Source organism: Pongo abelii, chromosome 1 (genome assembly GCF_028885655.2).
Source record: "Pongo abelii isolate AG06213 chromosome 1, NHGRI_mPonAbe1-v2.0_pri, whole genome shotgun sequence".
NCBI classification, from domain to species: domain Eukaryota; kingdom Metazoa; phylum Chordata; class Mammalia; order Primates; family Hominidae; genus Pongo; species Pongo abelii.
Window position 1 is genome coordinate 104,402,859 of NC_071985.2, and position 71,840 is coordinate 104,474,698.

The window sequence follows — 71,840 nt, forward strand, 5'->3', positions numbered from 1 at the left end:
TTTTAAAAGGAAGGTTCAAGTCTGTGAGATGAATGCACTCATCACAAAGAAGTTTCTGAGAATGCTTCTTTACAGTTGTTATTTGAAGACATTTCCTTTTCCATCATTGGCCTCAAAGGGCTCGAAATAAACACTTGCAGATTCTACTAAAGGAGTGTTTCCAAACTGTCCTATCAAAAGGAACGTTCAAGTTTGTGAGTTGAATGAACTCATGACACAGAAGTTTCTGAGAATGCTTCTGTCTAGTTTTTATGTGAAGATATATCCTTTTCCAGCATAGGCTTCAGAGCGCTCCAAATAAACACGTGCAGATTCTACAAAAGGAGTGTTTCCAAACTGCTCTATCGAAAGGAATGTTCAAGTCTGTGAGTTGAATGCACTCATCACACAGAAGTTTCTGAGAATGCTTCTCTCTTGTTTTTAGGTGAAGATATTTCATTTCCCAGCATATGCCTCAAGGCGCTCCAAAAGTCTATTTGCAGATTCTACAAAAAGAGTGTTTCAAAACTGCTCTTTCAAAAGGAAGGTTCAAGTCTGTGAGTTGAATGCACTCATCACAAAGAAGTTTCTGAGAATGCTTCTGTCTGGTTTTTACGTGAAGATATTTCCTTTTCCAGCGTTGGCCTGAAAGAGCTCAAAATGTGCAGTTGCAGATTCTACAAAAAGAGAGTTTCAAAACTCTTCTATCAAAAAGAAGGTTCAACTCTGTGAGTAGAATGCACTCATCTGAAAGAAGTTTCTCAGAATGCTTCTGTCTAGTTTTTATGTGAAGATATTTCCTTTTCCAGTATACGCCTCAAAGCGCTCCAAATAAACCCTTGCAGATTCTGCAAAAGGAGTGTTTCCAAACTGCTCTAACAAAAGGAGTGTTCAAGTCTGTGAGTTGAATGCTCTCATCACACCGAAGTTTCTGAGAATGCCTCTGTCTAGTTTTTAGGTGAAGATATTTCATTTCCCAGCGTACCCTTCAAAGCGTTCCAAATATCCACTTGCGGACTCTGCAAAAACAGTGTTTCAGAACTGCTGTTTCAAAAGGAACGTTCAAGTCTGTGAGTTGAATGCACTCATCACAAATAAGTTTTTTAGAATGCTTCTGTGTAGTTGTTATTTGAAGACATTTCCTTTTCAAACGTTGGCCTCAAAGCGCTCGAAATAAACACTTGCAGATTCTACTAAAGGAGTGTTTCCAAACTGTCCTATCAAAAGGAACGTTCAAGTCTCTGAGTTGAATGCATTCATCACACAGAAGTTTCTGACAATGCTTCTGTGTAGTTTTTATGAGAAGTTATTTCCTTTTCCAGTATAGGCATCAAAGCGCTCCAAATAAACACTTGCAGATTCTACAAAAGGAGTGTGTCCAAACTGCTCTATCAAAAGGAATGTTCAAGTCTGTGAGTTGAATGCACTCATCACAAATAAGTTTTTTAGAATGCTTCTGTGTAGTTGTTATTTGAAGACATTTCCTTTTCCAACGTTGGCCTCAAAGCGCTCGAAATAAAGACTTGCAGATTCTACAAAAGGAGTTTTTCAAAACAGTCCTATCCAAAGGAACGTTCAAGGCTGTGAGTTGAATGCACTCATCACACAGAAGTTACTCAGAATGCTTCTATCTAGTTTTTATTTGAAGATATTTCCTTTTCCAGCATCGGCCTCAAAGCGCTCTAAATAAACACCTGCAGATTCTACAAAAGGAGTGTTTCCAAACTGCTCTACCGACAGGAATGTTCAAGTCTGTGAGTTGAATGCACTCATCACACAGAAGTTTCTGAGAATGCTTCTGTCTTGTTTTTAGGTGAAGATATTTCATTTCCCAGCATAGGCCTCAAAGCCCTCCAAATATCTACCTGCAGATTCCACAAAAAGAGGGTTTCAGAACTGCTCTTTCAAAAGTAACGTTCAAGTCTGGGAGCTGAATGCACTCATCACAAAGAAGTTTTTGAGAATGCTTCTGTGTAGTTGTTGTTTGAAGACATTTCCTTTTCCAACGTTGGCCTCAAAGCACTCGAAATAAACACTTGCAGATTCTACTAAAGGAGTGTTTCAAAACTGTCCTATCAAAAGGAACGTTCAAGTCTCTGAGTTGAATGCACTCATCACACAGAAGTTTCTGAGAATGCTTCTGTCTAGTTTTTATGTGAAGATATTTCCTTTTCCAGCATAGGCCTCAAAGCGCACCAAATAAACACTTGCAGATTCCACAAAAGGAGTGTTTCCAAACTGCTCTATCGAAAGGAATGTTCAAGTCTGTGAGTTGAATGCACTCATCCCACAGAAGTTTCTGAGAATGCTTCTCTCTTGTTTTTAGGTGAAGATATTTCATTTCCCAGGATAGGCCTCACAGCGCTCCAAGTATACACTAGGAGATTCTACATAAAGCGTGTTTCAAAACTGCTCCTACAAAAGAAAGTTTCAAGTCTGTGAGTTGAATGCACTCATCAGAAACAAGTTTCTGAGAATGCTTCTGTCTAGTTTTTACGTGAAGATGTTTCCTTTTAAAGCATTGGCCTGAAATATCTCCAAATGTGCACTTGAAGATTCTACGAAAAGAGAGTTTCAAAACTCTTCTATCATAAAGAAGGTTCAACTCTGTGATTAGAATGCACTCATCCCAAAGAAGTTTCTCAGAATGCTTCTGTCTAGTTTTTATGTGAAGATATTTCCTTTTCCAGCATACGCCACAAAGTACCCCAAATAAACCCTTGCAGGTTCTGCAAAAGGAGTGTTTCCAAACTCCTTTATCAAAAGGAATGTTCAAGTCTGTGAGTTGAATGCAGTCATCACACAGAAGTTTCTGAGAATGCCTCTGTCTAGTTTTTAGGTGAAGATATTTCGTTTCCCAGCATACGCTTCAAAGCGTTCCAAATATCCACTTCGGATTCTGCAAAAAGAGTGTTTCAGAACAGCTCTTTCAAAGGGAACGTTCAAGTCTGTGAGTTGAATGCACTCATCACAAAGAAGCTTTTGAGAATGCTTCTGTGTAGTTGTTATTTGAAGACATTTCCTTTTCCACCGTTGGCTTCAAAGCGATCGAAATAAACACTTGCAGATTCTACAAAAAGAATGTTTCAAAACTGTCCTATCCAAAGGAACGTTCAAGGCTGTGAGTTGAATGCACTCATCACACAGAAGTTTCTCAGAATGCTTCTGTCTAGTTTTTATTTGAAGATATTTCCTTTTCCAGCATAGGCCTCAGAGCGCTCCAAATAAACACTTGCAGATTCTACAAAAGGAGTGTTTCCAAACTGCCCTATCGAAAGGAATGTTCAAGTCTGTGAGTTGAATGCACTCATCACACAGAAGTTTCTGAGAATGCTTCCCTCTTGTTTTTAGGTGAAGATATTTCATTTCCCAGCATACGCCTCATAGCGCTCCAAATGTCTACTTGCAGATTCTACAAAAAGAGTGTTTCAAAACTGCTCTTTCAAAAGGAAGGTTCAAGTCTGTGGGTTGAATGCACTCATCACTAAGAAGTTTCTGAGAATGATTCTCTGTAGTTGTTACTCGAAGACATTTTCTTTTCCATCATTGGCCTCAAAGGGCTCAAAATAAACACTTCCAGATTCTACTAAAGGAATGTTTCAAAACTGTCCTATCAAAAGGAACGTTCAAGTCTGTGAGTTGAATGCGCCCATCACACAGAAGTTTCTGAGAATGCTTCTGTCTTCTTTTTAGGTGAAGATATTTCATTTCCCAACATAGGCCTCAAAGCGCTCCAAATGTCTGCTTGCAGATCCTACAAAAAGGGTGTTTCAAAACTGTTCTTTCAAAAGGAAGGTTCAAGTCTGTGAGTTGAATGAACTCATTACCAGGAAGTCTCTCAGAATGCTTCTGTGTAGTTTTTATGTGAAGATATTTCCTTTTCCAGCATAGGCCTCAAAGCACTACAAATAAACACTTGCAGATTCTACAAAAGGAGTATTTCCAAACTGCTCTATCGAAAGGAATGTTCAAGACTGTGAGTTGAATGCACTCATCACAGAGAAGATTCTGAGAATGCTTCTCTCTTGTTTTTAGGTGAAGATATTTCATTTCCCAACATAGGCCTCAAAGCGCTCCAAATGTCTACTTGCAGATTCTACAAAAAGAGTGTTTTAAAACTGCTCTTTCAAAAGGAAGGTTCAAGTCCGTGAGTTGAATGCACTCATCACAAAGAAGTTTCTGAGAATGCTTCTGTGTAGTTGTTATTTGAAGACATTTCCTTTTCCATCTTTGGCCTCAAAGGGCTCGAAATAAACACTTGTAGATTCTACAAAAGGAGTGTTTCCAAACTGTCCTATGAAAAGGAACGTTCAAGTTTGTGAGTTGAATGAACTCATCACACAGAAGTTTCTGAGAATGCTTCTGTCTAGTTTTTATGTGAAGATATTTCCTTTTCCAGCATAGGCCTCAGAGCGCTCCAAATAAACACGTGCAGATTCTACAAAAGGAGTGTTTCCAAACTGCTCTATCGAAAGGAATGTTCAAGTCTGCGAGTTGAATGCACTCATCACACAGAAGTTTCTGAGAATGCTTGTCTCTTGTTTTTAGGTGAAGATATTTCATTTCCCAGCATAGGTCTCAAAGCGCTCCAAATATCTACTTGCAGATTCTACAGAAAGTGTGTTTCAAAACTGCTCTTTCAAAAGGAAGGTTCAAGTCTGTGAGTTGAATGCACTCATCACCAGGAGGTATCTCAGAATGCTTCTGTGTAGTTTTTATGTGAAGATATTTCCTTTTCCAGCATAGGCCTCAAAGGACTCCAAATAAACACTTGCAGATCCTACAAAAGGAGTGTTTCCAAACTGCTCTATCGAAAGGAATGTTCAAGTCTGTGAGTTGAATGCACTCATCACACGGAAGTTTCTGAGAATGTTTCTCTCTTGTTTTTACGTGAAGATATTTCATCTCCCAGCTTAGGCGTCAAAGCGCTCCAAATGTCTACTTGCAGATTCTACAAAAAGAGTGTTTCAAAACTGCTCTTTCAAAAGGAAGGTTCAAGTGTGTGAGTTGAATGCACTCATCACAAAGAAGTTTCTGAGAATGCTTCTGTGTAGTTTTTATTTGAAGACATTTCCTTTTCCATCATTGGCCTCAAAGGGCTCGAAATAAACACTTGCAGATTCTACTAAAAGAGTGTTCCAAAGCTGTCCTATCAAAAGGAACGTTCAAGTTTGAGAGTTGAATGAGCTCATCACACAGAAGTTTCTGAGAATGCTTCTGTGTAGTTTTTATATGAAGATATTTCCTTTTCCAGCATAGGCCTCAAATCGCTCCAAATTTCTACTTGCAGATTCTATAAAAAGAGTTTCAAAACTGCTCTTTCAAAAGAAAGGTTCAAGTCTGTGAGTTGAATGCACTCATCACTAAGAAGTCTCTGAGAATGATTCTCTGTAGTTGTTACTTGAAGACATTTCCTTTTCCGTCATTGGCTTCAAAGCGCTCAAAATAAACACTTGCAGATTCCACTAAAGTTATGTTTCAAAACTGTCCTATCAAAAGGAACGTTCAAGTCTGTCAGTTGAATGAACCCATCACACAGAAGTTTCTGAGAATGCTTCTGTCTTGTTTTTAGGTGAAGATATTTCATTTCCCAGCATAGGCCTCAAAGCGCTCCAAATATCTACTTGCGGATTCTACAAAAAGTGTTTCAAAACTGCTGTTTCTAAAGGAACGTTCAAGTCAGTGAGTTGAATGCACTCATCACAAGGAAGTATCTCAGAATGCTTCTGTGTAGTTTTTATGTGAAGATATTTCCTTTTCCAGCATAGGCCTCAAAGCACTCCAAATAAACACTTGCAGATTCTACAAAAGGAGTGTTTCCAAACTGCTCCATCGAAAGGAATGTTCAAGTCTGTGAGTTGAGTGCACTCATCACACAGAAGTTTCTGAGAATGCTTCTCTCTTGTTTTTAGGTGAAGATATTTCATTTCCCAGCATAGGGCTCAAAGCGCTCCAAATGTCTACTTGCAGATTCTACAAAAAGAGTGTTTCAAAACTGCTCTTTCAAAAGGAAGGTTCAAGTCTGTAGTTGAATGCACTTATCACAAAGATGTTTCTGAGAATGCTTCTGTGTAGTTTTTATTTGAAGACATTTCCTTTTCCATGGTTGGCCTCAAAGGGCTCGAAATAAACACTTGCAGATTCTACTAAAAGAGTGTTTCAAAACTGTCCTATCAAAAGAAACGTTCAAGTTTGAGAGTTGAATGAACTCATCACACAGAAGTTTCTGAGAATGCTTCTGTCTAGTTTTTCTGTGAAGGTATTTCCTTTTCCATCATAGGCCTCAGAGCGCTCCAAATAAACACTTGCAGATTCTACAAAAGGAGTGTTTCCAAACTGCTTTATCAAAAGGAATGTTGAAGTCTGTGAGTTGAATGCACTCATCACACAGAAGTTTCTGAGAATGCTTCTCCCTTGTTTTTAGGTGAAGATATTTCATTTCCCAGCATAGGCCTCAAAGCGCTCCAAATGTCTACTTGCAGATTCTACAAAAAGAGTGTTTCAAAACTGCTCTTTCAAAAGGAAGGTTCAAGTCTGTGAGTTGAACGCACTCATCACAAAGAAGTTTCTGAGAATGATTCTCTGTAGTTGTTATTTGAAGCCATTTCCTTTTCCATCATTGGCCTCAAAGGGCTCGAAATAAACACTTGCAGATTTAACTAAAGGAGTGTTTCAAAACTGTCCTATCAAAAGGAAAGTTCAAGTCTGTGAGTTGAATGAACTCATCACGCAGAAGTTTCTGAGATTGATTCTGTCTAGTTTTTATGTGAAGATATTTTCTTTTCCAGCATAGGCCTCAAAGAGCTCCAAATAAACACTTGCAGATTCTACAAGAGGAGTGTTTCCAAACTGCTGTATCGAAAGGAATGTTCAAGTCTGTGAGTTGAAGGCACTCATCACACAGAAGTTTCTGAGAATTCTTCTGTCTTGTTTTTAGGTGAAGATATTTCATTTCCCAGCATAGGCCTCAAAGCACTCCAAATAACTACTTGCGGATTCTACAAAAAGGGTGTTTCAAAACTGCTCTTTCAAAAGGAAGGTTCAAGTCTGTGAGTTGAATGTACTCATCACCAGGAAGTATCTCAGAATTCTTCTGTGTAGTTTTTATGTGAAGATATTTCCTTTTCCATCCTAGACCTCAAAGCACTCCAAATAAACACTTGCAGATTCTACAAAAGGAGTGTTTCCAAACTGCCCTATTGAAAGGAATGTTCAAGTCTGTGAGTTGAATGCACTCATCACACAGAAGTTTCTGAGAATGCTTCCCTCTTGTTTTTAGGTGAAGATATTTCATTTCCCAGCATAGGCCTCAAAGCGCTCAAAATGTCTACTTGCAGATTCTACAAAAAGAGTGTTTCAAAACTGCTCTTTCAAAAGGAAGGTTCAAGTCTGTAGTTGAATGCACTCATCACAAAGAAGTTTCTGAGAATGCTTCTGTGTAGTTTTTATTTGAAGACTTTTCCTTTTCCATGGTTGGCCTCAAAGGGCTCGAAATAAACACTTGCAGATTCTACTAAAAGAGTGTTTCAAAACTGTCCTATCAAAAGGAACGTTCAAGTTTGAGAGTTGAATGAGCTCATCACACAGAAGTTTATGAGAATGCCTCTGTCAAGTTTGTAGGTGAAGATATTTCATTTCCCAGCATTCGCTTCAAAGCCTTCCAAATATCCACTTTCGGATTCTGCAAAAAGAGTGTTTCAGAACTGCTCTTTCAAAAGGAACGTTCAAGTCTGTGAGTCGAATGCACTCATCACAAAGAAGTTTTTGAGAATGCTTCTGTGTAGTTGTTATTTGAAGACATTTCCTTTTCCACCGTTGGCCTCAAAGCAGTCGAAATAAACCCTTGCAGATTCTACAAAAGGAGTGTTTCAAAACTGTCCTATCAAAAGGAACGTTCAAGTCTGTGAATTGAATGAACTCATCACACAGAAGTTTCTGACAATGCTTCTGTCTACTTTTTATGTGAAGTTATTTCCTTTTCCAGCATAGGCCTTAAAGCGCTCAAAATAAACACTTGCAGATTCTACAAAAGGAGTGTTTCAAAAATGCTCTATCGAAAGGAATGTTCAAGTCTGTGAGATGAATGCAGTCATCACACAGAAGTTTCTGAGAATGCTTCTCTCTTGTTTTTAGGTGAAGATATTTCATTTCCCAGCATAGGCCTCGAAGCGCTATAAATGTCTACTTTCAGATTCTACAAAAAGAGTGTTTCAAAACTGCTCTTTCAAAAGGAAGGTTCAAGTCTGTGAGTTGAATGCACTCATCACAAAGAAGTTTCCGAGAGTTCTTCTGTGTAGTTGTTATTTGAAGACATTTCCTTTTCCATCATTGGCCTCAAAGGGCTCGAAATAAACACTTGCAGATTCTACTAAAGGAGTGTTTCAAAACTGTCCTATCAAAAGGAACGTTCAAGTCTGTGAGTTGAATGTACCCATCACACAGAAGTTTCTGAGAATGCTTCTGTCTAGTTTTCATGTGAAGATATTTCCTTTCCCAGCATAGGCCTCAGAGCGCTCCAAATAAACACTTGCAGATTCCACAAAAGGAGTGTTTCCAAACTGCTCTATGAAAAGGAACGTTCAAGTCTGTGAGTTGAATGCACTCATCACAGAAGTTTCTGAGGATGCTTCTCTCTTGTTTTTAGGTGAAGATATTTCATTTCCAAGCATAGGCCTCAAAGCACCCCAAGTACGCCCTTGCAGATTCTCCAAAAAGAGTGTTTCAAAACTGCTCTTTCAAAAGGAAGGTTCAAGTCTGTGAGTTGAATGCAGTCATCACCAGGAAGTATCTCAGGATGCTTCTGTGTAGTTTTTATGTGAAGATATTTCCTTTTCCATCATAGGCCTCAAAGCACTCCAAATAAACACTTGCAGATTCTACAAAAGGAGCGTTTCCAAACTGCTCTATCGAAAGGAATGTTCAAGTCTGTGGGTTGAATGCACTCATCACACAGAAGTTTCTGAGAATGCTTCTGTCTTGTTTTTAGGTGAAGATATTTCATTTCCCAGCATAGGCCTCACAGCGCTCCAAGTATACACCAGCAGATTCTACAGAAAGCGTGTTTCAAAACTGCTCCTTCAAAAGAAATTTTCAAGTCTGTGAGTTGAATGCACTCATCACAAACAAGTTTCTGAGAATGCTTCTGTCTAGTTTTTACGTGAAGATATTTCCCTTTCCAGCATTGGCCTCAAACAGCTCCAAATGTGCAGTTTCAGATTCTGCAAAAAGATAGTTTCAAAACTCTTCTATCAAAAAGAAGGTTCAACTCTGGGAGTAGAATGCACTCATCCCAAAGAAGTTTCTCAGAATGCTTCTGTCTAGTTTTTATGTGAAGATATTTCCTTTTCCAGCTTACGCCTCAAAGCGCTCCAAATAAACCCTTGCAGATTCTGCAAAAGGAGTGTTTCCAAACTCCTCTATCGAAAGGAATGTTCAAGTCTGTGAGTTGAAAGCACTCATCACACAGAGGTTTCTGAGAATGCCTCTGTCTAGCTTTTAGGTGAAGAAATTTCATTTCCCAGCATTCGCTTCAAATCGTTCCAAATATCCACCTGCGGATTCTGAAAAAGAGTGTTTCAGAACTGCCCTTTCAAAAGGAACGTTCAAGTCTGTGAGTTGAATGAACTCATCACAAGGAAGTTTTTGAGAATGCTTCTGTGTAGTTGTTATTTGAAGACTTTCCCTTTTCCACCATTGGCCTCAAAGCGCTCGAAATAAACACTTGCAGATTCTACAAAAGGAGAGTTTCAAAACTTTCCTATCAAAAGGAACGTTCAAGTCTGTGAGTTGAATGAACTCATCACACAGAAGTTTCTGAGAATGCTTCTGTCTACTTTTTATGTGAAGATATTTCCTTTTCCAGCATAGGCCTCAAAGCGCTCCAAATAAACACTTGCAGATTATACAAAAGGAGTGTTTCCAAACTGCTCTATCGAAAGGAATGTTCAAGTCTGTGAGTTGAATGCACTCATCACACAGACGTTTCTGAGAATGCTTCTCTCTTGTTTTTAGGTGAAGATATTTCATTTCCCAGCATAGGGCTCAAAGCACTCCAAATGTCTACTTGCAGATTCTACAAAAAGAGTGTTTCAAAACTGCTCTTTCAAAAGGAAGCTTAAATTCCGTGAGTTGAATGCACACATCACACAGAAGTTTCTGAGAAAGCTTCTGTGTAGTTTTTATTTGGAGATATTTCCTTTTCAAGAATAGGCCTCCAAGCGCTATAAACAAACATTTTCAGACTCTACAAACGGAGTGTTTCCAACCTGCTCTATCAAAAGGAATGTTCAAGTCTGTGAGTTGACTGCAGTCATCACACAGAAGTTTCTGTGAATGCTTCTGTCTAGTTTTTTGGTGAAGATATTTCTTTTCCCAGCATAGGCCTCAAAGCGCTCCAAATATCTACTTGCAGATTCTACAAAAAGAGTGTTTCAAAACTTCTCTTTCAAAGGGAACGTTCAATTCTGTGACATGAATGCACTCATCACACAGAAGTTTCTGAAAATGCTTCTGTCTAGTTTTTACCTGAAGAGATTTCCTTTTCCAACATTGATCTCAAACAGCTCCAAATGTGCGCTTGCAGATTCTACAAAAAGAGAGTTTCAAAACTCTTCTATCAAAAAGAAGGTTCAACTCTGTGAGTAGAATGCACTCATCCCAAAGAAGTTTCTCAGAATGCTTCTGTCTAGTTTTTATGTGAAGATATTTCCTTTTCCAGCATACGCCTGAAAGCGCTGCAGATAAACCATTGCAGATTCTGCAAAAGGAGTGTTTCCAAACTGCTCTATCAAAAGGAATGTTCAAGTCTGTGAGTTGAATGCACTCATCACACAGAAGTTTCTGAGAATGCCTCTGTCTAGTTTTTAGGTGAAGATAATTCATTTCCCAGCATACGCTTCAAAGCGTTCCAAATATCCACTTTCGGATTCTGCAAAAAGAGTGTTTCAGAACTGCGCTTTCAAAAGGAACGTTCAAGTCTGTGAGTTGAATGCACTCATCACAAAGAAGCTTTTGAGAATGCTTCTGTGTAGTTGTTATTTGAAGACATTTCCTTTTCCACCGTTGGCCTCAAAGCGCTCGAAATAAACACTTGCAGATCCTACTAAAGGAGTGTTTCAAAACTGTCCTATCAAAAGGAACGTTCAAGTCTCTGAGTTGAATGCACTCATCACACAGAAGTTTCTGACAATCCCTCTGTCTAGTTTTTACTAGACGTTATTTCCCTTTCCAGCATAGGCATCAAAGCACTCAAAATGAACAATTGCAGATTCTACAAAAGGAGGGTTTCTAAACTGCTCTATTGAAAGGAACATTCAACTCTGTGAGTTGAATGCTCTCATCACACAGAAGTTTCTGAGAATGCCTCTGTCTAGTTTTTAGGTGAAGATATTTCATTTCCCAGCATACTCTTCAAAGCGTTCCAAATATCCACTTGCGGATTCTGCAAAAAGAGTGTTTCAGAACTGCTCTTTAAAAAGGAGCGTTCAAGTCTGTGAGTTGAATGCTCTCATCACAAAGAAGTTTTTGAGAATGCTTCTGTTTACTTGTTATTTGAAGACATTCCCTTTTCTACCGTTGGCCTCAAAACGCTCGAAATAAACACTTGGAGATTCTACAAAAGGAGTGTTTCAAAACTGTCCTATCAAAAGGAACGTTCAAGTCCGTGAGGTGAATGCACTCATCACACAGAAGTTTCTGAGAATGCTTCTGTGTAGTTTTTATGTGAAGATATTTCCTTTTCCAGCATAGGTCTCAAAGCCCTCCAAAGAAACCCTTGCAGATTCTACAAAAGGAGTGTTTCCAAACTGCTCTATTGAAAGGAATGTTCAAGTCTGTGAGTTGAATGCACTCATCACACAAAAGTTTCTCAGAATGCTTCTGTCTAGCTTTGTTTGAAGATATTTCCTTTTCCAGCATAGGCCTCAAAGCACTCTAAATAAACACTTGCAGATTCTACAAAACTAGTGTTTCCAAGCTGCTCTATCGAAAGGAATGTTCAAGTCTGTGAGTTGAATGCACTCATCACACAGAAGTTTCTGAGATTGCTTCTCTCTTGTTTTTAGGTGAAGATATTTCATTTCCCAGCATAGGCGTCACAGCTCTCCAAGTATACAATAGCAGATTCTACAAAAAGCTTCTTTCAAAACTGCTCCTTCAAAAGAAAGGTTCAAGTCTGTGAGTTGAATGCACTCTTCACAAACAAGTTTCTGAGAATGCTTCTGTGTAGTTGTTATTTGAAGACATTCCCTTTTCTACCGTTGGCCTGAAAGCCCTCGAAATAAACACTTGCAGATTCTACAAAAGGAGTGTTTCAAAACTGTCCTATCAAAAGGAAAGTTCAAGTCTCTGAGTTGAATGCACTCATCACACAGAAGTTTCTGAGAATGCTTCTGTGTAGTTTCTATTTGAAGATATTTCCTTTTCCAGCATAGGTCTCTTAGCGCGCCCAATAAACACTTGCAGATTCTACAAAAGAAGTGTTTCCAAACTGCTCTATAGAAATGAAAGTTGAAGTCTGTGAGTTGAATGCACTCATCACACAGAAGTTTCTGAGAATGCTTCTGTCTTGTTTTTATGTGAAGATATTTCATTTCCCAGCATAGGCCACAAAGCGCTCCAAATATCTACTTGCAGATTCCACAAAAAGAGTGTTGCAAAACTGCTCTTTCAAAAGGAACGTTCAAGTCTGTGAGTTGAATGTACATATCCAAAGAAGTTTCTGAAAATGCTTCTGTCTAGTGTTTATTTGAAGATATTTCCTTTTCCAGCATAGGCCTCAAAGCGCTCTAAATAAACACTTGCAGATTCTACAAAAGGAGGGTTTCCAAACTGCTCTATCGACAGGAATGTTCAAGTCTGTGAGTTGAATGCACTCACCACACTGAAGTTTCTGAGAATGCCTCTGTCTTGTTTTTAGGTGAAGGTATTTCATTTCCCAGCAAAGTCCTCACAGCGCTCCAAGTATACACTAGCAGATACTCCAAAAAGCGTGTTTGAAAACTGCTCCTTCAAAAGAAAGGTTCAAGTCTGTGAGTTGAATGCATGCATCACAAACAAGTTTCTGAGAATCCTTCTGTCTGGTTTTTACGTGAAGATATTTCTTTTTCCAGCATTGGCCTGAAACATCTCCAAATGTGCACTTGAAGATTCTACGAAAAGAGAGTTTCAAAACTCTTCTATCATAAAGAAGGTTCAACTCTGTGAGTAGAATGCACTCATCCCAAAGAAGTTTCTCAGAATGCTTCTGTCTAGTTTTTATGTGAAGATATTTCCTTTTCCAGCCTACGCCTCAAAGCGCTCCAAATAAACCCTTGCAGATTCTGCAAAAGGAGTGTTTCCAAACTGCTCTATCAAAAGGAATGTTCAAGTCTGTGAGTTGAATGCACTCATCACACAGAAGTTTCTGAGAATGCCTCTGTCTAGTTTTTAGGTGAAGATATTTCATTTCCCAGCATACGCTTCAAAGCGTTCCAAATATCCACTTGCGTATTCTGCAAAAAGAGTTTTTCAGAACTGCTCTTTCAAAGGGAAAGTTCAAGTCTGTGAGTTGAATGCACTCATCACAAAGAAGCTTTTGAGAATGCTTCTGTGTCGTTGTTATTTGAAGACATTTCCTTTTCCACCGTTGGCCTCAAAGCGCTCGAAATAAACACTTGCAGATTCTACAAAGAGAGTGTTTCCAAACTGCTCTACCGAAAGGAATGTTCAAGTCCGTGAGTTGAATGCACACGTCACACAGAAGTTTCTGAGAATCCTTCTCTCTTGTTTTTAGGTGAAGATATTTCGTTTCCCAGCATAGGCCTCACAGCGCTCCAATTATACAGTAGCAGATTCTACAAAAAGCGTGTTTCAAAACTGCTCTTTCAAAAGAAAGGTTGAAGTCTGTGAGTTGAATGCACTCATCACAAACAAGTTTCTGAGAATGCTTCTGTCTAATTTTTACGTGAAGATATTTCCTTTTCCAGCATTGGCCTCAAACAGCTCCAAATGTGCAGCTGCAGATTCTACAAAAAGAGAGTTTCAAAACTCTTCTATCAAAAAGAAGGTTCAACTCTGTGAGTAGAATGCACTCATCCCAAAGAAGTTTCTCAGAATGCTTCTGTCTATTTTTTATGTGAAGATATTTCCTTTTCCAGCATACGCCTCAAAGCACTCCAAAGAAACCCTTGCAGATTCTGCAAAAGGAGTGTTTCCAAACTGCTCTATCAAAAGGAATGTTCAAGTCTGTAAGTTGAATGCTCTCATCACACAGAAGCTTCTGAGAATGCCTCTGCCTAGTTTTTAGGTGAAGATATTTCATTTCCCAGCATACGTTTCAAAGCGTTCCAAATGTCCACTTGCGGATTCTGCAAAAACAGTGTTTCAGAAATGCTCTTTCAAAAGGAACGTTCAATTCTGTGAGTTGAATGCACTCATGACAAAGAAGTTTTTGAGAATGCATCTGTGTAGTTGTTATTTGAAGACATTTCCTTTTCCATCGTTGGCCTCAAAGCGCTCGAAATAAACACTTGCAGATTTTACTAAAGGAGTGTTTCAAAACTGTCCTATCAAAAGGAACGTTCAAGTCTCTGAGTTGAATGCACTCATCACACAGAAGTTTCTGAGAATGCTTCTGTCTAGTTTTTATGTGAAGATATTTCCTTTTCCAGCTTAGGCCTCAAAGCGAACCAAATAAACACTTTCAGATTCTACAAAAGGAGTGTTTCCAAACTGCTCTATCGAAAGGAATGTTCAAGTCTCTGTGCTGAATGCACTCATCACTCAGAAGTTTCTGTGAATGCTTCTCTCTTGTTTTTAGGTGAGGATATTTCATTTCCCAGCATAGGCCTCAAAGCGCACAAATTATCTACTTGCAGATTCTACAAAAAGAGTGTTTGAAAACTGCTCTTTCAAAGGGAACGTTCACGTCTGTGAGTTGCATGCACTGATCACACAGAAGTTTCTGAAAATGCTTCTGTCTAGTTTTTATTTGAAGATATTTACTTTTCCAGCATACGCCCCAAAGCGCTCCAAGTAAACCCTTGCAGATCCTGCAAAAGTAGTGTTTCCAAACTGCTCTATCAAAAGGAATGTTCAAGTGTGTGAGTTGAATGCTCTCATCACACAGAAGTTTCTGAGAATGCCTCTGTCTAGTTTTTAGGTGAAGATATTTCATTTCTCAGCATACGCTTGAAAGCCTTCCAAATATCCACTTGCGGATTCTGCAAAAAGATTGCTTCAGAACTGCTCTTTCAAAAGGAACGTTCAAGTCTGTGAGTTGAATGCGGTCATCACAAAGAAGTTTTTGAGAATGTTTCTGTGTAGTAGTTATTTGAAGACATTTCCTTTTCCAGCGTTGGCCTCAAGGCGCTCGAAATGAACACTTGCAGATTCTACAAAACGAGTGTTTCAAAACTGTCCTATCAAAAGGAACGTTCAAGTCCGCGAGTTGAATGCCCTCATGACATAGAGGTTTCTGAGAATGCTTCTGTGTAGTTTTTATGTGAAGATATTTCCTTTTCTAGCATAGGCCTCAAAGCGCTCCAAATAAACACTTGCAGACTCTACAAACGGAGTGTTTCCAAACAGCTCTATCGAAAGGAATGTTCAAGTCTGTGAGTTGAATGCACTCATCACACAGAAGTTTCTGAGAATGCTTCTCTCTTGTTTTTAGGTGAAGATATTTCATTTCCCAGCATAGGCCTCAAAGCGCTCCAAATATCTACTTGCAGATTCCACAAAAAGAGTGTTTCAAAATTGCTCTTCCAAAAGGAACGTTCAAGTCTGGGAGTTGAATGCACTCATCACAAAGAAGTTTCTGAGAATCCCTCTGTCTAGTTTTTACTAGACGTTATTTCCTTTTCCAGCATAGGCATCAAAGCACTCCAAATGAACACTTGCAGATTCTACAAAAGGAGGGTTTCTAAACTGCTCTATTGAAAGGAACGTTCAAGTCTGTGAGTTGAATGCTCTCATCACACAGAAGTTTCTGAGAATGCCTCTGTCTAGTTTTTCGGTGAAGGTATTTCATTTCCCAGCATACTCTTCAAAGCGTTCCAAATATCCACTTGCGGATTCTGCAAAAAGAGTGTTTCAGAACTGCTCTTTAAAAAGGAGCGTTCAAGTCTGTGAGTTGAATGCTCTCATCACAAAGAAGTTTTTGAGAATGCTTCTGTGTAGTTGTTATTTGAACACATTCCCTTTTCTACCGTTGGCCTCAAAACGCTCGAAATAAACACTTGGAGATTCTACAAAAGGAGTGTTTCAAAACTGTCCTATCAAAAAGAACGTTCAAGTCCGTGAGGTGAATGGACTCATCACACAGAAGTTTCTGAGAATGCTTCTGTGTAGTTTTTATATGAAGATATTTCCTTTTCCAGCATAGGTCTCAAAGCGCTCCTAATAAACACTTGTAGATTCTACAAGAGTGTTTTCCAAACTGCTCTATTGAAAGGAATGTTCAAGTTTGTGAGGTGAATGCACTCATCCCACAGAAGTTTCTCAGAATGCTTCTGTCTTGTTTTTAGGTGAAGATATTTCATTTCCCAGCATAGGCCTCAAAGCGCTCCAAATATCTACTTGCAGATTCCACAAAAAGAGTGTTTCAAAACTGCTCTTCCAAAAGGAACGTTCAAGTCTGTGAGTTTAATGCACTCATCACAAAGAAGTTTTTGAGAATGCTTCTGTGTAGTTGTTATTTGAAGACATTTCCTTTTCCAACGTTGACCTCAAATTGCTCTAAATAAACACTTGCAGATTCTACAAAAGGAGTGTTTCCAAACTGCTCTATTGAAAGGAAAGTTCAAGTTTGTGAGCTGAATGCTCTCATCACACAGAGGTTTCTGAGAATGCCTCTGTCTAGTTTTTAGGTGAAGATATTTCATTTCCCAGCATACGCATCATAGCGATCCAAATATCCACTTGCGGATTCTGCAAAAAGAGTGTTTCAGAACTCCTCTTTCGAAAGGATCGTTCAAGTCTGTGAGTTGAATGCACTCATCAAAACAAGTTTTTGGGAATGCTTCTGTGTAGTTGTTATTTGAAGACATTCCCTTTTCTACCTTTGGCCTCAAAGCGCTTGAAATAAACACTTGCAGATTCTACAAAAGGAGTGTTTCAAAACTGTCCTATCAAAAGGAACGTTGAAGTCTGTGAATTGAATGCAGTCATCACACAGAAGTTTCTGAGAATGCTTCTGTGTAGTTTTTATGTGAAGATATTTCCTTTTCCAGCATAGGTCTCAAAGCCCTCCAAAGAAACCATTGCAGATTCTACAAAAGGAGTGTTTCCAAACTGCTCTATTGAAAGGAATGTTCAAGTCTGTGAGTTGAATGCACTCATCACACAAAAGTTTCTCAGAATGCTTCTGTCTAGTTTTGTTTGAAGATATTTCCTTTTCCAGCATAGGCCGCAAAGCGCTCTAAATAAACACTTGCAGATTCTACAAAAGGAGTGTTTCCAAACTGCTCTATCGAAAGGAATGTTCAAGTCTGTGAGTTGAATGCACTCATCACACAGAAGTTTCTGAGATTACTTCTCTCTTGTTTTTAGGTGAAGATATTTCATTTCCCAGCATAGGCGTCACAGCTCTCCAAGTATACAATAGCAGATTCTACAAAAAGCTTGTTTCAAAACAGCTCCTTCAAAAGAAAGGTTCAAGTCAGTGAGTTGAATGCACTCTTCACAAACAAGTTTCTGAGAATGCTTCTGTGTAGTTGTTATTTGAAGACATTCCCTTTTCTACCGTTGGCCTCAAAGCGCTCGAAATAAACACTTGCAGATTCTACAAAAGGAGTGTTTCAAAACTGTCCTATCCAAAGGAACGTTCAAGTCTCTGAGTTGAATGCACTCATCACACAGAAGTTTCTGAGAATGCTTCTGTGTAGTTTTTATGTGAAGATATTTCCTTTTCCAGCATAGGTCTCTTAGCGCGCCAAATAAACACTTGCAGATTCTACAAAAGAAGTGTTTCCAAACTGCTCTATAGAAATGAAAGTTCAAGTCTGTGAGTTGAATGCACTCATCACACAGAAGTTTCTGAGAATGCTTCTGTCTTGTTTTTAGGTGAAGATATTTCATTTCCCAGCATAGGCCTCAAAGCGCTCCAAATATCTACTTGCAGATTCCACAAAAAGAGTGTTGCAAAACTGCTCTTTCAAAAGGAAAGTTCAAGTCTGTGAGTTGAATGCACTTATCCAAAGAAGTTTCTGAAAATGCTTCTGTCTAGTGTTTATTTGAAGATATTTCCTTTTCCAGCATAGGCCTCAAAGCGCTCTAAATAAACACTTGCAGATTCTACAAAAGGAGGGTTTCCAAACTGCTCTATCGACAGGAATGTTCAAGTCTGTGAGTTGAATGCACTCACCACACAGAAGTTTCTGAGAATGCCTCTGTCTTGTTTTTAGGTGAAGGTATTTCATTTCCCAGCAAAGTCCTCACAGCGCTCCAGGTATACAGTAGCAGATTCTCCAAAAAGCGTGTTTGAAAACTGCTCCTTCAAAAGAAAGGTTCAAGTCTGTGAGTTGAATGCACTCATCACACAGAAGTTTCTGAGAATCCTTCTCTCTTGTTTTTAGGTGAAGATATTTCGTTTCCCAGCACAGGCCTCAAAGCGCTCCAAATATCTACTTGCGGATTCTACAAAAAGTGTTTCAAAACTGCTCTTTCAAAAGGAAGGTTCAAGTCTCTGAGTAGAATGCACTCATCCCAGGAAGTATCTCAGAATGCTTCTGTGTAGTTTTTATGTGAAGATATTTCCTTTTCCTGCATAGGCCTCAAAGCACTCTAAATAAACACTTGCAGATTCTACAAAAGGAGTGTTTCCAAACTGCTCTATGGAAAGGAATGTTCAAGTCTGTGAGTTGAATGCACTCATCACCCAGAAGTTTCTGAGAATGTTTCCCTCTTGTTTTTAGGTGAAGATATTTCATTTCCCAGCGTAGGCTTCAAATCGCTCCAAATGTCTACTTGCAGATTCTACAAAAAGAGTGTTTCAAAACTGCTCTTTCGAAAGGAATGTTCAAGTCTGTGAGTTGATTGCACTCATCACAAAGACGTTTCTGAGAATGCTTCTGTGTAGTTGTTATTTGAAGACATTTCCTTTTCCAACTTTGGCCTCAAAGGGCTCGAAATAAACACTTGCAGATTCTACTAAAGGAGTGTTTCAAAACTGTCCTATCAAAAGGAACGTTCAAGTTTGTGAGTTCAATGAACTCATCACACAGAAGTTTCTGAGAATTCTTCTGGCTAGTTTTTATGTGAAGATATTTCCTTTTCCAGCATAGGCCTCAGAGCGTTCCAAATAAACACTTGCAGATTCTACAAAACGTGTGTTTCCAAACTGCTCTATTGAAAGGAATGTTCACGTCTGTGAGTTGAATACACTCATCACACAGAAGTTTCTGAGAATGCTTCTCTCTTGTTTTTAGGTGAAGATATTTCATTTCCCAGGATAGGTCTCACAGCGCTCCAAGTAAACACTAGGAGAGTCTACAAAAAGCGTGTTTCAAAACTGCTCCTACAAAAGAAAGGTTCAAGTCTGTGAGTTGAATGCACTCATCACAAGCAAGTTTCTGAGAATGCTTCTGTCTAGTTTTTACGTGAAGATGTTTCCTTTTCCAGCATTGGCCTGAAACATCTCCAAATGTGCACTTGAAGATTCTACGAAAAGAGAGTTTCAAAACTCTTCTATCATAAAGAAGGTTCAACTCTGTGATTAGAATGCACTCATCCCAAAGAAGTTTCTCAGAATGCTTCTGTCTAGTTTTTATGTGAAGATATATCCTTTTCCAGCATACGCCTCAAAGTGCTCCAAATAAACCCTTGCAGGTTCTGCAAAAGGAGTGTTTCCAAACTCCTCTATCAAAAGGAATGTTCAAGTCTGTTAGTTGAATGCACTCATCACACAGAAGTATCTGAGAATGCCTCTGTCTAGTTTTTAGGTGAAGATATTTCATTTCCCAGCATACGCTTCAAAGCGTTCCAAATATCCACTTCCGGATTCTGCAAAAAGAGTGTTTCAGAACTGCTCTTTCAAAGGGAACGTTCAAGTCTGTGAGTTGAATGCACTCATCACAAAGAACCTTTTGAGAATGCTTCTGTGTAGTTGTTATTTGAAGACATTTCCTTTTCCACCGTTGGCTTCAAAGGGATCGAAATAAACACTTGCAGATTCTACAAAAGGAGTGTTTCAAAACTGTCCTATCCAGAGGAACGTTCAAGTCTCTGAGTTGAATGCACTCGTCACACAGATGTTTCTGAGAATGATTCTGTCTAGTTTTTATGTGAAGATATTTCCTTTTCCAGCTTAGGCCTCAAAGCGCACCAAATAAACACTTGCAGATTCTACAAAAGGAGTGTTTCCAAACTGCTCTATCGGAAGGAATGTTCAAGTCTGTGAGCTGAATGCACTCATCACACAGAAGTTTCTGTGAATGCTTCTGTCTTGTTTTTAGGTGAGGATATTTCATTTCCCAGCATAGGCCTCAAAGCGCACCAATTATCTACTTGCAGATTCTACAGAAAGAGTGTTTGAAAACTGCTTTTTCAAAGGGAACGTTCACATCTGTGAGTTGAATGCACTGATCACACAGAAGTTTCTGAAAATGCTTCTGTCTAGTTTTTATTTGAAGACATTTACTTTTCCAGCATAGGCCTCAAAGTGCTCTAAATAAACACTTGCAGACTCTACAAACGGAGTGTTCCCAAACTGCTCTATCGAAAGGAATGTTCAAGTCTGTGAGTTGAATGCACTCATCACACAGAAGTTTCTGAGAATGCTTCTGTCTCGTTTTTAGGTGAAGATATTTCATTTCCCAGCATAGACCTCAAAGCGCTCCAAGTATACACTAGCAGATTCTACAAAAAGCGTGTTTCAAAACTGCTCCTTCAAAAGAAAAGTTCAAGTCTGTGATTTCAATGCACTCATCACAAAGAAGTTTCTGAGAATGCTTCTGTCTAGTTTTTACGTGAAGATATTTCCTTTTCCAGCTTTGGCCTCAAACAGCTCCAAATGTGCACTTGCAGATTCTACAAAAAGAGAGTTTCAAAACTCTTCTATCAAAAAGAAGGTTCAACTCTGTGAGTAGAATGCACTCATCCCAAAGAAGTTTCTCAGAATGCTTCTGTCTAGTTTTTATGTGAAGATATTTCCTTTTCCAGCATAAGCCCCAAAGCGCTCCAAATAAACCCTTGCAGATTCTGCAAAAGGAGTGTTTCCAAACTGCTCTATCAAAAGGAATGTTCAAGTCTGTGAGTTGAATGCTCTCATCACACAGAAATTTCTGACAATGCCTCTGTCTAGTTTTTAAATGAAGACATTTCATTTCCCAGCCTACGCTTCAAAGCGTTCCAAATATTCACTTGCGAATTCCGCAAAAAGAGTGTTTCAGTACTACTCTTTCAAAAGGAACGTTCAAGTCTGTGAGTTGAATGCACTCATCACAAAGAAGTTTTTGAGAATGCTTCTGTGTAGTTGTTATTTGAAGACATTTCCTTTTCAAACGTTGGCCTCAAAGCGCTCGAAATAAACACTTGCAGATTCTACTAAAGGAGTGTTTCCAAACTGTCCTATCAAAAGGAACGTTCAAGTCTCTGAGTTGAATGCATTCATCACACAGAACTTTCTGACAATGCTTCTGTGTAGTTTTTATGAGAAGTTATTTCCTTTTCCAGCATAGGCCTCAAAGCGCTCTAAATAAACACTTGCAGATGCTACAAAAGGAGTGTTTCCAAACTGCTCTATCGACAGGAATGTTCAAGTCTGTGAGTTGAATGCACTCATCACACAGAAGTTTCTGAGAATGCTTCTCTCTTGTTTTTAGGTGAAGATATTTCATTTCCCAGCATAGGCCTCAAAGCGCTCCAAATATCTACTTACAGATTCCACAAAAAGAGGGTTTCAGAACTGCTCTTTCAAAAGGAACGTTCAAGTCTGTTAGTTGAATGCACTCATCACAAAGAAGTTTTTGAGAATGCTTCTGTTTAGCTGTTATTTGTAGACATTTCCTTTTCCACCGCTGGCTTCAAAGCGATCGAAAAAAACACTTGCAGATTCTACAAAAGGAGTGTTTCAAAACTGTCCTATCCAAAGGAACGTTCAAGGCTGTGACTTGAATGCACTCATCACACAGAAGTTTCTGAGAATGCTTCTGTCTAGTTTTTATTTGAAGTTATTTCCTTTTCCAGCGCAGGCCTCAAAGCGCTCTAAATAAACACTTGCAGATTCTACAAAAGGAGTGTTTCCAAACTGCTCTATCGAAAGGAATGTTCAAGTCTGTGAGTTGAATGCACTCATCACACAGAAGTTTTTGAGAATGCTTCTGTCTTGTTTTTAGGTGAAGATATTTCATTTCCCAGCATAGGCCTCAAAGCGCTCCAACTATCTACTTGCAGATTCCACAAAAAGAGGATTTCAGAACTGCTCTTTCAAAGGGAACGTTCATGTCTGGGAGTTGAATGCACTCATCACAAAGAAGTTTTTGAGAATGCTTCTGTGTAGTTGTTATTTGAAGACATTTCCTTTTCCAAAGTTGGCCTCAAAGCGCTCGAAATAAACACTTGCAGATTCTACCAAAGGAGTGTTTCCAAACTGCTCTATCGAAAGGAATGTTCAAGTCTGTGAGTTGAATGCACTCGTCCCACAGAAGTTTCTGAGAATGCCTCTGTCTAGTTTTTAGGTGAAGATATTTCATTTCCCAGGATAGGCCTCACAGCGCTCCAAGTATACACTAGGAGATTCTACAAAAAGCGTTTTTCAAAACTGCTCCTACAAAAGAAAGGTTCAAGTCTGTGAGTTGAATGCACTCATCACAAACAAGTTTCTGAGAATGCTTCTGTCTAGTTTTTACGTGAAGATGTTTCCTTTTCCAGCATACGCTTAAAAGCGTTCCAAATATCCACTTGCGGATTCTGCAAAAAGAGTGTTTCAGAACTGCTCTTTCAAAGGGAACGTTCAAGTATGTGAGTAGAATGCACTCATCACAAAGAAGCTTTTGAAAATGCTTCTGTGTAGTTGTTATTTGAAGACATTTCCTTTTCCAACGTTGGCTTCAAAGCGATCGAAATAAACACTTCCAGATTCTACAAAAGGAGTGTTTCAAAACTGTCCTATCCTAAGGAACGTCCAAGGCTGTGAGTTGAATGCACTCATCACACAGAAGTTTCTCAGAATGCTTCTGTCTAGTTTTTATTTGAAGATATTTCCTTTTCCAGCATAGGCCTCAAAGCGCTCTAAATAAACACTTGCAGATTCTACAAAAGGAGTGTTTCCAAACGGCTCTATCGACAGGAATGTTCGAGTCTGTGAGTTGAATGCACTCATCACACAGAAGTTTCTGACAATGCTTCTCTCTTGTTTTTAGGTGAGGATATTTCATTTCCCAGCATAGGCCTCAAAGCGCACCAATTATCTACTTGCAGATTCTACAAAAAGAGTGTTTGAAATCTGCTCTTTCAAAGGGAACGTTCACGTCTGTGGGTTGAATGCACTGATCACACGGAAGTTTCTGAAAATGATTCTGTCTACTTTTTATTTGAAGATATTTACTTTTCCAGCATAGGCCTCAAAGTGCTCTAAATAAACACTTGCAGACTCCACAAACGGAGTGTTCCCAAACGGCTCTATCGAAAGGAATGTTCAAGTCTGTGAGTTGAATGCACTCATCACACAGAAGTTTCTGAGAATGCTTCTCTCTTATTTTTAGGTGAAGATATTTCATTTCCCAGCATAGACCTCAAAGCGCTCCAAGTATACACTAGCAGATTCTATAAAAAGCGTGTTTCAAAACTGCTCCTTCAAAAGAAAAGTTCAAGTCAGTGAGTTGAATGCACTCATCACAAAGAAGTTTCTGAGAATGCTTCTGTCTAGTTTTTACGTGAAGATATTTCCTTTTCCAGCTTTGGCCTCAAACAGCTCCAAATGTGCACTTGCAGATTCTACAAAAAGAGAGTTTCAAAACTCTTCTATCAAAAAGAAGGTTCAACTCCGTGAGTAGAATACACTCATCCCAAAGAAGTTTCTCAGAATGCTTCTGTCTAGTTTTTATGTGAAGATATTTCCTTTTCCAGCATACGCCCCAAAGAGCTCCAAATAAACCCTTGCAGATTCTGCAAAAGGAGTGTTTCCAAACTGCCCTATCAAAACGAATGTTCAAGTGTGTGAGTTGAATGCTCTCATCACACAGAAATTTCTGAGAATGCCTCTGTCTAGTTTTTAGGTGAAGACTTTTCATTTCCCAGCATACGCTTCAAAGCGTTCCAAATATTCACTTGCGAATTCTGCAAAAAGAGTGTTTCAGTACTACTCTTTCAAAAGGAACGTTCAAGTCTGTGAGTTGAATGCACTCATCACAAAGAAGTTCTTGAGAATGCTTCTGTGTAGTTGTTATTTGAAGACATTTCCTTTTCAGACGTTGGCCCCAAAGCGCTCGAAATAAACACTTGCAGATTCTACTAAAGGAGTGTTTCCAAACTGTCCTATCAAAAGGAACGTTAAAGTCTCTTAGTTGAATGCATTCATCACACAGAAATTTCAGACAATGCTTCTGTGTAGTTTTTATGAGAAGTTATTTCCTTTTCCAGTATAGGCAGCAAAGCGCTCCAAATAAACACTTGCAGATTGTATAAAAGGATTGTTTCCAAACTGCTCTATCGAAAGGAATGTTCAAGTCTATGAGTTGAATGCACCCATCACAAAGAAGTTTTTGAGAATGCTTCTGTGTAGTTGTTATTTTTAGACATTTCCTTTTCCACCGTTGGCTTCAAAGCGCTCGAAATAAACACTTGCAGATTCTACAAAAGGAGTTTTTCGAAACAGTCCTATCCAAAGGAACGTTCAAGGCTGTGAGTTGAATGCACTCATCACACAGAAGTTTCTCAGAATGCTTCTGTCTAGTTTTTATTTGAAGATATTTCCTTTTCCAGCATAGGCCTCAAAGCGCTCCAAATAAACACTTGCAGATTCTACAAAAGGAGTGTTTCCAAACTGCTCTATCGACAGGAATGTTCAAGTCTGTGAGTTGAATGCACTCATCACACAGAAGTTTCTGAGAATGCTTCTGTCATGTTTTTAGGTGAAGATATTTCATTTCCCAGCGAAGGCCTCAAATCGCTGCAAATATCTACTTGCAGATTCCACAAAAAGAGTGTTTCAGAACTGCTCTTTCAAAAGGAACGTTCAAGTCTGTGAGTTGAATGCACTCATCACAAAGAAGTTTTTGAGAATGCTTCTGTGTAGTTGTTATTTGAAGACATTTCCTTTTCCAACGTTGGTCTCAAAGCGCTCGAAATAAACACTTGCAGATTCTACTAAAGGAGTGTTTCAAAACTGGCCTATCAAAAGGAACGTTCAAGTCTCTGAGTTGAATGCACTCATCACACAGAAGTTTCTGAGAATGCTTCTGCTAGTTTTTATGTGAAGATATTTCCTTTTCCAGCTTAGGCCTCAAAGCGCACCAAATAAACACTTACAGATTCTACAAAAGGAGTGTTTCCAAACTGCTCTATCGAAAGGAATGTTCATGTCTGTGAGTTGAATGCACTCATCACACAGAAGTTTCTGTGAATGCTTCTGTCTTGTTTTTAGGTGAGGATATTTCATTTCCCAGCAAAGGCCTCAAAGCGCACCAATTATCTACTTACAGATTCTACAAAAAGTGTGTTTGAAAACTGCTCTTTCAAAGGGAACGTTCACGTCTGTGAGTTGAATGCAGTGATCACACAGAAGTTTCTGAAAATGCTTCTGTCTGGTTTTTATTTGACGATATTTACTTTTCCTGCATAGGCCTCAAAGTGCTCTAAATAAACACTTGCAGACTCTACAAACGGAGTGTTCCCAAACTGCTCTATAGAAAGGAATGTTCAAGTCTGTGAGTTGAATGCACTCATCTCACAGAAGTTTCTGAGAATGCTTCTCTCTTGCTTTTAGGTGAAGATATTTCATTTCCCAGCTTAGACCTCAAAGCGCTCCAAGTATACAGTAGCATATTCTACAAAAAGCGTGTTTCAAAACTGCTCCTTCAAAAGAAAAGTTCAAGTCTGTGAGTTGAATGCACTCATCACAAAGAAGTTTCTGAGAATGCTTCTGTCTAGTTTTTACGTGAAGATATTTCCTTTTCCAGCTTTGGCCTCAAACAGCTCCAAATGTGCACTTGCAGATTCTACAAAACGAGAATTTCAAAACTCTTCTATCAAAAAGAAGGTTCAACTCTCTGAGTAGAATACACTCATCCCAAAGAAGTTTCTCAGAATGCTTCTGTCTAGTTTTTATGTGAAGATATTTCCTTTTCCAGCATACGCCCCAAAGCGCTCCAAATAAACCCTTGCAGATTCTGCAAAAGGAGTGTTTCCAAACTGCTCTATCAAAAGGAATGTTCAAGTCCGTGAGTTGAATGCTCTCATCACACAGAAATTTCTGAGAATGCCTCTGTCTAGTTTTTAGGTGAAGACATTTCATTTCCCAGCATACGCTTCAAAGCGTTCCAAATATTCACTTGCGAATACTGCAAAAAGAGTGTTTCAGTACTACTCTTTCAAAAGGAACGTTCGAGTCTGTGAGTTGAATGCACGCATCACAAAGAAGTTTTTGAGAATGCTTCTGTGTATTTGTTATTTGAAAACATTTCCTTTTACAACGTTGGCCTCTAAGCGCTCGAAATAAACACTTGCAGATTCTACAAAAGGAGTGTTTCAAAACTGTCCTATCAAAAGGAACGTTGAAGTTGGTGAGTTGAATGAACTCATCACACGGAAGTTTCTGAGAATGCTTCTGTCTAGTTTTTATGTGAAGATATTTCCTTTTCCAGCATAGGCCTCAAACCGCACCAAATAAACACTTGCAGATTCTACAAAAGGAGTGTTTCCAAACTGCTCTATCGAAAGGAATGTTCAAGTCTGTGAGTTGAATGCACTCATCCCACGGAAGTTTCTGATAATGCTTCTCTCTTGTTTTTAGGTGAAGTTATTTCATTTCCCAGGATATGCCTCACAGCACTCCAAGTATACACTAGGAGATTCTACAAAAAGCATGTTTCAAAGCTGCTCCTAAAAAAGAAAGGTTCAAGTCTGTGAGTTGAATGCATTCATCACAAACAAGTTTCTGAGAATGCTTCTGTCTAGTTTTTACGTGAAGATGTTTCCTTTTCCAGCATTGGCCTGAAACATCTACAAATGTGCACTTGAAGATCCTACGAAAAGAGAGTTTCAAAACTCTTCTATCATAAAGAAGGTTCAACTCTGTGATTAGAATGCACTCATCCCAAGGAAGTTTCTCAGAATGCTTCTGTCTAGTTTTTATGTGAAGATATTTCCTTTTCCAGCATACGCCTCAAAGTGCTCCAAATAAACCCTTGCAGGTTCTGCAAAAGGAGTGTTTCCGAACTCCTCTATCAAAAGGAATGTTCAAGTCTGTGAGTTGAATGCACTCATCACACAGAAGTTTCTGAGAATGCCTCTGTCTAGTTTTTAGGTGAAGATATTTCGTTTCCCATCATACGCTTCAAAGCGTTCCAAGTATCCACTTCCGGATTCTGCAAAAAGAGTGTTTCAGAACTGCTCTTTCAAAGGGAACGTTCAAGTCTGTGAGTTGAATGCACTCATCACAAAGAAGCTTTTGAGAATACTTCTGTGTAGTTGTTATTTGAAGACATTTCCTTTTCCAACGTTGGCTTCAAAGCGATCGAAATAAACACTTGCAGATTCTACAAAAGGAGTGTTTCAAAACTGTCCTATCCAAAGGAACGTTCAAGGCTGTGAGTTGAATGGACTCATCACACAGAAGTTTCTCAGAATGCTTCTGTCTAGTTTTTATTTGAAGATATTTCCTTTTCCAGCATAGGCCTCAAAGCGCTCTAAATAAACACTTGCAGATTCTACAAAAGGAGTGTATCCAAACGGCTCTATCGACAGGAATGTTCGAGTATGTGAGTTGAATGCACTCATCACACAGAAGTTTCTGAGAATGCTTTTGTCTTGTTTTTAGGTGAAGATATTTCATTTCCCAGCGAAGGCTTCAAAGCGCTCCAAATATCTACTTGCAGATTCCACAAAAAGAGTGTTTCAGAACTGCTGTTTCAAAAGGAACGTTCAAGTCTGGGAGTTGAATGCACTCATCACAAAGAAGTTTTTGAGAATGCTTCTGTGTAGTTGTTATTTGAGGACATTTCCTTTTCCAACGTTGGCCTCAAAGCGCTCGAAATAAACACTTGCAGATTCTACTAAATGAGTGTTTCAAAACTGTCCTATCAAAAGGAACGTTCCAGTCTCTGAGTTGAATGCACTCATCACACAGAAGTTTCTGAGAATGCTTCTGTCTATTTTTTATGTGAAGATATTTCCTTTTCCAGCATAGGCCTCAAAGCGCACCAATTAAACACTTGCAGATTCTACAAAAGGAGTGTTTCCAAACTGCTCTATCGAAAGTAATGTTCAAGTCTGTGAGTTGAATACACTCGTCCCACAGAAGTTTCTGAGAATGCTTCTCTCTTGTTTTTAGGTGAAGATATTTCATTTCCCAGCATAGACCTCACAGCGCTCCAAGTATACACTAGCAGATTTTACAAAAAGCGTGTTTCAAAACTGCTCCTTCAAAAGAAATGTTCAAGTCTGTGTGTTGAATGCACTCATCAACAACAAGTTTCTGAGAATTCTTCTGTCTAGTTTTTACGTGAAGATATTTCCTTTTCCTGCATTGGCCTCAAACAACTCCAAATGTGCACTTGCAGATTCTACAAAAAGAGAGTTTCAAAACTCTTCTATCCAAAAGAAGGTTCAACTCTGTGAGTAGAATGCACTCATCCCAAAGAAGTTTCTCAGAATGCTTCTGTGTAGCTTTTATGTGAAGATATTTCCTTTTCCAGCATACGCCTCAAAGCGCTCCTTGCAGATTCTGCAAAAGCAGTGTTTCCAAACTGTCCTGTCAAAAGGTACGTTCAAGTCTGTGAGTTGAATGCACTCATCACACATAAGTTTCTGAGAATGCTTCTGTGTAGTTTTTATGTGAAGGTATTTCCTTTTCCAGCATAGGTCTCAAAGCGCTCAAAATAAACAATTGCAGATTCTACAAAAGGAGTGTTTCCAAACTGCTCTATCGAAAGGAATGTTGAAGTCTGTGAGTTGAATGCACGCATCACACAGAAGTTTCTGAGAATGTTTCTGTCTTGTTTTTAGGTGAGGATATTTCACTTCCCAGCATAGGCCTCAAAGCGCTCCAAATATCTACTTGGAGATTCCACAAAAAGAGTGTCTCAAAACTGCTCTTTCAAAAGGAACGTTCAAGTCTGTGAGTTGAATGCTCTCATCACACAGAAGTTTCTGAAAACGCTTCTGTCTAGTTTTTATTTGAAGATATTACCTTTTCCAGCATTGGCCTCAAAGCGCTCTAAATAAACACTTGCAGATTCTACAAATGGAGGGTTTCCAAACTGCTCTATCGACAGGAATGTTCAAGTCTGTGAGTTGAATGCACTCACCACACAGAAGTTTCTGAGGATGCCTCTCTCTTGTTTTTAGGTGAAGATATTTCATTTCCCAGCATAGTCCTCACAGCGCTCCAAGTATACACTAGCAGATTCTACAAAAATCGTGTTTGAAACCTGCTCCTTCAAAAGAAAGGTTCAAGTCGGTGGGTTGAATGCACTCATCCCAAACAAGTTTCTGAGAATGCTTCTGTCTAGTTTTTACGTGAAGATATTTGCTTTTCCAGCACTGGCCTCAAACAGCTCCAAATGTGCACTTGCAGATTCTACAAAAAGAGAGTTTCAAAACTCTTCTATCAAAAAGAATGTTCAACTCTGAGAGTAGAATGCACGCATCCCAAAGAAGTTTCTCAGAATTCTTCTGTCTAGTTTTTACGTGAAGATATTTGCTTTTCCAGCTTACGCCTCAAAGCGCTCCAAATCAACCCTTGCAGACTCTGCAAAAGGAGTGTTTCCAAACTGCTCTATCAAAAGGAATGTTCAAGTCTGTAAGTTGAATGCACTCATCACACAGAAGTTTCTGAGAATGCCTCTGTCTAGTTTTTAGTTGGAGATATTTCATTTCCCAGCATAGTCCTCAAAGCGCTCCAAATATCCACTTGCAGATTCTACAAAAAAAAAGTTTCAAAAAACTGCTCTTTCAAAAGGAAGGTTCAAGTCTGTGAGTTGAATGCCCTCATCACACAAAAGTTTCTGAGAATGCTTCTGTGTAGTTTTTATGTGAAGATATTTCCTTTTCCAACATAGGCCTCAAAGTGCTCCAAATAAACACTTGCAGATTCTACAAAAGGAGTGTTTCCAAACTGCTCTATCGAAAGGAATGTTCAAGTCTGTGAGTTGAATGCACTCATCACACAGAAGTTTCTGAGAATGCTTCTCTCTTGTTTTTAGGTGAAGATATTTCATTTCCCAGCATAGGCCTCACAGCGCTCCAAATATCTACTTGCAGATTCTACAAAAAGAGTGTTTGAAAACTGCTCTTTCAAAGGGAAGGTTCAAGTCTGTGAGTTGAATGCACTCATCGAAAAGAAGTTTCTGAAAATGCTTCCGTCTAGTTCTTATGTGAAGGCATTTCCTTTCCCAGCATAGGCCTCAGAGCGCTCCAAATATCCACTTGCAGATTCTACAAAAAGAGTGTTTGAAAACTGCTCTTTCTAAAGGAACGTTCAAGTCCGTGACTTGAACGCACTCATCAGAAAGAGATTTCTGAGAATGATTCTATCTAGTTTTCATCTGCATGTATTTCCTTTCCCACTAGATGCCGCAATCGCTCCAAATATCCACTTGCAGAAAATACAAAAAGAGTGTTTCCAAACTACTCTATCAAAATCAGTTTCAACTCTGTGAGTTGAGTGCACGAATCGCAAAGAAGTTTCTGAGAATGCTTCTGTCCAGTTTTTAGCTGAAGATATTTCATTTCCCAGCCTAGGCCTCAGAGCACTCCAAATATCCAATTGCAGATTGTACAAAAAGAGTGTTCCAAAACTCCTCTTTCAAAAGGAACGTTCAAGGCTGTGAGTTGAATGCACTCATCACAAAGAAGTTTTTGAGAATGCTTCTGTCTAGTTTTATGTGAAGATATTTCCTTTTCCAGCATTGGCCTCAAAGCGCTCGAAATAAACACTTGCAGATTCTACTAAAGGAGTGTTTCAAAACTGTCCTATCAAAAGGGACGTTCAAGTCTGTGAGTTGAATGCACACATCACAAACAAGATTCTGAGAATGCTTCTGTCTAGTTTTTATAGGAAGATACTTCCTTTCCCAAAATAGGCCTCAAAGCGCCCCAAATAAACACTTGCAGATTCTACAAAACGTGTGATTCCAACTGTTCTATCAAAAGTAATGTTCAAGTCTGGGAGTTGAATTCACCCATCATACAGAAGTTTCTGAGAATGCTCCTGTCTAGTTTTTAGGTGAAGATATGTCATTTCCCTGCATACGCTTCAAAGCGTTCCAAATATCCACTTGCGGATGCTGCAAAAAGAGTGTCTCAAAACTGCTCTTTCAAAAGGCATGTTGAAGTCTGTGAGTTGAATGCACTCTTCACAAAGAAGTTCTTGAGCATGCTTCTGTGTAGTTGTTATTTGAAGACATTTCCTTTTCCAGCATTGGCCTCAAACAGCTCCAAATGTGAACTTGCAGATTCTACAAAAGGAGTGTTTCAAAACTGTCCTATCAAAAAGAAGGTTCAACTCTGTGAGTAGAATGCACTCATCCCAAAGAAGTTCCTGAGAATGCTTCTGTCTAGTTTTTATGTGAAGATATTTCCTTTTCCGTCATAGGCCTCAAAGCGCTCTAAATAAACACTTGCAGATTCTACAAAAGGAGTGTTTCCAAACTGCTCTTTGGAAAGGAATGTTCAAGCCTATGAGTTGAATGCACTCATCACACAGAAGTTTCTGAGAATGCTTCTGTCTTGTTTTTAGGTGAAGATATTTCATTTCCCAGCATAGGCCTCACAGCGCTAAAAATATACACTAGGAGATTCTACAAAAAGCGTGTTTCAAATCTGCTCCTTCAAAAGAAAGATTCAAGTCTGTGAGTTGAATGCACTCATCACAAAAAAGTTTCTGAGAATGCTTCTGTCTAGTTTTTTCGTGAACATATTTCCTTTTCCAGCATAGGCCTCAAAGCGCTCCAAATAAACCCTTGCAGATTCTGGAAAAGGAGTGTTTCCAAACTGCTCTACCAAAAGGAATGTTCAAGTCTGTGAGTTGATTGCACTCATCACAAAGAAGTTTCTGAGAATGCCTCTGTCTAGTTTTTAGGTGAAGGTATTTCATTTCCCAGCATTGGAGGCAAAGCGCTCCAAGTATCCACTTGCATATTCTACAAAAAGAGTGTTTCAAAACTGCTCTTTCCAAAAGAAAGGTTCAAGTCTGTAAGTTGAATGCACTCATCACAAAGAAGTTTCTCAGAATGCTTCTGTGTAGTTGTTATTTGAAGACATTTCCTTTTCCACCGTTGGCCTCAAAGCGCTCGAAATAAACATTTGCAGATTCTACAAAAGGAGTTTTTCAAAACAGTCCTATCCAAAGGAACTTTCAAGGCTGTGAGTTGAATGCACTCATTACACAGAAGTTTCTCAGAATGCTTCTGTGTAGTTGTTATTTGAAGACATTTCCTTTTCCAGCATTGGCCTCAAAGCGCTCGAAATAAACACTTGCAGATTCTACAAAAGGAGTGTTTCAAAACTGTGCTATCAAAAGGAGCGTTCAAGTCTGTGAGTTGAATGCACTCATCACACAGAAGTTTCTGAGAAGGCTTCTGTCTAGTTTTTAGGTGAAGATATTTCATTTCCCAGCATAGGCCTCACAGCGCTCCAAATATACACTAGCAGATTCTACAAAAAGCGTGTTTCAAAACTGCTCCTTCAAAAGAAAGGTTCAAGTCTGTGAGTTGAATGCACTCATCACAAACAAGTTTCTGAGAATGCTTCTGTCTAGTTTTTACGTGAAAATATTTCCTTTTCCAGCATTGGCCTCAAACAGCTCCAAATGTGCACTTGCAGATTCTACAAAAGGAGAGTTTCAAAACTCTTCTATCAAAAAGAAGGTTCAAGTCGGTAAGTAGAATGCACTCATCCCAAAGAAGTTCCTGAGAATGCTTCTGTCTAGTTTTTATGTGAACATATTTCCTTTTCCGGCATAGGCCTCAAAGCGCTCTAAATAAACACTTGCAGATTCTACAAAAGGAGAGTTTCCAAACTGCTCTATCGAGAGGAATGTTCAAGTCTGTGAGTTCAATGCACTCATCACCCAGAAGTTTCTGAGAATGCTTCTGTCTTGTTTTTAGGTGAAAATATGTCATTTCCCAGCATAGGCCTCACAGCGCCCCAATAATACACTAGCAGATTCTACAAAAAGCGTGTTTCAAAACTGCTCCTTCAAAAGAAAGATTCAAGTCTGTGAGTTGAATGCACTCATCACAAACAAGTTTTTGAGAATGCTTCTGTGTAGTTGTTATTTGAGGACATTTCCTTTTCCAGCATTGGCCTCAAACAGCTCCAAATGTGTACTTGCAGATTCTACAAAAAGAGAGTTTCAAAACTCTTCCATCAAAAAGAAGGTTCAACTCTGTGAGTAGAATGCACTCATCCCAAAGAAGTTTCTCAGAATGCTTCTGTCTAGTTTTTACGTGAAGATATTTCCTTTTCCAGCATAGGCCTCAGAGCGCTCCAAATAAACCCTTGCAGATTCTGGAAAAGGAGTGTTTCCAAACTGCTCTATCAAAAGGAATGTTCAAGTCTGTGAGTTGAATGCACTCATCACACAGAAGTTTCTGAGAATGCCTCTGTCTAGTATTTAGGTGAAGTTATTTCATTTCCTAGCCTAGGAGGCAAAGCGCTCCAAGTATCCACTTGCATATTCTACAAAAAGAGTGTTTCAAAACTGCTCTTTTCAAAAGGAAGGTTCAAGTCTGTGAGTTGAATGCACTCATCACAAAGAAGTTTCTGAGAATGCTTCTGTGTAGTTGTTATTTGAAGACATTTCCTTTTCCAGCATTGGCCTCAAAGCGCTCGAAATAAACACTTGCAGATTCTACAAAAGGAGGGTTTCAAAACTGTCCTATCAAAAGGAACGTTCAAGTCCGTGAGTTGAATGCACTCATCACACAGAAGTTTCTGAGAATGCTTCTGTCTAGTTTTTAGGTATAGATGCTCTTTTTCCCAGCATAGGCCTCACAGCGCGCCAAATGTACACTAGCAGATACTACAAAAAGAGTGTTTCAAAACTGCCCCTTCAAAAGAAAGGTTCAAGTCTGTGAGTTGAAGGCACTCATCAGAAACAAGTTTCTGAGAATGCTTCTGTCTAGTTTTTATGTGAAGATATTTCCTTTTACAGCACTGGCCTCAAACAGCTCCAAATGGGCTCTTGCAGATTCTACAAAAAGAGAGTTTCAAAACTCTTCTATCAAAAAGAAGGTTCAACTCTGTGCGTAGAATGCACTCATCACAAAGAATTTTCTGAGAATGCTTCTGTCTAGTTTTTATATGAAGATATTTCCTTTTCCAGCATAGGCCTCAAAGCGCTCCAAATAAACCCTTGCAGATTCTGCAAAAGGGGAGTTTCCAAACTGCTCTATCAAAAGGAATGTTCAAGTCTGTGCGTTGAATACACTCATCACACAGAAGTTTCTGAGAATGCTTCTTTCTAGTTTTTAGTTACAGGTATTTCATTTCCCAGCATAGGCCTCAAAGCGCTCCAATTATCCACTTGCAGATTGTACAAAGAGTTTGTTTCAAAACTGTTCTTCCAAAAGGAAGGTTCAAGTCTGTGAGTTGAATGCACTCATCACAAAAAGGTTCTGAGAATGCTTCTGTGTAGTTGTTATTTAAAGACATTTCCTTTTCCAGCATTGGCCTCAAAGCGCTCGAAATAAACACTTGCAGATTCTACAAAAGGAGTGTTTGAAAACTGTCCCATCAAAAAGAACGTTCAAGTCTGTGAGTTGAATGCACTCATCACACAGAAGTTTTTGAGAATGCTTCTGTCTAGTTTATAGGTGAAGATATTTCATTTCCCAGCAAAGACCTCATAGCGCTCCTAAGATACACTAGCAGATTCTACAAAAAGAGTGTTTCAAAACTGCTCTTTCAAAAGAAAGGTATAAGTCTGTGAGTTGAATGCACTCATCGCAAAGAAGTTTCTGAGAATGCTTCTGTGTAGTTGTTATTTGAAGACATTTCCTTTTCCAGCATTGTCCTCAAAGCGCTCGAAATAAACACTTGCAGATTCTAAAAAAGGAGTGTTTCAAAACTGTCCTATCAAAAGGAACCTTCAGGTCTGTGACTTGAATGCACTCAACTCACAGAAGTTTCTGAGAATGCTTCTGTCTAGATTTTAGGTGAAGATATTTCATTTCCCAGCATAGGCCTCACAGCGCTCCAAATATACACTAGCAGATTCTACAAAAAGAGTGTTTCAAAACTGCTCCTTCAAAAGAAAGCTTCAAGTCTGTGAGTTGAATGCACTCATCACAAACAAGGTTCTGAGAATGCTTCTTTCTAGTTTTTATGTGAACATATTTACTTTTCCAGCACTGGCCTCAAACAGCTCCAAATGTGCACTTGCAGATTCTACAAAAAGAGAGTTTCAAAACTCTTCTTACAAAAAGAAGGTTCAACTCTGTGAGTAGAATGCACTCATCAGAAAGAATTTTTCTGAGAATGCTTCTGTCTAGTTTTTATATGAAGATATTTCCTTTTCCAGCATAGGCCTCAAAGCGCTCCAAATAATCCCTTGCAGATTCTGCAAAAGGAGAGTTTCCAAACTGCTCTATCTAAAGGAATGTTCAAGTCTGTGAGGTGAATGTAGTCATCACAAAGAAGTTTCTGAGAATGCTTCTTTCTAGTTTTTAGTTACAGGTATTTCATGTCCCAGCATAGGCCTCAAAGCGCTCCAAATATCCACTTGCAGAATCTACAAAAAGATTGTTTCAAAACTGCTCTTTCAAAAGGAAGGTTTTAGTCTGTGAGTTGAATGCACTCATCACAAAGAAGTTTCTGAGAATGCTTCTGTGTAGTTGTTATTTGATGACATTTCCTTTTCCACCATTGGCCTCAAAGCGCTCGAAATAAACATTGCAGATTCTACAACAGGAGTGTTTCAAAACTGTCCCATCAAAAGGAACGTTCAAGTCCGTGAGTTGAATGCACTCATCACACAGAAGTTTCTGAGAATGCTTCTATCTAGTTTTTTGGAGAAGATATTTCATTTCCCAACGTAGGCCTCACTGCGCTCCTAATATACACCAGAAGATTCTACAAAAAGAGTGTTTCAAAACTGCTCTTTCAAAAGAAAGGTTCAAGTCTGTGAGTTGAATGCAGTCATCATAGACAAATTTCTGAGAATCCTTCTGTCTAGTTTTTATGTGAAGATATTTCCTCTTCCAGCATTGGCCTGAAACAGCTACAAATATGCAATTGCAGATTCTACAAAAAGAGAGTTTCAAAACTCTTCAATTAAAAAGAAGGTTCAACTCTGTGAGTAGAATTCACTCATCACATATAAGTTTCTGAGAATGCTTCTGTCTAGTTTTTATTTGAAGATATTTCCTTTTCTAGCATAGACCTCAAAGCGCTGTAAATAAACACTTGCAGATTCTACAAAAGGAGCGTTTCCAAACTGTTGTATCGAATGGAATGTTCAAGTCTGTGAGCTGAATGCACTCATCACACAGAAGTTTCTGAGAATGTTTCTGTCTTGTTTTTAGGTGAAGATATTACATTTCCCAGCATAGGCCTCAAAGCGCTCCAAATATCCACTTGCAGATTCTACAAAAAGTGTGTTTCAAAACTGCTCTTTCAAAAGGAAGGTTCACGTCTGTGAGTGGAATGCACTCATCAACAGGAAGTTCCTCAGAATTTTTCTGTCTAGTTCTTATGTGAAGATATTTCATTTCCCAGCCTAGGCCTCATAGCGCTCAAATTATACACTAGCAGATTCTACAAAAAGAGTGTTTCAAAACAGCTCCTTCAAAAGAAAGGTTCAAGTCTGTGAGTTGAACGCACTCAGCACAAACAAGTTTTTGAGAATGCTTCTGTCCAGTTTTTATATGAACCTATTTCCTTTTCCATCAGTGGCCTCAAACAGCCCCAAATGTGCACTTGCAGATTCTACAAAAAGAGAGTTTCAAAACTCTTCTATGAAAAAGAAGTTTCAACCCTGTGAGTAGAATGCACTCATCACAAAGTATTTTCTGAGAATGCTTCTGTCTAGTTTTTATATGAAGATATTTCCTTTTCCAGCCTAGGCCCCAAAGCGCTCCAAATAAACCCTTGCAGATTCTGCAAAAGGAGTGATTGCAAACTGCTCTATCAAAAGGAATGTTCAAGTCTGTGAGTTGAATGCACTCAACACACAGAAGATTTGAGAATGCTTCTGTCTAGTTTATAGGTGAAGATATTTCATTTCCCAGCAAAGACCTCATAGCGCTCCTAATATACACTAGCAGATTCTACAAAAAGAGTGTTTCAAAACTGCTCTTTCAAAAGAAAGGTTCAAGTCTGTGAGTTGAATGCACTCATCACAAAGAAGTTTCTGAGAATGCTTCTGTGTAGTTGTTATTTGAAGACATTTCCCTTTCCACCATTGGGCTCAAAGCGCTCGAAATAAACACTTGCAGATTCTACAAAAGGAGTGTTTCCAAACTGTCCTATCAAAATGAACGTTCAGGTCCGTCAGTTGAATGCACTCATCTCACAGAAGTTTCTGAGAATGCTTCTGTCTAGATTTTATGTGAGGATATTTCATTTCCCAGCATAGGCCTCACAGCGCTCCAAATATACACTAGCAGATTCTACAAAAAGAGTGTTTCAAAACTGCTCCTTCAAAAGAAAGGTTCAAGTCTGTGTGTTGAATGCACTCATCCGAAACAAGTTTCTGAGAATGCTTCTGTCTAGTTTTTAAATGAAGATATTTCCTTTTCCAGCTTTGGCCTCAAACAGCTCCAAAAGTACACTTACAGATTCTCCAAAAAGAGAGTTTCAAAACTCTTCTATCAAAAAGAAGGTTCAATTCTGTGAGTAGAATGCACTTATCACAAAGAAGTTTCTGAGAATGCTTCTGTGTAGTTTTTATGTGAAGATATTTCCTTTTCCAGCATAGGGCACAAAGCGCTCCAAATAAACCCATGCAGGTTCTGCAAAAGGAGTGTATCCAATCTGCTCCATCAAAAGGAATGTTCAAGTCTGTGAGATGAATGTACTCATCACACAGAAGTTTCTGAGAATGCCTCTGTCTAGTTTTTAGGTGAAGATATTTCGTTTCCCAGCATAGGCCTCAAATCGCTCCAAATATCCACTTGCAGATTCTACAAAAAGAGTGTTTCAAAACTGCTATTTGGAAAGGAAGGTTGAAGTCTGGGAGCTGAATGCACTCATCACCAGGAAGCTTCTCAGAATGCTTCTGTCTAGTTCTTATGTGAAGTTATTTCCTTTTCCAGCATAGACCTCAAATCGCTCCAAATAAACACATGTAGATTTTTCAAAAGGAGTGTTACAAAACTGTCCTACCCAAAGGAACGTTCAAGGCTGTGAGTTGAATGCACTCATCACAGAGAAGTTTCTCAGAATGCTTCTGTCTAGTTTTTATTTGAAGATATTTCCTTTTGCAGCATAGGCCTCAAAGTGCTCTAAATAAACACTTGCAGATTCTACAAAAGGAGTGTTTCCAAACGGCTCTATCGACAGGAATGTTCAAGTCTGTGAGTTGAATGCACTCATCACACAGAAGTTTCTGAGAATGCTTCTGTCTTGTTTTTAGGTGAAGATATTTCATTACCCAGCGTAGGCCTCAAAGCGTTGCAAATATCTACTTGCAGATTCCACAAAAAGAGTGTTTCAGAACTGCTCTTCCAAAAGGAACGTTCAAGTCTGGGAGTTGAATGCACTCATCACAAAGAAGTTTTTGAGAATGCTTCTGTGTAGTTGTTATTTGAAGACATTTCTTTTTCCAACGTTGGCCTCAAAGCGCTCGAAATAAAGACTTGTAGATTCTACTAAAGGAGTGTTTCAAAACTGTCCTATCAAAAGGAACGTTCAAGTCTCTGAGTTGAATGCACTCATCACACAGAAGTTTCTGAGAATGCTTCTGTCTAGTTTTTATGTGAAGATATTTCCTTTTCCAGCTTAGGCCTCAAAGCGCACCAAATAAACACTTGCAGATTCTACAAAAGGAGTGTTTCCAAACTGCTCTATCGAAAGGAATGTTCAAGTCTGTGAGCTGAATGCACTCATCACACAGAAGTTTCTGTGAATGCTTCTGTCTTGTTTTTAGGTGAGGATATTTCATTTCCCAGCATAGGCCTCAAAGCGCACCAATTATCTACTTGCAGATTCTACAAGAAGAGTGTTTGAAAACTGCTCTTTCAAAGCGAACGTTCACGTCTGTGAGTTGAATGTACTGATCACACAGAAGTTTCTGAAAATGCTTCTGTCTAGTTTTTATTTGAAGATATTTACTTTTCCAGCATAGGCCTCAAAGTGCTCTAAATAAACACTTGCAGACTCTACAAACGGAGTGTTCCCAAACTGCTCTATAGAAAGGAATGTTCAAGTCTGTGAGTTGAATGCACTCATCACAAAGAAGTTTTTGAGAATTCTTCTGTGTAGTTGTTATTTGTAAACATTTCCTTTTCCACCGTTGGCTTCAAAGCGCTCGAAATAAACACTTGCAGATTCTACAAAAGGAGTTTTTCAAAACAGTCCTATCCAAAGGAACTTTCAAGGCTGTGAGTTGAATGCACTCATCACACAGAAGTTTCTCAGAATGCTTCTGTCTAGTTTTTATTTGAAGATATTTCCTTTTCCAGCATAGGCCTCAAAGCGCTCTAAATAAACACTTGCAGATTCTACAAAAGGAGTGTTTCCAAACTGCTCTATCGACAGGAATGTTCAAGTCTCTGAGTTGAATGCACTCATCCCGCAGAAGTTTCTGATAATGCTTCTCTCTTGTTTTTAGGTGAAGATATTTCATTTCCCAGGATAGGCCTCACAGCGCTCCAAGTATACACTAGGAGATTCTACAAAAAGCGTGTTTCAAAACTGCTCCTACAAAAGAAAGGTTCAAGTCTGTGAGTTGAATGCACTCATCACAAACAAGTTTCTGAGAATGCTTCTGTCTAGTTTTTACGTGAAGATGTTTCCTTTTCCAGCATTGGCCTGAAACATCTCCAAATGTGCACTTGAAGATTCTACGAAAAGAGAGTTTCAAAACTCTTCTATCATAAAGAAGGTTCAACTCTGTGATTAGAATGCACTCATCCAAAGGAAGTTTCTCAGAATGCTTCTGTCTAGTTTGTATGTGAAGATATTTCCTTTTCCAGCATACGCCTCAAAGCGCTTCAAATAAACCCTTGCAGGTTCTGCAAAAGGAGTGTTTCCAAACTCCTCTATCAAAAGGAATGTTCAAGTCTGTGAGTTGAATGCACTCATCACACAGAAGTTTCTGAGAATGCCTCTGTCTAGTTTTTAGGTGAAGATATTTCATTTCCCAGCATACGCTTCAAAGCGTTCCAACTATCCACTTGCGGATTCCGCAAAAAGAGTGTTTCAGAACTGCTCTTTCAAAGGGAACGTTCAAGTCTGTGAGTTGAATGCACTCATCACAAAGAAGCTTTTGGGAATCCTTCTGTGTAGTTGTTATTTCAAGACATTTCCTTTTATACCGTTGGCTTCAAAGCGATCGAAATAAACACTTGCAGATTCTACAAAAGGAGTGTTTCAAAACTGTTCTATCCAAAGGAACGTTCAAGGCTGTGAGTTGAATGCACTCATCACACAGAAGTTTCTCAGAATGCTTCTGTCTAGTTTTTACTTGAAGATATTTCCTTTTCCAGCATAGGCCTCAAAGCGCTCTAAATAAACACTTGCAGATTCTACAAAAGGAGTGTTTCCAAACGGCTCTATCAACAGGAATGTTCAAGTCTGTGAGTTGAATGCACTCATCACACAGAAGTTTCTGAGAATGCTTCTGTCTTGTTTTTAGGTGAAGATATTTCATTTCCCAGCGAAGGCCTCAAAGCGCTCCAAATATCTACTTGCAGATTCCACAAAAAGAGTGTTTCAGAACTGCTCTTTCAAAAGGAACTTTCAAGTCTGGGAGTTGAATGCACTCATCACACAGAAGTTTCTGAGAATGCTTCTGTCTATTTTTTATGTGAAGATATTTCCTTTTCCAGCATAGGCCTCAAAGCGCACCAATTAAACACTTGCAGATTCTACAAAAGGAGTGTTTCCAAACTGCTCTATCGAAAGTAATGTTCAAGTCTGTCAGTTGAATACACTCGTCCCACAGAAGTTTCTGAGAATGCTTCTCTCTTGTTTTTAGGTGAAGATATTTCATTTCCCAGCATAGGCCTCACAGCGCTCCAAGTATACACTAGCAGATTTTACAAAAAGCGTGTTTCAAAACTGCTCCTTCAAAAGAAATGTTCAAGTCTGTGTGTTGAATGCACTCATCAACAACAAGTTTCTGAGAATTCTTCTGTCTAGTTTTTACGTGAAGATATTTCCTTTTCCTGCATTGGCCTCAAACAACTCCAAATGTGCACTTGCAGATTCTACAAAAAGAGAGTTTCAAAACTCTTCTATCCAAAAGAAGGTTCAACTCTGTGAGTAGAATGCACTCATCCCAAAGAAGTTTCTCAGAATGCTTCTGTGTAGCTTTTATGTGAAGATATTTCCTTTTCCAGCATACGCCTCAAAGCGCTCCTTGCAGATTCTGCAAAAGCAGTGTTTCCAAACTGTCCTGTCAAAAGGTACGTTCAAGTCTGTGAGTTGAATGCACTCATCACACAGAAGTTTCTGAGAATGCTTCTGTGTAGTTTTTATGTGAAGGTGTTTCCTTTTCCAGTCAAAGCGCTCAAAATAAACAATTGCAGATTCTACAAAAGGAGTGTTTCCAAACTGCTCTATCGAAAGGAATGTTCAAGTCTGTGAGTTGAATGCACGCATCACACAGAAGTTTCTGAGAATGTTTCTGTCTTGTTTTTAGGTGAGGATATTTCACTTCCCAGCATAGGCCTCAAAGCGCTCCAAATATCTACTTGGAGATTCCACAAAAAGAGTGTCTCAAAACTGCTCTTTGAAAAGGAACGTTCAAGTCTGTGAGTTGAATGCACTTATCACACAGAAGTTTCTGAAAACGCTTCTGTCTAGTTTTTATTTGAAGATATTACCTTTTCCAGCATAGGCCTCAAAGCGCTCTAAATAAACACTTGCAGATTCTACAAATGGAGGGTTTCCAAACTGCTCTATCGACAGGAATGTTCAAGTCTGTGAGTTGAATGCACTCACCACACAGAAGTTTCTGAGGATGCCTCTCTCTTGTTTTTAGGTGAAGATATTTCATTTCCCAGCATAGTCCTCACAGCGCTCCAAGTATACACTAGCAGATTCTACAAAAATCGTGTTTGAAACCTGCTCCTTCAAAAGAAAGGTTCAAGTCGGTGAGTTGAATGCACTCATCACAAACAAGTTTCTGAGAATGCTTCTGTCTAGTTTTTACGTGAAGATATTTGCTTTTCCAGCACTGGCCTCAAACAGCTCCAAATGTGCACTTGCAGATTCTACAAAAAGAGAGTTTCAAAACTCTTCTATCAAAAAGAAGGTTCAACTCTGAGAGTAGAATGCACGCATCCCAAAGAAGTTTCTCAGAATTCTTCTGTCTAGTTTTTACGTGAAGATATTTGCTTTTCCAGCATACGCCTCAAAGCGCTCCAAATAAACCCTTGCAGACTCTGCAAAAGGAGTGTTTCCAAACTGCTCTATCAAAAGGAATGTTCAAGTCTGTAAGTTGAATGCACTCATCACACAGAAGTTTCTGAGAATGCCTCTGTCTAGTTTTTAGTTGGAGATATTTCATTTCCCAGCATAGTCCTCAAAGCGCTCCAAATATCCACTTGCAGATTCTACAAAAAAAAAGTTTCAAAAAACTGCTCTTTCAAAAGGAAGGTTCAAGTCTGTGAGTTGAATGCCCTCATCACACAAAAGTTTCTGAGAATGCTTCTGTGTAGTTTTTATGTGAAGATATTTCCTTTTCCAACATAGGCCTCAAAGTGCTCCAAATAAACACTTGCAGATTCTACAAAAGGAGTGTTTCCAAACTGCTCTATCGAAAGGAATGTTCAAGTCTGTGAGTTGAATGCACTCATCACACAGAAGTTTCTGAGAATGCTTCTCTCTTGTTTTTAGGTGAAGATATTTCATTTCCCAGCATAGGCCTCACAGCGCTCCAAATATCTACTTGCAGATTCTACAAAAAGAGTGTTTGAAAACTGCTCTTTCAAAGGGAAGGTTCAAGTCTGTGAGTTGAATGCACTCATCGAAGAGAAGTTTCTGAAAATGCTTCCGTCTAGTTCTTATGTGAAGGCATTTCCTTTCCCAGCATAGGCCTCAGAGCGCTCCAAATATCCACTTGCAGATTCTACAAAAAGAGTGTTTGAAAACTGCTCTTTCTAAAGGAACGTTCAAGTCCGTGACTTGAACGCACTCATCAGAAAGAGATTTCTGAGAATGATTCTATCTAGTTTTCATCTGCATGTATTTCCTTTCCCACTAGATGCCGCAATCGCTCCAAATATCCACTTGCAGAAAATACAAAAAGAGTGTTTCCAAACTACTCTATCAAAATCAGTTTCAACTCTGTGAGTTGAGTGCACGAATCGCAAAGAAGTTTCTGAGAATGCTTCTGTCCAGTTTTTAGCTGAAGATATTTCATTTCCCAGCCTAGGCCTCAGAGCACTCCAAATATCCAATTGCAGATTGTCCAAAAAGAGTGTTCCAAAACTCCTCTTTCAAAAGGAACGTTCAAGGCTGTGAGTTGAATGCACTCATCACAGAGAAGTTTTTGAGAATGCTTCTGTCTAGTGTTATGTGAAGATATTTCCTTTTCCAGCATTGGCCTCAAAGCGCTCGAAATAAACACTTGCAGATTCTACTAAAGGAGTGTTTCAAAACTGTCCTATCAAAAGGGACGTTCAAGTCTGTGAGTTGAATGCACACATCACAAACAAGATTCTGAGAATGTTTCTGTCTAGTTTTTATAGGAAGATACTTCCTTTCCCAAAATAGGCCTCAAAGCGCCCCAAATAAACACTTGCAGATTCTACAAAACGTGTGTTTCCAACTGTTCTATCAAAAGTAATGTTCAAGTCTGGGAGTTGAATTCACCCATCATACAGAAGTTTCTGAGAATGCTCCTGTCTAGTTTTTAGGTGAAGATATGTCATTTCCCTGCATACGCTTCAAAGCGTTCCAAATATCCACTTGCGGATGCTGCAAAAAGAGTGTCTCAAAACTGCTCTTTCAAAAGGCATGTTGAAGTCTGTGAGTTGAATGCACTCTTCACAAAGAAGTTCTTGAGCATGCTTCTGTGTAGTTGTTATTTGAAGACATTTCGTTTTCCAGCATTGGCCTCAAACAGCTCCAAATGTGAACTTGCAGATTCTACAAAAGGAGTGTTTCAAAACTGTCCTATCAAAAAGAAGGTTCAACTCTGTGAGTAGAATGCACTCATCCCAAAGAAGTTCCTGAGAATGCTTCTGTCTAGTTTTTATGTGAAGATATTTCCTTTTCCGTCACAGGCCTCAAAGCGCTCTAAATAAACACTTGCAGATTCTACAAAAGGAGTGTTTCCAAACTGCTCTTTCGAAAGGAATGTTCAAGCCTGTGAGTTGAATGCACTCATCACACAGAAGTTTCTGAGAATGCTTCTGTCTTGTTTTTAGGTGAAGATATTTCATTTCCCAGCATAGGCCTCACAGCGCTAAAAATATACACTAGGAGATTCTACAAAAAGCGTGTTTCAAATCTGCTCCTTCAAAAGAAAGATTCAAGTCTGTGAGTTGAATGCACTCATCACAAAAAAGTTTCTGAGAATGCTTCTGTCTAGTTTTTTCGTGAACATATTTCCTTTTCCAGCATAGGCCTCAAAGCGCTCCAAATAAACCCTTGCAGATTCTGGAAAAGGAGTGTTTCCAAACTGCTCTACCAAAAGGAATGTTCAAGTCTGTGAGTTGAATGCACTCATCACAAAGAAGTTTCTGAGAATGCCTCTGTCTAGTTTTTAGGTGAAGGTATTTCATTTCCCAGCATTGGAGGCAAAGCGCTCCAAGTATCCACTTGCATATTCTACAAAAAGAGTGTTTCAAAACTGCTCTTTCCAAAAGGAAGGTTCAAGTCTGTAAGTTGAATGCACTCATCACAAAGAAGTTTCTCAGAATGCTTCTGTGTACTTGTTATTTGAAGACATTTCCTTTTCCACCGTTGGCCTCAAAGCGCTCGAAATAAACATTTGCAGATTCTACAAAAGGAGTTTTTCAAAACAGTCCTATCCAAAGGAACTTTCAAGGCTGTGAGTTGAATGCACTCATTACACAGAAGTTTCTCAGAATGCTTCTGTGTAGTTGTTATTTGAAGACATTTCCTTTTCCAGCATTGGCCTCAAAGCGCTCGAAATAAACACTTGCAGATTCTACAAAAGGAGTGTTTCAAAACTGTGCTATCAAAAGGAGCGTTCAAGTCTGTGAGTTGAATGCACTCATCACACAGAAGTTTCTGAGAAGGCTTCTGTCTAGTTTTTAGGTGAAGATATTTCATTTCCCAGCATAGGCCTCACAGCGCTCCAAATATACACTAGCAGATTCTACAAAAAGCGTGTTTCAAAACTGCTCCTTCAAAAGAAAGGTTCAAGTCTGTGAGTTGAATGCACTCATCACAAACAAGTTTCTGAGAATGCTTCTGTCTAGTTTTTACGTGAAAATATTTCCTTTTCCAGCATTGGCCTCAAACAGCTCCAAATGTGCACTTGCAGTTTCTACAAAAGGAGAGTTTCAAAACTCTTCTATCAAAAAGAAGGTTCAAGTCGGTAAGTAGAATGCACTCATCCCAAAGAAGTTCCTGAGAATGCTTCTGTCTAGTTTTTATGTGAACATATTTCCTTTTCCGGCATAGGCCTCAAAGCGCTCTAAATAAACACTTGCAGATTCTACAAAAGGAGAGTTTCCAAACTGCTCTATCGAGAGGAATGTTCAAGTCTGTGAGTTCAATGCACTCATCACCCAGAAGTTTCTGAGAATGCTTCTGTCTTGTTTTTAGGTGAAAATATGTCATTTCCCAGCATAGGCCTCACAGCGCCCCAATAATACACTAGCAGATTCTACAAAAAGCGTGTTTCAAAACTGCTCCTTCAAAAGAAAGATTCAAGTCTGTGAGTTGAATGCACTCATCACAAACAAGTTTTTGAGAATGCTTCTGTGTAGCTGTTATTTGAAGACATTTCCTTTTCCAGCATTGGCCTCAAACAGCTCCAAATGTGTACTTGCAGATTCTACAAAAAGAGAGTTTCAAAACTCTTCCATCAAAAAGAAGGTTCAACTCTGTGAGTAGAATGCACTCATCCCAAAGAAGTTTCTCAGAATGCTTGTGTCTAGTTTTTATGTGAAGATATTTCCTTTTCCAGCATAGGCCTCAGAGCGCTCCAAATAAACCCTTGCAGATTCTGGAAAAGGAGTGTTTCCAAACTGCTCTATCAAAAGGAATGTTCAAGTCTGTGAGTTGAATGCACTCATCACACAGAAGTTTCTGAGAATGCCTCTGTCTAGTATTTAGGTGAAGTTATTTCATTTCCTAGCCTAGGAGGCAAAGCGCTCCAAGTATCCACTTGCATATTCTACAAAAAGAGTGTTTCAAAACTGCTCTTTTCAAAAGGAAGGTTCAAGTCTGTGAGTTGAATGCACTCATCACAAAGAAGTTTCTGAGAATGCTTCTGTGTAGTTGTTATTTGAAGACATTTCCTTTTCCAGCATTGGCCTCAAAGCGCTCGAAATAAACACTTGCAGATTCTACAAAAGGAGGGTTTCAAAACTGTCCTATCAAAAGGAACGTTCAAGTCCGTGAGTTGAATGCACTCATCACACAGAAGTTTCTGAGAATGCTTCTGTCTAGTTTTTAGGTGTAGATGCTCTTTTTCCCAGCATAGGCCTCACAGCGCGCCAAATGTACACTAGCAGATACTACAAAAAGAGTGTTTCAAAACTGCCCCTTCAAAAGAAAGGTTCAAGTCTGTGAGTTGAATGCACTCATCAGAAACAAGTTTCTGAGAATGCTTCTGTCTAGTTTTTATGTGAAGATATTTCCTTTTACAGCACTGGCCTCAAACAGCTCCAAATGGGCTCTTGCAGATTCTACAAAAAGAGAGTTTCAAAACTCTTCTATCAAAAAGAAGGTTCAACTCTGTGCGTAGAATGCACTCATCACAAAGAATTTTCTGAGAATGCTTCTGTCTAGTTTTTATATGAAGATATTTCCTTTTCCAGCATAGGCCTCAAAGCGCTCCAAATAAACACTTGCAGATTCTGCAAAAGGAGAGTTTCCAAACTGCTCTATCAAAAGGAATGTTCAAGTCTGTGCGTTGAATACACTCATCACACAGAAGTTTCTGAGAATGCTTCTTTCTAGTTTTTAGTTACAGGTATTTCATTTCCCAGCATAGGCCTCAAAGCGCTCCAATTATCCACTTGCAGATTGTACAAAGAGTTTGTTTCAAAACTGTTCTTCCAAAAGGAAGGTTCAAGTCTGTGAGTTGAATGCACTCATCACAAAAAGGTTCTGAGAATGCTTCTGTGTAGTTGTTATTTAAAGACATTTCCTTTTCCATCATTGGCCTCAAAGCGCTCGAAATAAACACTTGCAGATTCTACAAAAGGAGTGTTTGAAAACTGTCCCATCAAAAAGAACGTTCAAGTCTGTGAGTTGAATGCACTCATCACACAGAAGTTTTTGAGAATGCTTCTGTCTAGTTTATAGGTGAAGATATTTCATTTCCCAGCAAAGACCTCATAGCGCTCCTAAGATACACTAGCAGATTCTACAAAAAGAGTGTTTCAAAACTGCTCTTTCAAAAGAAAGGTATAAGTCTGTGAGTTGAATGCACTCATCGCAAAGAAGTTTCTGAGAATGCTTCTGTGTAGTTGTTATTTGAAGACATTTCCTTTTCCAGCATTGTCCTCAAAGCGCTCGAAATAAACACTTGCAGATTCTAAAAAAGGAGTGTTTCAAAACTGTCCTATCAAAAGGAACCTTCAGGTCTGTGACTTGAATGCACTCAACTCACAGAAGTTTCTGAGAATGCTTCTGTCTAGATTTTAGGTGAAGATATTTCATTTCCCAGCATAGGCCTCACAGCGCTCCAAATATACACTAGCAGATTCTACAAAAAGAGTGTTTCAAAACTGCTCCTTCAAAAGAAAGCTTCAAGTCTGTGAGTTGAATGCACTCATCACAAACAAGGTTCTGAGAATGCTTCTTTCTAGTTTTTATGTGAACATATTTACTTTTCCAGCACTGGCCTCAAACAGCTCCAAATGTGCACTTGCAGATTCTACAAAAAGAGAGTTTCAAAACTCTTCTTACAAAAAGAAGGTTCAACTCTGTGAGTAGAATGCACTCATCAGAAAGAATTTTTCTGAGAATGCTTCTGTCTAGTTTTTATATGAAGATATTTCCTTTTCCAGCATAGGCCTCAAAGCGCTCCAAATAAACCCTTGCAGATTCTGCAAAAGGAGAGTTTCCAAACTGCTCTATCTAAAGGAATGTTCAAGTCTGTGAGGTGAATGTAGTCATCACAAAGAAGTTTCTGAGAATGCTTCTTTCTAGTTTTTAGTTACAGGTATTTCATGTCCCAGCATAGGCCTCAAAGCGCTCCAAATATCCACTTGCAGAAACTACAAAAAGATTGTTTCAAAACTGCTCTTTCAAAAGGAAGGTTTTAGTCTGTGAGTTGAATGCACTCATCACAAAGAAGTTTCTGAGAATGCTTCTGTGTAGTTGTTATTTGATGACATTTCCTTTTCCACCATTGGCCTCAAAGCGCTCGAAATAAACATTGCAGATTCTACAACAGGAGTGTTTCAAAACTGTCCCATCAAAAGGAACGTTCAAGTCCGTGAGTTGAATGCACTCATCACACAGAAGTTTCTGAGAATGCTTCTATCTAGTTTTTTGGAGAAGATATTTCATTTCCCAACGTAGGCCTCACTGCGCTCCTAATATACACCAGAAGATTCTACAAAAAGAGTGTTTCAAAACTGCTCTTTCAAAAGAAAGGTTCAAGTCTGTGAGTTGAATGCAGTCATCATAGACAAATTTCTGAGAATCCTTCTGTCTAGTTTTTATGTGAAGATATTTCCTCTTCCAGCATTGGCCTGAAACAGCTACAAATATGCAATTGCAGATTCTACAAAAAGAGAGTTTCAAAACTCTTCAATTAAAAAGAAGGTTCAACTCTGTGAGTAGAATTCACTCATCACATATAAGTTTCTGAGAATGCTTCTGTCTAGTTTTTATTTGAAGATATTTCCTTTTCTAGCATAGACCTCAAAGCGCTGTAAATAAACACTTGCAGATTCTACAAAAGGAGTGTTTCCAAAGTGTTGTATCGAATGGAATGTTCAAGTCTGTGAGCTGAATGCACTCATCACACAGAAGTTTCTGAGAATGTTTCTGTCTTGTTTTTAGGTGAAGATATTACATTTCCCAGCATAGGCCTCAAAGCGCTCCAAATATCCACTTGCAGATTCTACAAAAAGAGTGTTTCAAAACTGCTCTTTCAAAAGGAAGGTTCACGTCTGTGAGTGGAATGCACTCATCACCAGGAAGTTCCTCAGAATTTTTCTGTCTAGTTCTTATGTGAAGATATTTCATTTCCCAGCCTAGGCCTCATAGCGCTCAAATTATACACTAGCAGATTCTACAAAAAGAGTGTTTCAAAACAGCTCCTTCAAAAGAAAGGTTCAAGTCTGTGAGTTGAACGCACTCAGCACAAACAAGTTTTTGAGAATGCTTCTGTCCAGTTTTTATATGAACCTATTTCCTTTTCCATCAGTGGCCTCAAACAGCCCCAAATGTGCACTTGCAGATTCTACAAAAAGAGAGTTTCAAAACTCTTCTATGAAAAAGAAGTTTCAACCCTGTGAGTAGAATGCACTCATCACAAAGTATTTTCTGAGAATGCTTCTGTCTAGTTTTTATATGAAGATATTTCCTTTTCCAGCCTAGGCCCCAAAGCGCTCCAAATAAACCCTTGCAGATTCTGCAAAAGGAGTGATTGCAAACTGCTCTATCAAAAGGAATGTTCAAGTCTGTGAGTTGAATGCACTCAACACACAGAAGTTTTTGAGAATGCTTCTGTCTAGTTTATAGGTGAAGATATTTCATTTCCCAGCAAAGACCTCATAGCGCTCCTAATATACACTAGCAGATTCTACAAAAAGAGTGTTTCAAAACTGCTCTTTCAAAAGAAAGGTTCAAGTCTGTGAGTTGAATGCACTCATCACAAAGAAGTTTCTGAGAATGCTTCTGTGTAGTTGTTATTTGAAGACATTTCCTTTTCCACCATTGGGCTCAAAGCGCTCGAAATAAACACTTGCAGATTCTACAAAAGGAGTGTTTCCAAACTGTCCTATCAAAATGAACGTTCAGGTCCGTCAGTTGAATGCACTCATCTCACAGAAGTTTCTGAGAATGCTTCTGTCTAGATTTTATGTGAGGATATTTCATTTCCCAGCATAGGCCTCACAGCGCTCCAAATATACACTAGCAGATTCTACAAAAAGAGTGTTTCAAAACTGCTCCTTCAAAAGAAAGGTTCAAGTCTGTGTGTTGAATGCACTCATCCGAAACAAGTTTCTGAGAATGCTTCTGTCTAGTTTTTAAATGAAGATATTTCCTTTTCCAGCTTTGGCCTCAAACAGCTCCAAATGTACACTTACAGATTCTCCAAAAAGAGAGTTTCAAAACTCTTCTATCAAAAAGAAGGTTCAAATCTGTGAGTAGAATGCACTTATCACAAAGAAGTTTCTGAGAATGCTTCTGTCTAGTTTTTATGTGAAGATATTTCCTTTTCCAGCATAGGGCACAAAGCGCTCCAAATAAACCCTTGCAGGTTCTGCAAAAGGAGTGTTTCCAATCTGCTCCATCAAAAGGAATGTTCAAGTCTGTGAGATGAATGTACTCATCACACAGAAGTTTCTGAGAATCCCTCTGTCTAGTTTTTAGGTGAAGATATTTCGTTTCCCAGCATAGGACTCAAATCGCTCCAAATATCCACTTGCAGATTCTACAAAAAGAGTGTTTCAAAACTGCTATTTGAAAAGGAAGGTTGAAGTCTGGGAGCTGAATGCACTCATCACCAGGAAGCTTCTCAGAATGCTTCTGTCTAGTTCTTATGTGAAGTTATTTCCTTTTCCAGCATAGACCTCAAAGCGCTCCAAATAAACACATGTAGATTTTTCAAAAGGAGTGTTACAAAACTGTCCTACCCAAAGGAACGTTCAAGGCTGTGAGTTGAATGCACTCATCACACAGAAGTTTCTCAGAATGATTCTGTCTAGTTTTTATGTGAAGATATTTCCTTTTCCAGCTTAGGCCTCAAAGCGCACCAAATAAACACTTGCAGATTCTACAAAAGGAGTGTTTCCAAACTGCTCTATCGAAAGGAATGTTCAAGTCTGTGAGCTGAATGCACTCATCGCACAGAAGTTTCTGTGAATGCTTCTGTCTTGTTTTTAGGTGAGGATATTTCATTTCCCAGCATAGGCCTCAAAGCGCACCAATTATCTACTTGCAGATTCTACAAAAAGAGTGTTTGAAAACTGCTCTTTCAAAGGGAACGTTCACGTCTGTGAGTTGAATGCACTGATCCCACAGAAGTTTCTGAAAATGCTTCTGTCTAGTTTTTATTTGAAGACATTTACTTTTCCAGTATAGGCCTCAAAGTGCTCTAAATAAACACTTGCAGACTCTACAAACGGAGTGTTCCCAAACTGCTCTATTGAAAGGAATGTTCAAGTCTGTGAGTTGAATGCACTCATCACACAGAAGTTTCTGAGAATGCTTCTCTCTTGTTTTTAGGTGAAGATATTTCATTTCCCAGCATAGACCTCAAAGCGCTCCAAGTATACACTAGCAGATTCTACAAAAAGCGTGTTTCAAAACTGCTCCTTCAAAAGAAAAGTTCAAGTCTGTGAGTTGAATGCACTCATCACAAAGAAGTTTCTGAGAATTCTTCTGTCTAGTTTTTACGTGAAGATATTTCCTTTTCCAGCTTTGGCCTCAAACAGCTCCAAATGTGCACTTGCAGATTCTACAAAAAGAGAGTTTCAAAACTCTTCTATCAAAAAGAAGGTTCAACTCTGTGAGTAGAATGCACTCATCCCAAAGAAGTTTCTCAGAATGCTTCTGTCTAGTTTTTATGTGAAGATATTTCCTTTTCCAGCATAAGCCACAAAGCGCTCCAAATAAACCCTTGCAGATTCTGCAAAAGGAGTGTTTCCAAACTGCTCTATCAAAAGGAATGTTCAAGTCTGTGAGTTGAATGCTCTCATCACACAGAAATTTCCGAGAATGCCTCTGTCTAGTTTTTAGGTGAAGACATTTCATTTCCCAGCATACGCTTCAAAGCATTCCAAATATTCACTTGCGAATTCCGCAAAAAGAGTGTTTCAGTACTACTCTTTCAAAAGGAACGTTCAAGTCTGTGAGTTGAATGCACTCATCACAAAGAAGTTTTTGAGAATGCTTCTGTGTAGTTGTTATTTGAAGACATTTCCTTTTCAAACGTTGGCCTCAAAGCGCTCGAAATAAACACTTGCAGATTCTACTAAAGGATTGTTTCCAAACTGTCCTATGAAAAGGAACGTTCAAGTCTCTGAGTTGAATGGATTCATCACACAGAAGTTTCTGAGAATGCTTCTGTGTATTTTTTATGAGAAGTTATTTCCTTTTAAAGCATAGGCCTCAAAGCGCTCTAAATAAACAGTTGCAGATTCTACAAAAGGAGTGTTTCCAAACTGCTCTATCGACAGGAATGTTCAAGTCTGTGAGTTGAATGCACTCATCACACAGAAATTTCTGAGAATGCTTCTGTCTTGTTTTTAGGTGAAGATATTTCATTTCCCAGTATAGGCCTCAAAACGCTCCAAATATCTACTTACAGATTCCACAAAAAGAGGGTTTCAGAACTGCTCTTTCAAAAGGAACGTTCAAGTCTGGGAGTTGAATGCACTCATCACAAAGAAGTTTTTGAGAATGCTTCTGTTTAGCTGTTATTTGAAGACATTTCCTTTTCCAACGTTGGCCTCAAAGCGCTCGAAATAAACACTTGCAGATTCTACAAAAGGAGTGTTTCAAAACTGTCCTATCAAAAGAAACGTTTAAGTCTGTGAGTTGAATGAACTCATCACACAGAAGTTTCTCAGAATGCTTCTGTCTAGTTTTTATGTGAAGATATTTCCTTTTCCAACATAGGCCTCAAAGCGCACCAAATAAACACTTGCAGATTCTACAAAAGGAGTGTTTCCAAACTGCTCTATCGAAAGGAATGTTCAAGTCTGTGAGTTGAATACACTCGTCCCACAGAAGTTTCTGATAATGCTTCTCTCTTGTTTTTAGGTTAAGATATTTCATTTCCCAGGATAGGACTCACAGTGCTCCAAGTAAACACTAGGAGAGTCTACAAAAAGCGTGTTTCAAAACTGCTCCTACAAAAGAAAGGTTCAAGTCTGTGAGTTGAATGCACTCATCACAAGCAAGTTTCTGAGAATGCTTCTGTCTAGTTTTTACGTGAAGATATTTCCTTTTCCAGCATTGGCCTGAAACAACTCCAAATGTGCACTTGAAGATTCTACGAAAAGAGAGTTTCAAAACTCTTCTATCATAAAGAAGGTTCAACTCTGTGATTAGAATGCACTCATCCCAAAGAAGTTTCTCAGAATGCTTCTGTCTAGTTTTTATGTGAAGATATTTCCTTTTCCAGCATACGCCTCAAAGCGCTCCAAATAAACCCTTGCAGGTTCTGCAAAAGGAGTGTTTCCAAACTCCTCTATCAAAAGGAATGTTCAAGTCTGTTAGTTGAATGCACTCATCACACAGAAGTATCTGAGAATGCCTCTGTCTAGTTTTTAGGTGAAGATATTTCATTTCCCAGCATAGCCCTCAAAGCGCTCCAAATATCTACTTGCAGATTCCACAAAAAGAGGGTTTCAGAACTGCTCTTTCAAAAGGAACGTTCAATTCTGGGAGTTGAATGCACTCATCACAAAGAAGTTTTTGAGAATGCTTCTGTGTAGTTGTTATTTGAAGACATTTCCTTTTCCAACGTTGGCCTCAAAGCGCTCGAAATAAACACTTGCAGATTCTACAAAAGGAGTGTTTCAAAACTGTCCTATCAAAAGGAACGTTGAAGTCTGTGAGTTGAATGAACTCATCACACAGAAGTTTCTCAGAATGCTTCTGTCGAGTTTTTATGTGAAGACATTTCCTTTTCCAGCATAGGCCTCAAAGCGCACCAAATAAACACTTGCAGATTCTACAAAAGGAGTGTTTCCAAACTGCTCTATCGAAAGGAATGTTCAAGTCTGTGAGTTGAATACACTCGTCCCACAGAAGTTTCTGATAATGCTTCTCTCTTGTTTTTAGGTGAAGATATTTCATTTCCCAGGATAGGTCTCACAGCGCTCCAAGTATACACTAGCAGATTCTACAAAAAGCGTGTTTCAAAACTGCTCCTTCAAAAGAAAAGTTCAAGTCTGTGAGTGGAATGCACTCATCACAACGACGTTTCTGAGAATGCTTCTGTCTAGTTTTTACGTGAAGATATTTCCTTTTCCAGCTTTGGTCGCAAACAGCTCCAAATGTGCACTTGCAGATTCTACAAAAAGAGAGTTTCAAAACTCTTCTATCAAAAAGAAGGTTCAACTCTGTGAGTAGAATGCACTCATCCCAAAGAAGTTTCTCAGAATGCTTCTGTCTAGTTTTTATGTGAAGATATTTCCTTTTCCAGCATAAGCCCCAAAGCGCTCCAAATAAACCCTTGCAGATTCTGCAAAAGGAGTGTTTCCAAACTGCTCTATCAAAAGGAATGTTCAAGTCTGTGAGTTGAATGCTCTCATCACAGAGAAATTTCTGAGAATGCCTCTGTCTAGTTTTTAGGTGAAGACATTTCATTTCCCAGCATACGCTTCAAAGCATTCCAAATATTCACTTGCGAATTCCGCAAAAAGAGTGTTTCAGTACTACTCTTTCAAAAGGAACGTTCAAGTCTGTGAGTTGAATGCACTCATCACAAAGAAGTTTTTGAGAATGCTTCTGTGTAGTTGTTATTTGAAGACATTTCCTTTTCAAACGTTGGCCTCAAAGCGCTCGAAATAAACACTTGCAGATTCTACTAAAGGAGTGTTTCCAAACTGTCCTATCAAAAGGAACGTTCAAGTCTCTGAGTTGAATGCATTCATCACACAGAACTTTCTGACAATCCTTCTGTGTAGTTTTTATGAGAAGTTATTTCCTTTTCCAGCATAGGCCTCAAAGCGCTCTAAATAAACACTTGCAGATTCTACAAAAGGAGTGTTTCCAAACTGCTCTATCGACAGGAATGTTTAAGTCTGTGAGTTGAATGCACTCATCACACAGAAGTTTCTGAGAATGCTTCTGTCTTGTTTTTAGGTGAAGATATTTCATTTCCCAGCATAGGCCTCAAAGCGCTCCAAATATCTACTTACAGATTCCACAAAAAGAGGGTTTCAGAACTGCTCTTTCAAAAGGAACGTTCAAGTCTGGGAGTTGAATGCACTCATCACAAAGAAGTTTTTGAGAATGCTTCTGTTTAGCTGTTATTTGAAGACATTTCCTTTTCCAACGTTGGCCTCAAAGCGCTCGAAATAAACACTTGCAGATTCTACAAAAGGAGTGTTTCAAAACTGTCCTATCAAAAGGAACGTTGAAGTCTGTGAGTTGAATGAACTCATCACACAGAATTTCTCAGAATGTTTCTGTCTAGTTTTTATGTGAAGATATTTCCTTTTCCATCATTGGCCTCAAAGCGCACCAAATAAACACTTGCAGATTCTACAAAAGGAGTGTTTCCAAACTGCTCTATCAAAAGGAATGTTCAAGTCTGTGAGTTGAATACACTCGTCCCACAGAAGTTTCTGATAATGCTTCTCTCTTGTTTTTAGGTGAAGATATTTCATTTCCCAGGATAGGTCTCACAGCGCTCCAAGTAAACACTAGGAGAGTCTACAAAAAGCGTGTTTCAAAACTGCTCCTACAAAAGAAAGGTTCAAGTCTGTGAGTTGAATGCACTCATCACAAGCAAGTTTCTGAGAATGCTTCTGTCTAGTTTTTACGTGAAGATGTTTCCTTTTCCAGCATTGGCCTGAAACAACTCCAAATGTGCACTTGAAGATTCTACGAAAAGAGAGTTTCAAATCTCTTCTATCATAAAGAAGGTTCAACTCTGGGATTAGAATGCACTCATCCCAAAGAAGTTTCTCAGAATGCTTCTGTCTAGTTTTTATGTGAAGATATTTCCTTTTCCAGCATACGCCTCAAAGCGCTCCAAATAAACCCTTGCAGGTTCTGCAAAAGGAGTGTTTCCAAACTCCTCTATCAAAAGGAATGTTCAAGTCTGTTAGTTGAATGCACTCATCACACAGAAGTATCTGAGAATGCCTCTGTCTAGTTTTTAGGTGAAGATATTTCATTTCCCAGCATACGCTTCAAAGCGTTCCAAATATCCACTTCCGGATTCTGCAAAAAGAGTGTTTCAGAACTGCTCTTTCAAAGGGAACGTTCAAGTCTGTGAGTTGAATGCACTCATCACAAAGAAGCTTTTGAGAATGCTTCTGTGTAGTTGTTATTTGAAGACATTTCCTTTTCCACCGTTGGCTTCAAAGGGATCGAAATAAACACTTGCAGATTCTACAAAAGGAGTGTTTCAATACTGTCCTATCCAGAGGAACGTTCAAGTCTCTGAGTTGAATGCACTCATCACACAGAAGTTTCTGAGAATGATTCTGTCTAGTTTTTATGTGAAGATATTTCCTTTTCCAGCTTAGGCCCCAAAGCGCACCAAATAAACACTTGCAGATTCTACAAAAGGAGAGTTTCCAAACTGCTCTATCTAAAGGAATGTTCAAGTCTGTGAGCTGAATGCACTCATCACACAGAAGTTTCTGTGAGTGCTTCTGTCTTGTTTTTAGCTGAGGATATTTCATTTCCCAGCATAGGCCTCAAAGCGCACCAATTATCTACTTGCAGATTCTACAAAAAGAGTGTTTGAAAACTGCTTTTTCAAAGGGAACGTTCACGTCTGTGAGTTGAATGCACTGATCACACAGAAGTTTCTGAAAATGCTTCTGTCTAGTTTTTATTTGAAGACATTTACTTTTCCAGCATAGGCCTCAAAGTGCTCTAAATAAACACTAGCAGACTCTACAAACGGAGTGTTCCCAAACTGCTCTATCGAAAGGAATGTTCAAGTCTGTGAGTTGAATGCACTCATCACACAGAAGTTTCTGAGAATGCTTCTCTCTTGTTTTTAGGTGAAGATATTTCATTTCCCAGCATAGACCTCAAAGCGCTCCAAGTATACACTAGCAGATTCTACAAAAAGCGTGTTTCAAAACTGCTCCTTCAAAAGAAAAGTTCAAGTCTGTGAGTTGAATGCACTCATCGCAAAGAAGTTTCTGAGAATTCTTCTGTCTAGTTTTTACGTGAAGATATTTCCTTTCCCAGCGTTGGCCTCAAACAGCTCCAAATGTGCACTTGCAGATTCTACAAAAAGAGAGTTTCAAAACTCTTCTATCAAAAAGAAGGTTCAACTCTGTGAGTAGAATGCACTCATCCCAAAGAAGTTTCTCAGAATGCTTCTGTCTAGTTTTTATGTAAAGATATTTCCTTTTCCAGCATAAGCCCCAAAGCGCTCCAAATAAACCCTTGCAGATTCTGCAAAAGGAGTGTTTCCAAACTGCTCTATGAAAAGGAATGTTCAAGTCTGTGAGTTGAATGCTCTCATCACACAGAAATTTCTGAGAATGCCTCTGTCTAGTTTTTAGGTGAAGACATTTCATTTCCCAGCATACGCTTCAAAGCGTTCCAAATATTCACTTGCGAATTCTGCAAAAAGAGTGTTTCAGTACTACTCTTTCAAAAGGAACGTTCAAGTCTGTGAGTTGAATGCACTCATCACAAAGAAGTTTTTGAGAATGCTTCTGTGTAGTTGTTATTTGAAGACATTTCCTTTTCAAACGTTGGCGTCAAAGCGCTCGAAATAAACACTTGCAGATTCTACTAAAGGAGTGTTTCCAAACTGTACTATCAAAAGGAACGTTCAAGTCTCTGAGTTGAATGCATTCATCACACAGAAGTTTCTGACAATGCTTCTGTGTAGTTTTTATGAGAAGTTATTTCCTTTTCCAGTATAGGCATCAAAGCGCTCCAAATAAACACTTGCAGATTCTACAAAAGGAGTGTGTCCAAACTGCTCTATCAAAAGGAATGTTCAAGTCTGTGAGTTGAATGCACTCATCACAAAGAAGTTTTTGAGAATGCTTCTGTGTAGTTGTTATTTGTAGACATTTCCTTTTCCAACGTTGGCCTCAAAGCGCTCGAAATAAAGACTTGCAGATTCTACAAAAGGAGTTTTTCAAAACAGTCCTATCCAAAGGAACGTTCAAGGCTGTGAGTTGAATGCACTCATCACACAGAAGTTACTCAGAATGCTTCTATCTAGTTTTTATTTGAATATATTTCCTTTTCCAGCATCGGCCTCAAAGCGCTCTAAATAAACACTTGCAGATTCTACAAAAGGAGTGTTTCCAAACTGCTCTATCGACAGGAATGTTCAAGTCTGTGAGTTGAATGCACTCATCACACACAAGTTTCTGAGAATGCTTCTGTCTTGTTTTTAGGTGAAGATATTTCATTTCCCAGCATAGGTCTCAAAGCCCTCCAAATATCTACCTGCAGATTCCACAAAAAGAGGGTTTCAGAACTGCTCTTTCAAAAGGAACGTTCAAGTCTGGGAGTTGAATGCACTCATCACAAAGAAGTTTTTGAGAATGCTTCTGTGTAGTTGTTATTTGAAGACATTTCCTTTTCCAACGTTGGCCTCAAAGCACTCGAAATAAACACTTGCAGATTCTACTAAAGGAGTGTTTCAAAACTGTCCTATCAAAAGGAACGTTCAAGTCTCTGAGTTGAATGCACTCATCACACAGAAGTTTCTGAGAATGCTTCTGTCTAGTTTTTATGTGAAGATATTTCCTTTTCCAACATAGGCCTCAAAGCGCACCAAATAAACACTTGCAGATTCTACAAAAGGAGTGTTTCCAAACTGCTCTATCGAAAGGAATGTTCAAGTCTGTGAGTAGAATGCACTCATCCCACAGAAGTTTCTGATAATGCTTCTCTCTTGTTTTTAGGTGAAGATATTTCATTTCCCAGGATAGGCCTCACAGCGCTCCAAGTATACACTAGGAGATTCTACAAAAAGCGTGTTTCAAAACTGCTCCTACAAAAGAAAGTTTCAAGTCTGTGAGTTGTATGCACTCATCACAAACAAGTTTCTGAGAATGCTTCTGTCTAGTTTTTACGTGAAGATGTTTCCTTTTAAAGCATTGGCCAGAAATATCTCCAAATGTGCACTTGAAGATTCTACGAAAAGAGAGTTTCAAAACTCTTCTATCATAAAGAAGGTTCAACTCTGTGATTAGAATGCACTCATCCCAAAGAAGCTTCTCAGAATGCTTCTGTCTAGTTTTTATGTGAAGATATTTCCTTTTCCAGCATACGCCACAAAGCACTCCAAATAAACCCTTGCAGGTTCTGCAAAAGGAGTGTTTCCAAACTCCTCTATCAAAAGGAATGTTCAAGTCTGTGAGTTGAATGCAGTCATCACACAGAAGTTTCTGAGAATGCCTCTGTCTAGTTTTTAGGTGAAGATATTTCATTTCCCAGCATACGCTTCAAAGCGTTCCAAATATCCACTTCGGATTCTGCAAAAAGAGTGTTTCAGAACTGCTCTTTCAAAGGGAACGTTCAAGTCTGTGAGTTGAATGCACTCATCACAAGGAAACTTTTGAGAATGCTTCTGTGTAGTTGTTATTTGAAGACATTTCCTTTTCCACCGTTGGCTTCAAAGCGATCGAAATAAACACTTGCAGATTCTACAAAAGGAGTGTTTCCAAAATGCTCTATCGAAAGGAATGTTCAAGTCTGTGAGTTGAATGCACACATCACACAGAAGTTTCTGAGAATGCTTCTCTCTTGTTTTTAGGTGAAGATATTTCATTTCCCAGCATAGGCCTCATAGCGCTCCAAATATCTACTTGCAAATTCTACAAAAAGAGTGTTTCAAAACTGCTCTTTCAAATGGAATGTTCAAGTCTGTGAGTTGAATGCACTCATCACCAGGAAGTATCTCAGAATGCTTCTGTGTAGTTTTTAGGTGAAGATATTTCCTTTTCCAGCGTAGGCCTCAAAGCACTCCAAATAAACACTTGCTGATTCTACAAAAGGAGTGTTTCCAAACTGCCCTATTGAAAGGAATGTTCAAGTCGGTGAGTTGAATGCACTCATCACACAGAAGTTTCTGAGAATGCTTCCCTCTTGTTTTTAGGTGAAGATATTTCATTTCCCAGCATAGGCCTCAAAGCGCTCCAATTGTCTACTTGCAGATTCTACAAAAAGAGTGTTTCAAAACTGCTCTTTCAAAAGGAAGGTTCAAGTCTGTAGTTGAATGCACTCATCACAAAGAAGTTTCTGAGAATGCTTCTGTGTAGTTTTTATTTGAAGACTTTTCCTTTTCCATGGTTGGCCTCAAATGGCTCGAAATAAACACTTGCAGATTCTACTAAAAGAGTGTTTCAAAACTGTCCTATCAAAAGGAACATTCAAGTTTGAGAGTTGAATGAGCTCATCACACAGAAGTTTATGAGAATGCCTCTGTCAAGTTTGTAGGTGAAGATATTTCATTTCCCAGCATTCGCTTCAAAGCCTTCCAAATGTCGACTAGCGGATTCTGCAAAAAGAGTGTTTCAGAACTGCTATTTCAAAAGGAACGTTCAAGTCTGTGAGTCGAATGCACTCATCACAAAGAAGTTTTTGAGAATGCTTCTGTGTGGTTGTTATTTGAAGACATTTCCTTTTCCACCGTTGGCCTCAAAGCAGTCGAAATAAACCCTTGCAGATTCTACAAAAGGAGTGTTTCAAAACTGTCCTATCAAAAGGAACGTTCAAGTCTGTGAATTGAATGAACTCATCACACATAAGTTTCTGACAATGCTTCTGTCTACTTTTTATGTGAAGTTATTTCCTTTTCCAGCATAGGCCTTAAAGCGCTCAAAGTAAACACTTGCAGATTCTACAAAAGGAGTGTTTCAAAAATGCACTATCGAAAGGAATGTTCAAGTCTGTGAGATGAATGCAGTCATCACACAGAAGTTTCTGAGAATGCTTCTCTCTTGTTTTTAGGTGAATATATTTCATTTCCCAGCATAGGCCTCGAAGCGCTATAAATGTCTACTTTCAGATTCTACAAAAAGAGTGTTTCAAAACTGCTCTTTCAAAAGGAAGGTTCAAGTCTGTGAGTTGAATGCACTCATCACAAAGAAGTTTCCGAGAGTTCTTCTGTGTAGTTGTTATTTGAAGACATTTCCTTTTCCATCATTGGCCTCAAAGGGCTCGAAATAAACACTTGCAGATTCTACTAAAGGAGTGTTTCAAAACTGTCCTATCAAAAGGAACGTTCAAGTCTGTGAGTTGAATGTACTAATCACACAGAAGTTTCTGAGAATGCTTCTGTCTAGTTTTCATGTGAAGATATTTCCTTTCCCAGCATAGGCCTCAGAGCGCTCCAAATAAACACTTGCAGATTCCACAAAAGGAGTGTTTCCAAACTGCTCTATGAAAAGGAACGTTCAAGTCTGTGAGTTGAATGCACTCATCACAGAAGTTTCTGAGAATGCTTCTCTCTTGTTTTTAGGTGAAGATATTTCATTTCCAAGCACAGGCCTCAAAGCACTCCAAGTACGCCCTTGCAGATTCTCCAAAAAGAGTGTTTCAAAACTGCTCTTTCAAAAGGAAGGTTCAAGTCTGTGAGTTGAATGCAGTCATCACCAGGAAGTATCTCAGAATGCTTCTGTGTAGTTTTTATGTGAAGATATTTCCTTTTCCAACATAGGCCTCAAAGCACTCCAAATAAACACTTGCAGATTCTACAAAAGAGCGTTTCCAAACTGCTCTATCGAAAGGAATGTTCAAGTCTGTGAGTTGAATGCACTCATCACACAGAAGTTTCTGAGAATGCTTCTGTCTTGTTTTTAGGTGAAGATATTTCATTTCCCAGCATAGGCCTCACAGCGCTCCAGGTATACACCAGCAGATTCTACAGAAAGCGTGTTTCAAAACTGCCCCTTCAAAAGAAATTTTCAAGTCTGTGAGTTGAATGCACTCATCACAAACAAGTTTCTGAGAATGCTTCTGTCTAGTTTTTACGTGAAGATATTTCCCTTTCCAGCATTGGCCTAAAACAGCTCCAAATGTGCAGTTTCAGATTCTACAAAAAGAGAGTTTCAAAACTCTTCTATCAAAAAGAAGGTTCAACTCTTGGAGTAGAATGCACTCATCCCAAAGAAGTTTCTCAGAATGCTTCTGTCTAGTTTTTATGTGAAGATATTTCCTTTTCCAGCTTACGCCTCAAAGCGCTCCAAATAACCCCTTGGAGATTCTGCAAAAGGAGTGTTTCCAAACTGCTCTATCCAAAGGAATGTTCAAGTCTGTGAGTTGAATGCACTCATCACACAGAGGTTTCTGAGAATGCCTCTGTCTCGCTTTATGTGAAGAAATTTCATTTCCCAGCATTCGCTTCAAAGCGTTCCAAATATCCACTTGCGGATTCTGCAAAAAGAGTGTTTCAGAACTGCCCTTTCAAAAGGAACGTTCAAGTCTGTGAGTTGAATGCACTCATCACAAAGAAGTTTTTGAGAATGCTTCTGTGTAGTTGTTATTTAAAGACTTTCCCTTTTCCACCATTGGCCTCAAAGCGCTCGAAATAAACACTTGCAGATTCTACAAAAGGAGAGTTTCAAAACTGTCCTATCAAAAGGAACGTTCAAGTCTGAGAGTTGAATGAACTCATCACACAGAAGTTTCTGAGAATGCTTCTGTCTACTTTTTATGTGAAGATATTTCCTTTTCCAGCATAGGCCTCAAAGCGCTCCAAATAAACACTTGCAGATTCTACAAAAGGAGTGTTTCCAAACTGCTCTATCGAAAGGAATGTTCAAGTCTGTGAGTTGAATGCACTCATCACACAGACGTTTCTGTGAATGCTTCTCTCTTGTTTTTAGGTGAAGATATTTCATTTCCCAGCATAGGCCTCAAAGGGCTCCAATTGTCTACTTGCAGATTCTACAAAAAGAGTGTTTCAAAACTGCTCTTTCAAAAGGAAGCTTAAATTCCGTGAGTTGAATGGACACATCACACAGAAGTTTCTGAGAATGCTTCTGTGTAGTTTTTATTTGGAGATATTTCCTTTTCCAGCATAGGCCTCCAAGCGCTCTAAACAAACATTTTCAGACTCTACAAACGGAGTGTTTCCAAACTGCTCTATCAAAAGGAATGTTCAAGTCTGTGAGTTGACTGCAGTCATCACACAGAAGTTTCTGTGAATGCTTCTGTCTAGTTTTTTGGTGAAGATATTTCATTTCCCAGCATAGGCCTCAAAGCGCTCCAAATATCTACTTGCAGATTCTACAAAAAGAGTGTTTCAAAACTTCTCTTTCAAAGGGAACGTTCAATTCTGTGACATGAATGCACTCATCACACAGAAGTTTCTGAAAATGCTTCTGTCTAGTTTTTAACTGAAGAGATTTCCTTTTCCAACATTGGTCTCAAACAGCTCCAAATGTGCACTTGCAGATACTACAAAAAGAGAGTTTCAAAACTCTTCTATCAAAAAGAAGGATCAACTCTGTGAGTAGAATGCACTCATCCCAAAGAAGTTTCTCAGAATGCTTCCGTCTAGTTTTTATGTGAAGATATTTCCTTTTCCAGCATACGCCTCAAACCGCTGCAGATAAACCATTGCAGATTCTGCAAAAGGAGTGTTTCCAAACTGCTCTATCAAAAGGAATGTTCAAGTCTGTGAGTTGAATGCACTCATCACACAGAAGTTTCTGAGAATGCCTCTGTCTAGTTTTTAGGTGAAGATATTTCATTTCCCAGCATACGCTTCAAAGCGTTCCAAATATCCACTTGCGGATTCTGCAAAAAGAGTGTTTCAGAACTGCGCTTTCAAAAGGAACGTTCAAGTCCGTGAGTTGAATGCACTCATCACAAAGAAGCTTTTGAGAATGCTTCTGTGTAGTTGTTATTTGAAGACATTTCCTTTTCCACCGTTGGCCTCAAAGCGCTCGAAATAAACACTTGCAGATCCTACTAAAGGAGTGTTTCAAAACTGTCCTTTCAAAAGGAACGTTCAAGTCTCTGAGTTGAATGCACTCATCACACAGAAGTTTCTGAGAATCCCTCTGTCTAGTTTTCACTAGACGTTATTTCCTTTTCCAGCATAGGCATCAAAGCACTCAAAATGAACAATTGCAGATTCTACCAAAGGGGGGCTTCTAAACTGCTCTATTGAAAGGAACGTTCAAGTCTGTGAGTTGAATGCTCTCATCACACAGAAGTTTCTGAGAATGCCTCTGTCTAGTTTTTAGGTGAAGATATTTCATTTCCCAGCATACTCTTCAAAGCGTTCCAAATATCCACTTGCGGATTCTGCAAAAAGAGTGTTTCAGAACTGCTCTTTAAAAAGGAGCGTTCAAGTCTGTGAGTTGAATGCTCTCATCACAAAGAAGTTTTTGAGAATGCTTCTGTGTAGTTGTTATTTGAAGACATTCCCTTTTCTACCGTTGGCCTCAAAACGCTCGAAATAAACACTTGGAGATTCTACAAAAGGAGTGTTTCAAAACTGTCCTATCAAAAGGAACGTTCAAGTCCGTGAGGTGAATGCACTCATCACACAGAAGTTTCTGAGAATGCTTCTGTGTAGTTTTTATGTGAAGATATTTCCTTTTCCAGCATAGGTCTCAAAGCGCTCCTAATAAACACTTGTAGATTCTACAAGAGTGTTTTCCAAACTGCTCTATTGAAAGGAATGTTCAAGTTTGTGAGGTGAATGCACTCATCCCACAGAAGTTTCTCAGAATGCTTCTGTCTTGTTTTTGGGTGAAGATATTTCATTTCCCAGCATAGGTCTCAAAGCGCTCCAAATATCTACTTGCAGATTCCACAAACAGAGTGTTTCAAAACTGCTCTTCCAAAAGGAACGTTCAAGTATGTGAGTTGAATGCACTCATCACAAAGAAGTTTTTGAGAATGCTTCTGTGTAGTTGTTATTTGAAGACATTTCCTTTTCCAACGTTGACCTCAAAGTCCTCTAAATAAACACTTGCAGATTCTACAAAAGGAGTGTTTCCAAACTGCTCTATTGAAAGGAACGTTCAAGTCTGTGAGCTGAATGCTCTCATCACACAGAGGTTTCTGAGAATGCCTCTGTCTAGTTTTTAGGTGAAGATATTTCATTTCCCAGCATACGCATCATAGCGATCCAAATATCCACTTGCGGATTCTGCAAAAAGAGTGTTTCAGAACTCCTCTTTCGAAAGGATCATTCAAGTCTGTGAGTTGAATGCACTCATCAAAAGAAGTTATTGGGAATGCTTCTGTGTAATTGTTATTTGAAGACATTCCCTTTTCTACCTTTGGCCACAAAGCGCTCGAAATAAACACTTGCAGATTCTACAAAAGGAGTGATTCAAAACTGTCCTATGAAAAGGAACGTTGAAGTCTGTGAATTGAATGCAGTCATCACACAGAAGTTTCTGAGAATGCTTCTGTGTAGTTTTTATGTGAAGATATTTCCTTTTCCAGGATAGGTCTCAAAGCCCTCCAAAGAAACCCTTGCAGATTCTACAAAAGGAGTGTTTCCAAAGTGCTCTATTGAAAGGAATGTTCAAGTCTGTGAGTTGAATGCACTCATCACACAAAAGTTTCTCAGAATGCTTCTGTCTAGCTTTGTTTGAAGATATTTCCTTTTCCAGCATAGGCCTCAAAGCGCTCTAAATAAACACTTGAAGATTCTACAAAACTAGTGTTTCCAAACTGCTCTATCGAAAGGAATGTTCAAGTCTGTGAGTTGAATGCACTCATCACACAGAAGTTTCTGAGATTGCTTCTCTCTTGTTTTTAGGTGAAGATATTTCATTTCCCAGCATAGGCGTCACAGCTCTCCAAGTATACAATAGCAGATTCTACAAAAAGCTTGTTTCAAAACTGCTCCTTCAAAAGAAACGTTGAAGTCTGTGAGTTGAATGCACTCTTCACAAACAAGTTTCTGAGAATGCTTCTGTGTAGTTGTTATTTGAAGACATTCCCTTTTCTACCGTTGGCCCCAAAGCGCTCGAAATAAACACTTGCAGATTCTACAAAAGGAGTGTTTCATAACTGTCCTATCAAAAGGAACGTTCAAGTCTCTGAGTTGAATGCACTCATCACACAGAAGTTTCTGAGAATGCTTCTGTGTAGTTTTTATGTGAAGATATTTCCTTTTCCAGCATAGGTCTCTTAGCGCGCCCAATAAACACTTGCAGATTCTACAAAAGAAGTGTTTCCAAACTGCTCTATAGAAATGAAAGTTCAAGTCTGTGAGTTGAATGCACTCATCACACAGAAGTTTCTGAGAATGCTTCTGTCTTGTTTTTAGGTGAAGATATTTCATTTCCCAGCATAGGCCTCAAAGCGCTCCAAATATCTACTTGCAGATTCCACAAAAAGAGTGTTGCAAAACTGCTCTTTCAAAAGGAACGTTCAAGTCTGTGAGTTGAATGTACTTATCCAAAGAAGTTTCTGAAAATGCTTCTGTCTAGTGTTTATTTGAAGATATTTCCTTTTCCAGCATAGGCCTCAAAGCGCTCTAAATAAACACTTGCAGATTCTACAAAAGGAGGGTTTCCAAACTGCTCTATCGACAGGAATGTTCAAGTCTGTGAGTTGAATGCACTCACCACACAGAAGTTTCTGAGAATGCCTCTGTCTTGTTTTTAGGTGAAGGTATGTCATTTCCCAGCAAAGTCCTCACAGCGCTCCAAGTATACACTAGCAGATACTCCAAAAAGCGTGTTTGAAAACTGCTCCTTCAAAAGAAAGGTTCAAGTCTGTGAGTTGAATGCATGCATCACAAACAAGTTTCTGAGAATGCTTCTGTCTGGTTTTTACGTGAAGATATTTCTTTTTCCAGCATTGGCCTGAAACATCTCCAAATGTGCACTTGAAGATTCTACGAAAAGAGAGTTTCAAAACTCTTCTATCATAAAGAAGGTTCAACTCTGTGAGTAGAATGCACTCATCCCAAAGAAGTTTCTCACAATGCTTCTGTCTAGTTTTTATGTGAAGATATTTCCTTTTCCAGCATACGCCTCAAAGCGCTCCAAATAAACCCTTGCAGATTCTGCAAAAGGAGTGTTTCCAAACTGCTCTATCAAAAGGAATGTTCAAGTCTGTGAGTTGAATGCACTCATCACACAGAAGTTTCTGAGAATGCCTCTGTCTAGTTTTTAGGTGAAGATATTTCATTTCCCAGCATACGCTTCAAAGCGTTCCAAATATCCACTTGCGTATTCTGCAAAAAGAGTTTTTCAGAACTGCTCTTTCAAAGGGAAAGTTCAAGTCTGTGAGTTGAATGCACTCATCACAAAGAAGCTTTTGAGAATGCTTCTGTGTAGTTGTTATTTGAAGACATTTCCTTTTCCACCGTTGGCCTCAAAGCGCTCGAAATAAACACTTGCAGATTCTACAAAGACAGTGTTTCCAAACTGCTCTATCGAAAGGAATGTTCAAGTCCGTGAGTTGAATGCACACGTCACACAGAAGTTTCTGAGAATCCTTCTCTCTTGTTTTTAGGTGAAGATATTTCGTTTCCCAGCATAGGCCTCACAGCGCTCCAATTATACAGTGGCAGATTCTACAAAAAGCGTGTTTCAAAACTGCTCTTTCAAAAGAAAGGTTGAAGTCTGTGAGTTGAATGCACTCATCACAAACAAGTTTCTGAGAATGCTTCTGTCTAATTTTTACGTGAAGATATTTCCTTTTCCAGCATTGGCCTCAAACAGCTCCAAATGTGCAGCTGCAGATTCTACAAAAAAAGAGTTTCAAAACTCTTCTATCAAAAAGAAGGTTCAACTCTGTGAGTAGAATGCACTCATCCCAAAGAAGTTTCTCAGAATGCTTCTGTCTAGTTTTTATGTGAAGATATTTCCTTTTCCAGCTTAGGCCTCAAAGCGAACCAAATAAACACTTTCAGATTCTACAAAAGGAGTGTTTCCAAACTGCTCTATCGAAAGGAATGTTCAAGTCTCTGAGCTGAATGCACTCATCACTCAGAAGTTTCTGTGAATGCTTCTGTCTTGTTTTTAGGTGAGGATATTTGATTTCCCAGCATAGGCCTCAAAGCGCACCAATTATCTACTTGCAGATTCTACAAAAAGAGTGTTTGAAAACTGCTCTTTCAAAGGGAACGTTCACGTCTGTGAGTTGCATGCACTGATCACACAGAAGTTTCTGAAAATGCTTCTGTCTAGTTTTTATTTGAAGATATTTACTTTCCCAGCATAGGCCTCAAAGTGCTCTAAATAAACACTTGCAGACTCTACAAACGGAGTGTTCCCAAACTGCTCTATCGAAAGGAATGTTCAAGTCTGTGAGTTGAATGCACTCATCACACAGAAGTTTCTGAGAATGCTTCTCTCTTGTTTTTAGGTGAAGATATTTCATTTCCCAGCATAGACCTAAAAGCGCTCCAAGTATACACAAGCAGAGTCTACAAAAAGCGTGTTTCAAAACTGCTCCTTCAAAAGAAAAGTTCAAGTCTGTGAGTTGAATGCACTCATCACAAAGAAGTTTCTGAGAATGCTTCTGTCTAGTTTTTACGTGAAGATATTTCCTTTTCCAGCTTTGGCCTCAAACAGCTCCAAATGTGCACTTGCAGATTCTACAAAAAGAGAGTTTCAAAACTCTTCAATATAAAGAAGGTTCAACTCTGTGAGTAGAATGCACTCATCCCAAAGAAGTTTCTCAGAATGCCTCTGTCTAGTTTTTAGGTGAAGACATTTCATTTCCCAGCATACGCTTCAAAGCGTTCCAAATATTCACTTGCGAATTCTGCAAAAAGAGTGTTTCACTACTACTCTTTCAAAAGGAACGTTCAAGTCTGTGAGTTGAATGCACACATCACAAACAAGTTTTTGAGAATGCTTCTGTGTAGTTGTTATTTGAAGACATTTCCTTTTCAAACGTTGGCCTCAAATTGCTCGAAATAAACACTTGCAGATCCTACAAAAGGAGTTTTTCAAAACAGTCCTATCCATAGAAACGTTCAAGGTTGTGAGTTGAATGCACTCATCACACAGAAGTTTCTCAGAATGCTTCTGTCTAGTTTTTATTTGAAGATATTTCCTTTTCCAGCATAGGCCTCAAAGCGCTCTAAATAAACACTTGCAGATTCTACAAAAGGAGTGTTTCCAAACTGCTCTATCGAGAGGAATGTTCAAGTCTGTGAGTTGAATGCACTCATCACACAGAAGTTTCTGAGAATGCTTCTCCCTTGTTTTTAGGTGAAGATATTTCCTTTCCCAGCATAGGCCTCTCAGCGCTCCAAGTATACACTAGCAGATTCTACAAAAAGCGAGTCTCAAAACTGCACCTTCAAAAGAAAGTTTCATGTCTGTGAGTTGAATACACTCATCACAAAGAAGTTTCTGAGAATGCTTCTGTCTTGTTTTTTCTGTGTAGATATTTCACTTCCCAGCATAGGCCTCAAAGCGCTCGAAATATCTACTTGCAGATTCCACAAAAAGAGTGTTTCAAAACTGCTTCTTTTGAAAGGAACGTTGAAGTCTGTGAGTTGAAAGCACTTATCACACAGAAATTGCAGAAAATACTTCTGTCTAGTTTTTATTTGAAGATATTTCCTTTTCCAGCATAGGCCTCCAAGCGCTCTAAACAAACACTTTCAGACTCTACAAACGGAGTGTTTCCAAACTGCTCTATCAAAAGGAATGTTCAAGTCCGTGAATTGAATGCACTCATCCCACAGAAGTTTCTGAGAATGCTTCTCTCTTGTTTTTAGGTGAAGATATTTCATTTCCCGGCATAAGCCTCAAAGCGCTCCAAATATCTACTTGCAGATTCCACAAAAAGAGTGTTTCAAAACTGCTCTTCCAAAAGGAACGTTCAAGTCTGTGAGTTGAATGCACTAATCACAAAGAAGTTTTTGAGAATGCTTCTGTGTAGTTGTTATTTGAAGACATTTCCTTTTCCACCGTTGGCTTCAAAGCGATCAAAATAAACACTTGCAGATTCTACAAATAGAGTGTTTCAAAACTGTCCTATCAAAAGGAACGTTCAAGTCTGTGAGTTGAATGAACTCATCCCTCAGAAGTTTCTGAGATTGCTTCTGTCTAGTTTTTATGTGAAGATATTTCCTTTTCCAGCATAGGCCTCAAAGCGCTCCAAATAAACACTTGCAGATTCTACAAAAGGAGTGTTTCCAAACTGCTCTATCACAAGGAATGTTCAAGTCTGTGAGTTGAATGCACTCATCACAAACAAGTTTCTGAGAATGCTTCTGTCTAGTTTTTACTTGAAGATATTTCCTTTTCCAGCGTTGGCCTCAAACAGCTCCAAATGTGCACTTGCAGATTCTACAAATGGAGGGTTTCCAAACTGCTCTATCGACAGGAAGGTTCAAGTCTGTGAGTTGAATGCACTCAACACACAGAAGTTTCTGAGAATGCCTCTGTCTTGTTTTTAGGTGAAGGTATTTCATTTCCCAGCATAGTCCTCACAGCGCTCCAAGTATACACTAGCAGATACTACAAAAAGCGTGTTTGAAAACTGCTCCTTCAAAAGAAAGGTTCAAGTCTGTGAGTTGAATGCATGCATCACAAACAAGTTTCTGAGAATGCTTCTGTCTGGTTTTTATGTGAAGATATTTCTTTTTCCAGCATTGGCCTGAAACATCTCCAAATGTGCACTTGAAGATTCTACGAAAAGAGAGTTTCAAAACTCTTCTATCATAAAGAAGGTTCAACTCTGTGAGTAGAATGCACTCATCCCAAAGAAGTTTCTCACAATGCTTCTGTCTAGTTTTTATGTGAAGATATTTCCTTTTCCAGCATACGCCTCAAAGCGCTCCAAATAAACCCTTGCAGATTCTGCAAAAGGAGTGTTTCCAAACTGCTCTATCAAAAGGAATGTTCAAGTCTGTGAGTTGAATGCACTCATCACACAGAAGTTTCTGAGAATGCCTCTGTCTAGTTTTTAGGTGAAGATAATTCATTTCCCAGCATACGCTTCAAAGCGTTCCAAATATCCACTTGCGTATTCTGCAAAAAGAGTTTTTCAGAACTGCTCTTTCAAAGGGAAAGTTCAAGTCTGTGAGTTGAATGCACTCATCACAAAGAAGCTTTTGAGAATGCTTCTGTGTAGTTGTTATTTGAAGACATTTCCTTTTCCACCGTTGGCCTCAAAGCGCTCGAAATAAACACTTGCAGATTCTACAAAGGGAGTGTTTCCAAACTGCTCTATCGAAAGGAATGTTCAAGTCCATGAGTTGAATGCACACGTCACACAGAAGTTTCTGAGAATCCTTCTCTCTTGTTTTTAGGTGAAGATATTTCGTTTCCCAGCATAGGCCTCACAGCGCTCCAATTATACAGTAGCAGATTCTACAAAAAGCGTGTTTCAAAACTGCTCTTTCAAAAGAAAGGTTGAAGTCTGTGAGTTGAATGCACTCATCACAAACAAGTTTCTGAGAATGCTTCTGTCTAATTTTTACGTGAAGATATTTCCTTTTCCAGCATTGGCCTCAAACAGCTCCAAATGTGCAGCTGCAGATTCTACAAAAAGAGAGTTTCAAAACTCTTCTATCAAAAAGAAGGTTCAACTCTGTGAGTAGAATGCACTCATCCCAAAGAAGTTTCTCAGAATGCTTCTGTCTAGTTTTTATG